Source organism: Drosophila willistoni (assembly GCF_018902025.1).
Source record: "Drosophila willistoni isolate 14030-0811.24 chromosome 2L unlocalized genomic scaffold, UCI_dwil_1.1 Seg196, whole genome shotgun sequence".
NCBI lineage: Eukaryota > Metazoa > Arthropoda > Insecta > Diptera > Drosophilidae > Drosophila > Drosophila willistoni.
Genome location: NW_025814048.1, coordinates 2,913,313 through 2,968,518, shown reverse-complemented (window position 1 = coordinate 2,968,518; position 55,206 = coordinate 2,913,313). Strand labels below are relative to the sequence as shown.

At 33.5% G+C, this 55,206-nt stretch overlaps 4 protein-coding genes and 1 long non-coding RNA gene across 5 annotated transcripts; 3 read left to right on the top strand and 2 right to left on the bottom strand.

Moving 5' to 3' along the window:
- The first annotated feature begins 23,446 nt into the window (after window positions 1-23,446).
- On the top strand, window positions 23,447-32,141 carry LOC6640295 (ficolin-1). The gene is made up of 4 exons (XM_002063597.2): window positions 23,447-24,060; window positions 24,124-24,185; window positions 25,088-25,211; window positions 32,072-32,141. Exons 1-4 carry the CDS (start codon window positions 23,447-23,449, stop codon window positions 32,139-32,141), a joined length of 870 nt encoding a protein of 289 aa, XP_002063633.2.
- Window positions 32,142-33,644: 1,503 nt separating this feature from the next.
- On the bottom strand, window positions 33,645-34,706 carry LOC124460012. The gene is made up of 2 exons (XR_006953967.1): window positions 34,650-34,706; window positions 33,645-33,740 (listed from the first exon to the last, which is right to left on the bottom strand). It is a non-coding gene; the product is annotated as an uncharacterized LOC124460012 (long non-coding RNA).
- Window positions 34,707-36,316: 1,610 nt separating this feature from the next.
- On the bottom strand, window positions 36,317-37,064 carry LOC111518361. The gene is made up of 3 exons (XM_023174833.2): window positions 36,965-37,064; window positions 36,780-36,894; window positions 36,317-36,717 (listed from the first exon to the last, which is right to left on the bottom strand). Exons 1-3 carry the CDS (start codon window positions 37,050-37,052, stop codon window positions 36,519-36,521), a joined length of 402 nt encoding a protein of 133 aa, XP_023030601.2. The 5' UTR covers window positions 37,053-37,064; the 3' UTR covers window positions 36,317-36,518.
- A 156-nt stretch (window positions 37,065-37,220) lies between these two features.
- Window positions 37,221-38,524, top strand: LOC26528983 (glycine, alanine and asparagine-rich protein). Its single transcript, XM_015178882.3, has 2 exons — window positions 37,221-37,408; window positions 37,465-38,524. Exons 1-2 carry the CDS (start codon window positions 37,325-37,327, stop codon window positions 38,374-38,376), a joined length of 996 nt encoding a protein of 331 aa, XP_015034368.1. The 5' UTR covers window positions 37,221-37,324; the 3' UTR covers window positions 38,377-38,524.
- A 1,117-nt stretch (window positions 38,525-39,641) lies between these two features.
- LOC6640296 lies at window positions 39,642-40,277 on the top strand. Its single transcript, XM_015178865.3, has 3 exons — window positions 39,642-39,752; window positions 39,805-39,919; window positions 39,979-40,277. Exons 1-3 carry the CDS (start codon window positions 39,653-39,655, stop codon window positions 40,202-40,204), a joined length of 441 nt encoding a protein of 146 aa, XP_015034351.2. The 5' UTR covers window positions 39,642-39,652; the 3' UTR covers window positions 40,205-40,277.
- Window positions 40,278-55,206: the final 14,929 nt, after the last annotated feature.

Sequence of the window (55,206 nt, the reverse complement as noted above, 5' to 3'; positions counted from 1 at the left end):
TATATTATAGCTATAAATTTGTTGACACTAAAACCAATTTTAACATTTATTTTTTAATGTTATTTCATTTTGCTTCATTTACAAATAACATTCACGAGTCATTTAAGCTGATACTTAAACAACAACAACAATTTAACAATTTGTTGTCTAATTAATTTATTAAAATTTATTTTATTTGCAAGGCTGAATATTACGTGTATTAAAACTAGTTTTAATAAAAACAATTAAACAGAATGAATTTAATTTATTATGACTTTTAAACACCTAAAATCTTAAAGCAAAAAATAATATGTATAAACTTGAAGTATTTATAGGTTTTAAGTCATTTCGATAAATGAATTGAAATGTCTTTCTTCCCCTTTCTGTCGCCTTTTCGTTTCAGTGAACCATTTTAAAGAAGTTTTCACATTAACAATACAAAAAAAACAAATAAATTTTAAAACAGTTCAAAAAAATCTACTTAATTTAGTCAGAAGGTTTTTGTTTTTGAACTTTTTTCAAAGTAACTGTAATCTTAACTACAAATATTCCTGTTTTAGTTCTACTTTTAATAACATAATCAACAATGTTTCTCAGTAATTAGCTTAAGTTAAACAACTAAATATCCTTTTCTTTGCCCATTCCAACTTGAGTTTGTTAATTATCACTTAATTATATTTAATAACTTTGACAAATAAATTAACGCGCTTTAAAAATAATAAAAAAAAAAAAACAATACAACAACATCATAAAAGGCCAAAAAGCAAACACAAACAGCAATCCAATTGGCATTTTATGGATTTTTTGTTTTGTTTTTTTTTTTGTTTTTTAGTCAAGTTTGTTGTCGTCAAGTTAACTTCAATTGAGTTGGCCAAGTTGACTGAGAGGCCAACTTCATTTTTGGCTTTTCATTTTGTTTGGTTTAGTTAGTTGGTTGGTTGCTTCGCTTGATGTTTTGTGGTGTTTTATTTGCTTTTTTGCCGCATTTGGGTCTAGGGTAGTTAAAGTTTATCTACACTCATTTAGCTCTGTTTGTGTTTTCCTACCCATAAACCTACTTTACTGCAGCAGGGCCAACACACCAGCAACAACAAAACCACAAAATAAAAATAAAATAAAAAACAAAAAATACTAAACATCAGCATTAATGAAAATACATGGATAAAATGTCTTCCTTGATTGTATTGATTTTCATTTCATTTTATTGTTTTCTAGGCAGTTGCTAAAAATTGTTCTTAATAGTTTCCACTCCAACACGAAAAGATATAAAACGCAAGAAATTAGTTGCAGGAAATCGGACTAAAAATTGAATGTGACATAGTCGTAATACTCTTATTAATTTAAGTCTCTTGACATTGATAAAGTGTCTTGAATAAGTTATTTAGATAGAAAACAGTTGGGCTAAGAAATTGATATGAAAAACATTGGAAAATACTAAGGAAAAAGGAGAGTTTTAAGATAATGTAAATGAATCCGAATATAATTAGAGATATGTATATCTCAATCAAATAAATTTAGCATAATAAGTTACGACATCAATCCAATTATATGTAGGATACATCCTAGAAACCTTTTTTTATAGATAGTTCATCTATTAAATTGTGATAGTCTTTACCAATTTCGTTCATGACTGTTTATATAAACTGATTCAATGAAATCTACTAGACTCATGTCTCTTCCTAATAGTCGTTTATGTTTTTAATAAAGAGGAGAAAACATCCACTTGGTATTATCAATGCTTTTCAAACCAATTTCTTAATAACTAATCTTTGCTTACTTAAGACTAAGACATTCAAAAGGCTTAGCCAAAATAGAATTAAAAGCTCTAAACATAATAGGCATACTCTTTAAGAAAGGGTATCCCAACTAGAAAAGTTTCAACATAGATTCCAATAATAAATGCGCCACAATTTTCACATAAATCAGCAGGCTGTTTTAATGACAAATTTTTTGGTCTCCTGGCGACAAAACTTTTCTCAAGGGGAAATGCAAACAACAGAAACAACAACACCAATAACAATAAAAAAATGAAAATGGAATGCGAAGGTTGGGGTGATAGAGAGAGAGAGAGAGACAGTGAGAGGGGGAACACAGTTTTTCAGTTTAGTTTTCAAGGTACACTGAACAAAAAAATAAACTAACGAAATGGAACAGAAATATGCTAACTAATTATGCTTCTCCATCATCTCAACAAGTCTCTCCACAAATAAAAACAATTTTTAAAAATAAGAGCAATATTCTTTTAGATATTTCAATTGAATCCAAAGTTAAGAAATTGTTTTTGAGTTTGACGCTCTTTTTGAATATTATAATTCTTCTTATATAGTTGGAAAATAAAAAGTATCATAAATTTAAACTGTTTCATTGACCTTTTTACCGAATCTCTACCAACTTATTATACAATCCCTAAGCCTTTCTGTTGTTTTTTTATGATTATTTAAAAAAAATCGAAATTAAAAAGAAATATTGAAATTTAATAACCAAAATTAGAGTCTTTCTTTTGTCTAGTTTTCTTTACTCTCCATTTTTCGCAAGCAAATCTGAAAAACTTCTTGAACTCTTTTTCGTCTCATGTCAGATCAATTTAGTTTTAATAGCATTTAATTGCAAATTCAATTAATTTATTTAAATTTATTTAAAAAATCCTTAAGCCCAAATAAATTTCTCTGAAGATGTTTAAAGATCTTTATAAAAGATTTATTGGTGGAAAATAAAAAGTTCAAATTTAAGTTCCCATTCACTTCAAATCGGCTTAATAAATCAAGGTTTAATGTTTAAATAAATTAAAATTTGTTTTATTTTAAGAGACATAAAAAAGGAAGAGATAATATTAAAAAAAAAATTACATAAATATTATTTAATAATTAGTCGGTTGTTTTAAAGAGTTTGCTTTGGTTTAATTTTTCCTTCTCCTTAACATAAATTTGATTGTTTTTCTACTTATTGATAATGAAAGTGTTTTAATTTCAGTTAACAAAATTAAAACCTATTCACCAAGTATTCCTTGTCTTTATTTCTGTTTGGTTTGCTTGCTCTTTACCCATGAGTTGGTCTATTTTAAAAAACGAAAAAGAACAAACAAATTATGAGAATGGAAACGGGCGACATAGCTAGCGTGGTAGATATATATACATAATATGGTCCTATCTATAGATTGCTTAAGTATTTTGTGATTTTTCTTAATCATCATAAATTTGAGTTAGTTTTAGTCGAAAGAACTTTTCTTCTTCGTTCGTGCCGCAGTCCTCCCCCCGTTTCGATCGACCACGAAAGACAACGACAACGACGGAAACATCAATAAATTAGAAATGTTTAACTCGACAATGAGGTGGATGTGGGTGATGGCGACGAGAAATATAGGGAGGCGGGGGAAGAGAGGATGGGAGGATGGGAGGGGGTGTATCGTAGCCTACCGATGTGTCAGTCAGAACTTATTGTCTGCGCGTTGCGCGCGGCGCAGCCAAAAGGAAGGAATTCTTTGGTCATAATTCTAGGCATTTAATGGCCGCCTCTTCGTTTTCTTTTCGTTCTTTTTTTTTTTGAAAGTGGATGAAAATGAGGATGGATGGATGGATGGATGGAGAGAGATGATGCTGATGATGATGCTATGGCCCCTGAATTATTGGGGGATGAACATCAATCGTTTTGAGGGTGTGACATGATGAGGGATGAAGATGCAGCAGCATCCCGTCAAGGTGGAGGATTTAACTGCTGCGCATGACAAAATTTGGCAAAAAATTTCTTGTCCTTACAATTCGCCATTTTTCTTTTTGTGGAATTTTGATTTTGTTTTTTTTTACCTTCTACCATTTTTGCGGTGTTTAAATTGTTTTTTTCGCTTAGTGACAAATGAGCAAACGTCATCACTTGGTCAAACGTGTGGGATATCCCTTCCCATTTTCACCCCCCTCTCTTGGGGTGCCGCAACACGCGGCCAATTAACGTAATTAAATGATGCGTAGGGGAGTCAACCCCGAGACCAAGTGACTATAACAGTTGAGTACTTCAGAATTATCCACACCCACGCCCCTCTAATCCTCCTCGCCTCCCCCTCTCATCATGATGATGATGATGATGTTGACGATAATGATAGTTGGGCCCAGCCTTATCCTTCTCTCTGCTTAATTAATTTGGGACATGGTATATCAAACTAACTATAACTCGGAGAACAGACATTTTTCTGTATCCTGCATTCATGTTTAATGTTTCAATTGGGAGTTGATGTTGATTCATGAACGTTGTCCCTGGCAACCTCAACAAAACAAAACCAAATAGTAGAGGAGAAGCCTTACAAGAAACCCCACACGAAACAAAATACAAAAAGCGAACCAGAAAAAAAAAACGGAAAAAAAGAAATTGTCATCAAAGCAAAAACCATAACTCTGTCATCGACTAAACAAAACGACTAACAAAAATGGCCATAATGATGAAAGTTGTTAATGGCTGGCAATGGCAACATCAACAGCAACGGTGGCGTATACGCAATGTCATGTCCTATCATCAACACTTTGCTAAATTTCCCCAAAGAATACCTCCTCACCAAAAACCTCAACCATCGTCATCGTCATCCTAGTCCCCTCTCATGACCTATGGCCATATAAATGGGGTCAAGTTTTAACAACAACAACAACAAACGGCAAAAATTATGCTAATCATGGCATTCGCAGTTAGATTCCAACTGCGGTCAACTTTTAATTACTGTTATTTGTTTAGCCGCTTCCTGTTTGCCAGTTGACCCCTTAAGTGCACATTGTGGCAAACATTCAGCCCACTACGCCAGGTCATATTCCTTATTCTTTATGTGCCACGCACTAATTTAACTAATTACAACAATTTGGCAGTCATCTAAGTAGGCACACACACAATACTAAACCCCATAGTTTAGTACACAGACTGAAACTACCTTTAATAGTCAAGGCTTATTGTGTTTACTCCCCACTCTAGATACAACAAAACAAAAGGATTCTCATAATCATTTTAGTGACCAGCAATTCACTTTGAATTAATTTGTTTGAGAGCTTTTAGATTATGCATTTTCTTCAACGATAAATTCAAATACTTTAATGTGAGCAAGTACTCTTAAAAATATTAAATAAATATTAAAACGTTCTATTTAGATTATCAAAATGTAGTAAGACCATTTTTGGACACAGTAAACGATTATGAGTTTTATTTACTTCAGTTAAACTGAAAAGTTAAAGTTAACCTGAAAAAAAAGATAGAATATTTCGAAAGATTAGCTAAAGTGGCATACTTCCTTATGAGATTTGAATATAATATAATGGTTTGTTATCGGTACTAAAATCGAGGGACTTTTCCTGAACTATTTTGCTAACTAGAAAGAAAAGAAAAGGATAAAACGATGATCACATGGATCAACATTCCATTAAAAATGGTTAAAGAGCATAATCGTGGTTAACATGTAATTTCTTCCACAAGATTAGTAAAGTGAGCACAAGTAATAAAGACTCTTAGAAGCTTCTAAGAAATTAAGCTAAGAAAATGGTCAACAAAAATGAGAAAAGTGAAGGAGTTCCTTATTTTCCAATGATTTTAAACATCGTGATCCACATAACAGATATTGACTCAAGTTTCCCAAGAATCAAAATGGTTTTCTAAATATAAAAACGTTCCATATTTATCATCTAGGTCACAGAATGAAAGTTCTTGCAAACTGTTCTACAATCTTAAAGTTGATTTGGCTAAGATAAGCCATCATATTCCAAACTGTTAATCTTGTAAAACATTGCCAACATTCAAAGGTGAAATAAAACCTTTCATTATTCAACGAAAGCGAGCATTAATTCAGTCAAATTAAGTCCAATAAGCATTATTAAAAACACACAAAAAATCATTGCCTACTTTCAGGCATACATAGCAAAATGCCGCAATGCCACACACAAACAGGGTCAATAACTCCATCAAGGCTAAGAGGGTTTTGTTTCTTTTGTTTTTTTGCGAAAACAAAAACGAAAACCAACAAAAATTTTATGTATTCATTTTGCTGTTTAAGAGCCTCGCAAAATATGCAAAATAAACGCGCGTCAAACGGAATAAATTCAAATGCGTTTGCTTCCTCCAGCTCCTTTCTTTGATATCGTTTTTACCTTATTCCTGTTTTGTTTCTCCTAGTTTTTGTTTTTTTTGTTGTTTTTTGGCAGGCTCGTAAATGTATGCCAACTAAAATTAATTACAGGCAATAACGTAATTCCTGCTTCAGTGGACTGTGCTTTTTGCACCCCAAAAGAAGAGACAGAGACACATTTATGGCGAACCAAAAAACAACTACACTACCAGTGGGATGGCGGAGACAGGGGAGAGGCTTATAGAAATAAATGCGACATACTTTTGGGCGCTGTGAGCAAAACAATTTGCGTGTATTTCAACGATTAACATGATATGCGGAAATTTTTTTTGCTCTATTGCAACAACACAGGCAAACAGCAAAGCAAACAAAATGCAAATCGAAAAAGAAGAAAATGAAACAATTTTCCCATGTACATACATTTGGCGCAGGCGCTTTTCCATCCATCCGCTTTTTCCATCCGAATATGTAAGTACATTTGTAGCATGTATCTAGGCGCTGTAAAAGGTTTTTCACATTTTCTTCATTTTGTTTTAGTTTTCTTCTTTTTTGCAAATAAAAATTATATTGCAAGCAAGGAAGTTTAGCTCAGTTGTTGTCGTGGCCTGGACATGTGGCGGGCATGTCATTCAGTTGCCGCAGCTCGCAGTGGTAAAAACTCTTTACACATTTTCCCAGTGGGTGTTGAGAAACCAAACCAAAAAAACAACTAGAATTATTAAAAAAGAAATAAAAAACCAACAAAAGAAAGCAAAATAAAACACGAACATCGTCAACTTGGCATACCAGCATATGTGAGAGTAATGAACAAAAGTGAACTTGAAAAAGTAAAATTTGTTCTTTGAAAATCAGAAGTTAATTGAGGCAGAAAATCCAACGTCAAGGAGAGTGTATGAAAGGATATTCGTCAAAAAGGTAAATCACATCACGAAATTCACTCTAAAACTTAATTGTTCTTGTTCAAAAATTTCCCAAATATAATATTACAAATTGAAATATAAAATCATCTTTTATCATGAAGGTTTAAAGAATTCTTGCCAGATAAATATAATCCGAATAAAATCAGGAGACAATCGATTTAGGAAACTTAAATTTGGGCCCTGAAATTTCTGTTCCTTTCCTTCTTAAAGTTTAAAGGCCCAAACTTTTCATATCATTTCCTTTTCTTTCATTTTTTCATTCATAATTCCTTTCTCATAATAGTTTTTTCATTCTTTTAATTCTTAGCAAATTTGTTTTGCACTTTTGAAATTAAAGAAAATCTCTAGAGTATCCAGCCTTGAGACTTAATCATAACAATCTCTCACATATGCAATTAAAATTCACCACATAATTCTGACAAAAGTGTTAAATTGGAATTAAAAAGTAGAAAAGAACAAAAAAAAAACGAAATTAAGCTACAAATATTTTTCACATTTTTATTTCCTTGGATTTTTCAACAAAATATTTGGACAAATTTTTCAGCAAATTGCTGCCTAATTATGTCACACAGCATTTCTCAAATATAAATATATATCTATAGATACGTTTATATTATGTGTATATGTATATTTCGACAAACAATCTACAATAGTTGAAAAATCCTCAACCAAAGCCGACTAAAGCCTGAAAGAAAACACAATAAAAGCAAAAAGAAAATAGAAATACTTTTGACAAATAAAAAAAAAACAAATGGAATAAAGCAATAGAAATATATTTATATTTATTTGTTGCTCAAGGCACACAACTCACACACACACACATACACACACGCAACAAAAGAGACAATAAGAACGAGACCAAGATGAAAACCTAATCTATGCTAATAAATATGTCTAACATACAAAGGGAACTTTGCTTTCAAATAAATACAGAAAATTTTTACAAAAAAAAAATTATACAAAGCGCAAAAAAAAAAAAAAATTATATAAAAAGAAATTAGTGCCTAAATTAAGACAATTAAGACTTGATGATACTCTTTAAAATCAAAATATTCTATAGCCAACATTAATTCTTTATAAATAAACATGAATTGTTTATTTACACAAAAGTTTTTATGTTTACTTAAAGATTTTAACAGATTCAGTTGAAATCAATTAAATAAAGACAAAAGCTAATGAAATTTTTAAAGTTTGCCCTCTAAAGTATGCAATAGGCAGTCCAAGAATTTGCTTGTAAATGTTTGTAAATGTCCTGTGCGTAAATTGTAATCCTCAAAGCAAACATTGTTTATTGAGAATATTTTTTGTTACATGGCATAAGAAAAGTTACAAATATATACATTTTCATCACATTGCATACTTTAGGGGGCACAGAGTCCACCTACGATCGAAATCCTACATCTAAATGTGTCTAGAGAAATACTATATGACTCTGACTGAAGAAAGATCCCATGAAATGTCAGCTTTAGCTCTCGTTAGATCAAGTCATCCAAAGAATAGATATATAGAAATATAAAATTGTTTGCAAAATGTCATTTCCTAGATATATATTTATCGGTTGACATAAGCCCTTTCACCTTGTGACTAACACAAAATGTTCTCTACATCAGATACATGTAAATATATATAAAGGAAAATCTTGCCACAGCTACAACAACATTAAAACAAGAACATTTTCCTGATGAAACTTTAGTTTTTAGTTTTAGTTTACTTGTGTTTTTATATCCACATACACATATATTTTTTGTTTTAATGCTTTTTGAGGTGAGTAAAGTTTATATAAATAAATTAAAAAGGCGACATTTTTCATGTTTGTTTGTGTGTGTGCGTGGGCGGCAAAGCATTTCGGTGTGTGATATTTATTTTTTTTTTTTTCTGTCTTCTATGTTTAAAAATTTATTATCAAGTCTATAAAGTTTTATGGCCGTCGACGCGGACGGACGGACGCTGCTGCTGGCGATTATTTTTAGCAAACAAAATATAAAAAAAAATATAAAAATCGTCAGCAATTAAAATACATAAAATGTATAAATAAATAACGGCAGCCACTAACTGTTTTGTGTGGTTTGAATTTAGAAAGGTGATGGCAAATTAAACCAATTTAATTGCTTCTTCTACTAGGCAACTCCATATATCCTTAGTGAATGATTAAATTAGTTGAGCAACATAATCTCATTAGTCGATATCATCTCTTTCGATCTAATCAAACTAACCGCCCCGCCCCCTTATCAATTCTATCCCTCGTTTTGCTTGCCGGTTTAGTTCCAGCTGTTATTTTTGTTGGTTTGATTTGATCTCCAACTAACCGGTTTAATAATTTTGTTGGTTGTGTTAAAAATGAAAAAAAAACCCCGACCCAAAGTCAGGTGTCTTTGAAAAGAATGTCGGAGAGTCGAGAGAAAAAAAAAGAGAGAGGGGTAACAAATATTTTTACATAAAAACCAAATCAAGAGTTAAAAAAAAAAAAAAAACAGATTTAGAAGAAAAAAATAACACTAATGTCAATAAATTAAGTCAACAGATGAAGAAAAAAAACCAACCAAAAGAATGAATCAAAATTTTATTCAACAAAGTTTTTAATACCCTAAAGTCATTTGAACTTTTTGAAGTTTTGAGATTTCCAAGAGACAAAATTAAGTTCTCTAACTATTAAGGCATAAATAAGTTTCTTCTAATTAAAGAAAAATTAGTATTTGAATCGATTTTTAAAGTAATTACAATCGATTGAGTGGAAAGCTATTAGCTAAGAAAGCAATTTATTTCATTCACATCAAAATATCTAAAAAAAAAGTCATATATTACTTACACTTTGGTATAACCATTTCATATAGAGAAACCATTATATTTCATACAAATCAGGAACAAGTCCTATGCCCAAATTTCATTATCTTCCTCCTAAAACTAACCAAGCTTTAGGCCTTTGGAACTGCACCCTTTTGTAGGGCATCAAACATTAACAAACACTAGAGTCGGCCCGCTATAAAAGACAACTATTAGAAGGCTGCTCTCCAAAATCAGAACGGGTTTCTTTTTTTTCGGTTTTTTGTTTTTGTCAGAGACAATGAAAATTAAACCTCAATTTGAATTCAACGGTTTGAATTCGATTTCAGCTTTGACCAATTTACATTTTGGTCTATGGCACCTTTTTTTTCATTGGTTTTTTGTTTGGTTTTTGCTCTCCGTTTTGATTTCACCTGTAGTAGTAACGAAATGATTTTTAATTTATTCTAATTACCTGAGCCAAACAGCTGCAGCAACTGACAAATTCAGGAGGGTGGAGGGGGGGAGGGTTCACCTTTCGAACAAATATGCCATTCTTGATTAAAGCTGCTGATTTGTTTAGATTTAAAATCAACTTTTTTCAGAGAGTGATTGAATCGAAGTCGTTGCATGTTCATTGATCAGTGATTAAATTGTTAGTCAATCTCTATGACTATTTTGCATTTGAAACTAGTTATTGATCTGATTTGATCTAATTTTATTATGGTATACAGTAGAAAGACCTCATGCTGATAATTATGCCATCATTCTAAAATTGGCAAGAACAATACGTGAGATAACCAAACTTAAAGTTTTGCCTCGAAAATGTTTGATTTATCCATAACAAGTTTTTTCTATGACTACTTTATGATATTATTAGATCAAACTAAAGCTAAGGATTCCATATTGCGTTATAGTTTTCCGATTCTAGTTACTACTATTCTACATTTTACCATGTTAAGTAGCGAGTTGTAAGCAAAAGTGTTTAGAAGTCGAGAAAGTCAGATTGAAAAGTATGAAACTGAAAGTCTAATTGTAAGTCTACTAGTTTACTTTGGTCTAAATATATCGCTGAATATATGACAAAATACTTTACAAAAAGTCATAAATTTTGAAATTTGTATGATATATAATTCTTTAATATAAAATCTCTCCATTTTGGTTTTGATATAAAGAATAAAGAAAAGAAATTTCACTTAACTTATGGAAATTGCTTTCAAATATAAAATAAATAATCACACTTAGATGAAATAGACAAAAGAATGGAGAAATGTCGAAATATTTATCTAAAGCACGAGAAAAAATTAAAAAATGTTTGACTAAATAGGAAATTTTAATAGATAAAATATTAATTATGAAGGGTAAAAAGAGAATAAAGTTTGACCAAATATTGTTTAGTCAAATTAGCTATACAAAATAACCAAAAGAATAGAAAATTGTTTAAATAAATATTGTCAAGTGGGAAAAACATTCATGAAAAGAACTTGGTGGGTTGTTTCAGATTAAATCTCTTTTAAAGAATTCGAAAGCAATTCACCAAAAATAATTTCCATTTAGAAATAATTATGGAAATTTTGTCACATTTCCTATACCAAACCAAAAATAATTTAAAATACATTTGTCATAATCTGATTCTTATCGGCACATGGAACTATTTCTAAACGAATATTTGATTTTACATTATTGGGTTATCTATTTCGAGGTATGCAAAGGTATGAGCAGTTTTTAATTGATGTTAAGTCAAATTTATGGGCATTTGAGTTACTCTTTTTTTTGTGGTTTTTTATGATGTTGGAACGTGAAACTGCGCAAAGGCAGGCAGCACGTGCTGAACACACAAAAAAAACCAAAAACGAAATATTTTTGTTAATTGCTATGACGAAAGGAGACTTAAGTCTCGGCCCCTCCCTACCCTCATATGGGGTATGGCAAATGTTTTGAGTAAATTATTATGACTTTCACGCCCCAAGCACAAGAAGGGGGCAAAAAGACACAACACACAACACAAACAACAACCGGCAAACATTTACAACGTCACACACAAACAGAGAGGGACAGAGAGAAATAATGATTAATAACTGGCAAGGCAATAATTCTTTTAACTATTATAACTATTAAATGTGACTAGACAACATATATGTATACACACATACATTTGTAGGTATGTATAAGTAGTAAAGCAAAGCAGAAGCCAATGAACCGCAACTTGTACTTACACATAACTGTCAATTGTTGCTCATAGATGTAGATACAAATGTATCTGTATCTGCCGCCAGCCGCATTGTGAAAGTGAAAACCTACAAGTGTGTGTCTCACATTTGGTTTGTTTGTAGTTTGTTTCTTAGCCCTCCATAATTGAGTTAGCCAAATTGTCACTTTTGGGAAAGTTAATATAGTTATTATTACTGTCTCTCAATTTTTTAATGGCCATGACAATCGGCCTAATCAATTTATAACAAACTTTCTTTCCAATCAATTTTTTTTGTTTGAGCGCAACAAATTTGATAATTTCTGTGAAAAATTCTAACGACCTAGCTAAATATTTGTCACGTTTCAATCTATGCACCGTTTTTTTTCCCCCAAAATCCAGATCCAATTTAATACAAAATAATTACAAGGGTTTAGCTGCAAGAGTTTTATATTTCTCTACCATTCTCCCTCCCTCTCTCTCATGGAATTGAATTTTAATTGTTCATTAAAAATATACACTTTGGACTAGGCCTAAACACACACACAAAGCCACTGAACAGATTCAGAGTCATTCAGTTTGAGTCTCGCGCCATAGAATTGATTACAAATTCAACTCATTTACCATAAATACTCGCACAATGCTTAAATAATCTGGTGGGAGAGGGGGCGGGTCGAAATGAAGGTGGGTTTGGGGTCTAGATGGCAGAGGGCTATGGCATCTCCAATCGCCGACGTTTTTCTTTATGTAAAACTCATAGATTTGTATTCACAAACTGACCAAGTAGGCCCTGCATACGCAATTTATAACAACGAGGTGAGGCGCATGGAAATTGAATTTGTCTCTCTGTATTGTCCGTCCATCTGTCCGTCCGACTGTCTTTCTGTCAGGCACTTTTCTATGGTTAGGGCATAAACGTTGCCAATGAAATAAAAGTTGTACGAGTTTTCAAAAACATAGGAAATCTTGGAGTAATATTAAATACTCTATAAACCAATATATCATCCACATATTTCTATAATTTAGACTGATTTCTCATATATCTTTATCTAAAATCAACAAATATTTGAAATCAAATCTGTCATTCAATTTGTTCAAAGATTTCAAAAAATTATTGAAATTTCGTCAAATGCTACTTAAGTCTTAAAATTTTGGATTATCCCTTAAGAAATTCTAAACAGCTTTTACGTAAGATTGTTTATTGTATTTCCTATGATTTTTGATTCTCTCTGACGTTCATACCGACTTCCATTATGGATGTATATAAGATTATTAAGGTGAGAATAATAATCGTGATTGTTTAGACATTGTGGAATAAAATCCTTAACTAAATATTCAACGTGATCTTTAAAAAAATCCTGTGTATATCCAATAAATCTGATTTATTAGCCTGACAAGAGTTTGAGTTCTATAATGCCGATAGTTTCGAATATATATATGTTTACTATATACATGAACTAGATTTGTATACCCTGTAGGAGCTGAATTCCCAATCTGATGTATAAATTGAAGAGATTATTTTTGACCTAAATCTAATAATCCCTTTTAATTTGTTAAAAGATATTTATCATCTTTACTTCATAAATATTTTAGGGTTTTCTGCAGAATTCCATCTAATTTTCATTGAACCAAAGGGAGCTTCTTTACCTACTACTAGATATTCTATAATTTCTGCAGATTTCCATCTCATTTTGACATTTCTTTACATGTCACATTTCTCCTGAAAAACGATATACCCTTCGTTTAGGCAAGTGTATACCCTTTTATGTATAACAACAGCAAATTCAGTATTCAGTTTCAAAATGAATTTTAAAATACTGGGCCGTGGCATACAACACACAAGCTTAAATAATTTATATGCCAATATACAGCAACAACAACAACAGCAGCAACAACATAGCAAAATCAGGGAAAGCAATGGGGAATTGGGAATTGGGAATGGGGAATGAAATAGTTCAACGAAATGTTAAATGATTTTGTTTAATGCATTAACAGACCACAAAAATAAAATGCTAAAAGAACCAAATTAAACTGAACTGAACCGTTCGTTGCATTTCATTAAAGAAACATAAAGTTTTAGTATGTGTGAGAGGAAAGTAAAATATAAATCCAAATCCAATAGAAAATGTTGCCCTTTTCTTTAAGTTTATTTCGAGAATTTGGCTGTGCATTTGCTATGCCAGCACCAACAAAGCAAAACGTAGACCGACCATAGAAGAAGCCAAAGTCGTTGAAAACGAGTCACATTTCAAAATTGACACTTCAAACGCAACGTTGCCAAGTTTTAGGGTCGAAAAAATGTTAGCTATGCCAACTGCATAGATATTTCAACGACTAAAACAGATACATATAATAAAAAAAGTGAACAAAATAAAGAAAACACACACACACACACAGAAGAAGAACCTAGAGAATTGAAAAAGACTGAAACAATTAACAGGCAGATAAGCACCCAGAGGGGCAGGAGAAAGAGAGTCATTCCCTACGAACTACTTAAATGAATTTTAACAAAATAGAAAAAAAAAAACTAAATCACAGCAAAAGTAAAAGATGAACAGAAGCGAAGAAGGGAGAAGGAGAACCTAGAGGGGACAGACAGACAAACAGATAGATAGTCAGTTCAATGACCAAAACTCTTGGCTTGCTTTTAGCTTTCATCAATGGTTGCGCTACATTGGCCACAAGGCGACGCTCTAATAGATACAGAGATACAAACAGAGATACATGTTCATCATCATCGTCAACATCATCAACATCATCGTCGTCATCAGCCTCAGTCTCTGTCTCAGCTGAGTTTTTCTATGGCTTGCCCACAAAACACACATAGAAAGACAAAAATGTCACACGCAGTCGCCGACGTCGCGACGCGTCGTTCAATTGCATTACAAAAGGCAGCCGCAGCCGCAGCAGCAGCAGCCCAAGATACAGATACAGATACAGATACATTTTTATTATAAGAGGAACCCACCAAACTAAACCAAATTGCTGATGTATCTCCACCTCCTTCTTCTCTTTTACTTCTCCTGTCAATTCGTTGACATTCTATTTGAAAACTATTTCGGAAATTGTAACATCGAAATGTATCTGCAAAATGTATCTGCTAGATAGACGCGTCATCATCATGCTCATACTCATTCTCATTGTGAAGGGGCAGCAAAAACAAAAAGGAAAGAAAATACCTTTCGTCTTGAGTCATTTAGTCTTTGTGACTTGTATCGCGCCTTGTCAATGCCTATTTAGAGACACTTTTTTTCTGTCCCGTCTACACTCATCTCCCATGTATCTATATCTATGCACATCTACATACATACATATGTATGAATGTATCTAGTCTGGGGCATTGATTTTCCTATTTCTTAACATGACACACACACACAACTTAGTACTGAGTCATGGGACACAAAGAACATGAAAATGGAAATAACTAAGTGCTTACTAGCCAACACCAATGAACAATGATATTGGAAAATATGTTGAGAAAACCATTTTCAATGTGCGCTAAACCCAAAAGCAATAAATCATTCAAAACAAATGACATGAAATTTTGATAATTCCAAAACCAATTTACCAAGAAAGTATTTACAATTAGGATTGAAAGACTTTATTCCTTGAAATTGGTCAAGTCAAAGTCTTCAATTACTCAAACTACTTTAAGCCTCTAACACTTAAAAGTGTCTTAAGCACTTATTATATACTTTTATTTAAAACATTACAACTGACAACTTCCTGATCATTTGGAACATAACCAAGTAATTTCCCAAAATATTCAACCAAAATCAGCTTTCCTTATTTGTTAGTTTATAAGTATTAAAACAACTTATAAAGCAGATTAAGAGGTTCTTTTAAGGATGCCTAAACATTCATATGGATTTTGAAACCTTTCAACACTTAAAAATACTTTCAAACTGCTTTTTAACATTTTTTAACCAGAAGTTTATAGTTTTTTGCAAACCCCAATTAGAATGTTCTCTAAAAGGAATGTCTAAACAGTTTTTGGATTTTCAATGTTCCAGTAAATCTTCTAAAATTGCTTTACAACATTAAATTTCAAGACTTTTCCCAAAATATGAGTTATTAGTTTCTCCTAGACTAAGTCGTATATAAGTAAGTTTATTGAGGCCTTGTTTTTACTTACTTAACAATCTAAAAATTGAGTTTAACTTTTCGATTTCGATTGCATTATTATTTGATTATATTTATATTTAAAATGTGAGCTCAATTCCTCAATATGTTAATTAAGAAATGGCCTCCTTGGGGTAATCATGCCCCCCTCCATATTCCCCCTCTTGGATCCGTTTGTCACTTTTTACAGTTTTGCTTGCTTGCAGTTTATTGACAGCATTTTCTGCTCCACTTACAAAAAACATAGGACCCCCCTCAATAAAAATGCGACCTTTTTGGCGACCTACGAAATGCAAAATAACACAAATACAAAACACAGCAAAACAAACATAAAAACAGTGGGAAAGAGTGGGAGGGAGGGGGAGAGGAAACGAAAAAAATGGGGGCCACGTCAAAGTGCCAAAGTAAAATGACGACGACGATGGCAAGCCCCAAAGACTGACTGAGGCAAAGAGACACAGAGAGAGAGACAGAGACAGCGAGAGACAGAGACACCAAGCCCAAGCCTATCAATAAATTCTTTGGCCACTTTTTTTTTTGCCTTGGGGCATATATATTTTACATATGCAACAACATTTCATTTGAATTTGTTGTTCTCTTTTCCATTTCTGTTGTTGTTGTTTTTATTGTTGTTGTTGTTGTTGTTGTCACTGCCGGAAGTCGGAGGCAAAAGTTCAGAGATAAAAAATGCATATGAGCAGATACAAACGCAAATTTGTGTGAGCAAAACCTTTTGACATTTGAGATCTTTAAGCGAAAAATTTAATGGCCAATACGCAAACTTGGCATGAATTGACAGAATCAGCTGTGAGGTAAACTCCGCCCCTCCCCCCCTTCCCCTACCCTCACCACATGTGTTTTGTGTCCAAGCCATCTTCCGGTTCTCTAGGCTAACACAGGCCAAACACCTGCACATTCTGGTCCGGTCAGGTTTGGTCTCAGTATATTAATTTCCACACACACACACACACACACACACACATGTGGAAAGGCATGTGTGTGCGAGTGTGTATTTGTGCAACAAGTTGTTGCAGTTGCAATTTTATTTTTATTTTTTTTTCGCCTTTTTTTTAATATGCAGATTGTGTCGCTGACTTTGCAACGTCGTCGATCATTTCGTAGCACAGAAAGAGAGAAAAGACAAAAAACAATTTACAAAAAGAAACGAAAAGAAACAAGCATGTCGTACAAGCGTTGTCGTCCGTCTTGTAAAACCGGCAATGGCAACACATGCAACATGCAACGTGCAACAGCAACATCAGCAGGCAGGCCTAGAGAGTCACGAGAGGAAGGGAAGTTGCCACGTTTGAGGTTGAGAGGAGAAGTTGCAAGAGGAGCAAAAAGTTGAGAAGCTGAAAAGAACATTGAAGCAGCGGTATTTCCTTCCAAAGACACACACAGACACACTCCGCACACTCTCACACACACATTCTCAGCGAAGCACGCACAAATTTCCTTGGCCACATTTTTAATTAAAATAAGAAAAAAACGAACTTTTATAAATGTTAGCCAAAGAAAACAAAAGTCGAAATACTCTTTTCTACATTTTACAATGAAGATTTATTAATAAACAAATATTAAAGGATTGGTTTTTGGTTAAATTAACACATATCCTAGCAGATATAACCCGCGATAGCGATGGATACTCATTAAAAACAACATTTTAATTGGTTAAGAGTAGTTAAGAATAGTTAATTACTGTTAAGCTTTGAATAAATAAGTTAAATATTTCATCACAGATATAAACAGATCCTAAACAGTCACCTAAGAGCAAATGAACCTCAACTTTATCAGTTCTTAGTAATTCACTAAAAGCTAAAGGTTATCTGGGAAATAATCCAAAATAAATATAGATAACTATAATAAATTACAAGACAAAAACGAAAATTTGATTTAAATTATGTTTATATTGAGAATTTCAGGAAAGTTTGATATAATTTTAGGAACTTTTTTCCTTCAATAAAAATATAATTTTCTTCCTAAATGAATTTTCCATATTTAAAGCCTTTTTTCATGCCCAAAGAGATACATTTTACTCCCAACAACTAGATCCGTTTAGTTCACTTAGTTTATTTTTTTGTTAGCTTTTAATGAATAAATGAAGAAACAATAAATGTTATTCTTTTATTATATAAAATCATAATAAACAGTGCCAAGGAAAAAACTTTTCATAGATATTTGTTTATACCCATAATTCTTAAAATTTTCCATATTAGTTATTGGCCAAGGATGAGCAAAGGGAATGCCCTCAAAACATTTGTATATAACAACCTAAACTAAACGTGTTTTAGAAAACAGACTGAAACATTTTAGAAGTGACACATTACACACAAAGTGTTGGAGAAAGAATCAAGTTTTTATTTTGGGATTTAAGCTTTATATGTGGAGAGAATAAATTGTATCCAGATTAATCCGAATTTTTACCCGACAAAACTTATACATTAACCAATATCCTTCTGCCCTCAAAGCCCTTTTAAAGACCTCTATCCTTTGGAGCTTTGCTACAAAAGTCTTCCACGCAATATTAAATCAAATTAAATCAAATCAAATGCATGATTTGGCCCAGACTAAAAATTATATTTATGCATCTAAAGCTAAAGTTACCTAGTAATTGGGAAAGGACATTATAACTCTAAAAATATTTTGAAACTTCTTTCTAGTTGGCAATGCATCATATTCCATGGCAATTGCCAAATACCCTGACACATAAGAATTCTAGCAAGCATTAAATAAATTGCACAAAATCAAAAATAAAACTATGTAATAAACTTAATGAAAGGCAACATAAAGAGGGTGAAAAGAGGGGAGAGGGGATTGGAGTGTATGTGTGTGTGTGTGTGGTGTGAAATAGATCACTATCAATCGATGGCAAGAATTGTGGTGGAGCCAAGAAGTTTAAAATAAATAATAATGATAATTAATTGCCAACTTGTTCTCATCTTCTCAACGCCAAAACGCGATTACAATCTCAGAGAAATTGTTTATGCGTTTTTGTCTTTTTTTTAATTAGAACTTGATTAGGCTATGATTAAGTAAGTCGATCGAACATGTGATAAAAGTATTTGATAAAACTATCGTTTCGTTGCCACCACTAAAATGAGGGGTGCCCCCTCTCTCTAGCAGCTTCCCGTTGGTTGGTTGGATGGTCGGTCGGTTGCTATCTGTGTCGAGTTTGAGTTACGCTTTACAGGATTTTACAGATTGCCAACATTAATTTTCTGACTGCCTGCCTGCCAGCCAGCCAGCCAGTGGAATTGCCCTGTGTTGGGGGTCTCTATCAAAGCTCAGCGCATGCGCATTCCCCCACCGAATAAATTTATACCCCTTCCTCATCTCATCTTCTACGATTTGCAGTTTTTCATCTGGCTATGGTATGCTGGAATTATGTTTGGGGCGTGGTTACACAAAAAGAAAAATAAAGGAAAATTTATACAATAATAAAGAAAACATAAACAAAAAGAGACACGCCATGTGCTAAGAACTTTTACCCTCAACCACCGCATTGTAATGTCGAAGAGAAACCAAATAAAATAATTGTTTCAAAATGCAAATGATATTCAAATGGAGGGAACGAAATGTTTATCATATTCCATTTCCATTCTGGTTGTCATTGGTTATACGAGTAGTTTCCTGGCGCTGCATTTGTTGTTTCCAAAGGAAATTAATGAACCGAAAACCATATTGAAAACGATTTGTATCTCATGGATACACACACAAACACAAACACAAACACAAACACACCAAAGTCATTTAGAGTGCGCGCGGCATGTGTGAAATATTTTCATATGTCACTTAATTTATTTGGTTACTCAGAAAATGGTGGTTGAGGTGGTTCCGTTTATTTCCCAGGTGAAGTCAAACGGGACACATAAATTTCGCATTTTGTGTAGTTGTAATGTTCGTTAGCTATTTGCCATTTGCCGTCAATTTGTTTGCCAATATTTGACAGGCAACGTCGCGTATCTAACATAATTTTACCAGTTTGGTGGTTGTCGGTGTGGAGAAGGTGGGCGGGAAGGCGGTTAAGGGCACCCAACAACACACAACACACACACACTCTTCGATTCATTTGGTTGTTTAGCGTGTAGGTATGTCAAGAATTTGTGCAATTTTCAAGCTTTAATTTAAAATTCTATGGATATAGGCACAAACAACACTATGAAAATGGGAGAGGTTTTTTTCGAGAAACGATTTGTGTGTCCCATATAACTTGATAAACACAAACGAAATTGAATTTATCTAGTCGTAAGAAAGAGAAATTATGAAATTCTCATTTGAAATTTACCAAACTTTTAAAGAGGTCAAGCTGAATGTGTAATTAATGTTCCATTCAATGTGAATTTAAAAGTACCTTCGATCAATTGACCAAAACTTTATTCTTTTGCTACAAAAACAACATGAAACCGACAAAATTTTGAATCTTTTTGAATACTTCTGTTTATTTTTAAACTCAGTTGCCAGTGACTATTAACTAGGAATATTTTTCAAATGTTGCTTACTCTAAGGCAACCTTCGTTTGGGATATCGTTTGGTTAGATCGGCGCTTAACACCTTAGTTACTACTTAGCTACATGTCGTAATTGGCACTTTCGTTTTGTTTCGAAATCTTTCCTTAATTAACAACAAGTTAAAGAACAATTATTTATTTATTTTCATTTAAAAAACATTTTCCAGCTTTTATTGAGAGATCTTATCAACTAAGAAGTTGATAGCTCACTTTTCTGCTCTTGGGAATGATCTTCTTGGGTCCATTATTCTGTTTTAGATCTAAACAAGCTTTAAAGGCAATTTTCACGTTTACTCTGACCGCTTGTTATAATACCTTGAGGTAGTTGTTTTAACTAATTCACATAATATGTGAATATAATAAGAAGATAAATATCGGATCGATTATAAAAATCTTTAAGAGCAGTTAAGCCATCTATCATCGATATCTTAAAAGTTCTTAATATCTAATCCTTACAGCATCTGATCCATAAAATAAGTAAATTTCATAAAAACAAGATATTGAGCTTAAAAAACAAGAAAATATAATATAGTAATAACTTTATAAACAGTTTTCTGATAGCAAAACTAGAAGAAGAAAGAAAGAAAAAAGAAGAAATCTTTTCCCAATCATAACAATGACTTTGTCGTTTGAATTGTTTGAAAACTTAATATAAATTTAAGACAGTTTTCCTAAAACGATTTCGATTCCCAATTTCACAAGCATATAAAATTGGAAGAATAAACCAACAAATTTAACTTCAGATACAGATAAACTTCAATTACAAAGCCTTAAAAGTACAGATTAAGGTTAACACAAAATAAACATGTTTTTAAAGTATTTAAATAGTTTTAAGATAACTTTGCCCACTTTCTTTTGAATCATATTGCGGATCTATTTACTATTTACTTTTAAAAACTTTATCAGAACCACGTTCATTTTATTTTTCATCTGAATAATGCAATAGCCATAAATGTTTCCGTGTATATGTGTGTGTGTGTGTGTGTGTGTGTGGGTGAGTGTAGTTATTACAACAAATATGGCAACTTGGGTGTTGAACCTCGATGTCGTTCTGTTGGTCGTTCTGTGTGCTCTTCACCACGTGTCGCCTGTCAATCATTTAGTAGTATCTGCTTGGCTATATTTCCATTCATCTATCTACATATCTCTCTACACATACATATACATACATGTATGTATGCATGTATTAGATAACCCCAAATGACTCCATCTCGTTTGGGGCTAAGCCATTTTTAAAGCCAAAACGAACAATTGTCATTGTAATCAATTTTGAAAAAAGAGCAGAAAGACAAAAAATAGAAATAGGGAAAACAAAAACAAGAAACTGTCACTTTGACACTTGAATTTGTGTGCTCTGTTCTACTTATTTTTCTATACATACTCGTAAACGTACATACATATATGTTTGTACATATATATACCGATATCTCTCATTCGCGCAGACAACACGTCTGTCTTTGTGTACTTCTAGCATTATGTATTTATCATAAATGCCATTTTATCGCCTCTCTTTCAGTTCCTACTGCTAGTATGTCAAATATTTGTTCATTTGTTTGTTGTTTGTTTGTTGCCTGTTTCTTTTTCTTCGTGAGTGAGTGGACTGAAGTGAAGTGCTCTGGTGTTATATGGGTGATGGGTGATAAGGTGAGGTGAGGCGAGGTGACGCGAGGTGCGGTAAGGTGGAGTGTCTCTTTATTTGTATACACTTTGTAGGTGGCTCTCATTTCTGCTGTCATCGTCATCATCGGCATAGAAAACACAGAGAAGGCAACTCTGGTAGCCGACAGCCCTGTCACATTATTCAAGTTGTCAAAAACCACAAGAAGCAAAAGCAAAAACAAAAGGAAACCTGCTCACATTAGTTTAAGTGAACGACTTTTCAATACCCCTTAATTTAGTCATGAAAGAAAATTTGATCAAAAAGATACATAGACAAATTATAAATAGTTTTGTCTATCTTTTAAAAACTTTTCAATATTTAAAAGAAATTTTTGCAGAACCAGAGGAAACCTTTTCAAAAAAATTGTTTATCGTCAACCCGTATTTTTCAGTTGTTTTTGTAATATATTTATTAAATTTCAAATCTTGCAAAAGTTAATGCAGAAATCTGCAAATTAATCAACTCTGAAATTCAAACGATAATTTTTGCGGATTAAAAATTATATCGATAACATATAAATGGTATCATCTCCAAACGATCTTCAGTTCGATTCGAAAGAGTCCGAAAATATGTTCAAAATAAGATTTATGACAACCTTTTATTTCTTGGGAACATTTTGATGAAGTAACTGACTTAATTCTCTATTTTAGTTGAATATCTTTAGGGGGACTATTTATTTAAAAAATTAAAATTTTTTTAGCCTATTTCATCCCTAGATTAACAGATTACAGTTAACAAAATAACAACCAACTTACGAATACCATTTTCTAGAAATTTTCCAATACTTACTTCCTGTTTTAAAGTTCTAAAGTTTCCAAATTACTCCACCATCACCTAAATTAAAGGGTATCACAAAGGAAATGAAAAGAAAACTATTATACCGACACCTTTTCTGACACCTTCCTAGACTTCCAGCTAAGCGATTACAGAAAAGTACATAGAAAAAGAAAATGCAATGGAAATGGCTTCTTTGGAAATCCATTAAGAAGAAAGTGATCTTCCGTACACTTTTTTTCTGCAGTGTACTCGAATAGGGTAAATTACCCAAAAATATTTTAAAATTGCTAATCATTTATTTTTAAGTATACAGTCATTTTATAAAGTATCTTAATTAATATTTTATCAATAGCGGTCTTTTTGTTTGGTCTTATTGGGTAAAATTTGGGTATAAATAGGCCAAAAACCTGCTAAATTATTGCATTTAATTATTGCAAAGTGTTCGAAAATGAAAGTATTTTACGTCGTTATCCTTTCGATTGCATGGCTTGCGGTTTTGTCCAATGCCAGTTTTATCAATCAAACAAATCATGCATTGAAGTCCATTGAGAAGTTTTACACATCCTGCAAAGCGGCCAATCCCAAGGAAAATGGCATCATTACAATCCAAGTGAATGACCTTTGGATGGAGGTCTATTGTGATGTCCAAGTGGCAGGAAACGGCTGGCTAGTAATCCAGAGGCGAGTGAATGCCAAAGAGAATTTCTTTCGCGATTGGTCCACATATCGTGAAGGCTTTGGCGATCTAGAAAGCAATTTTTTCATCGGTCTGGAGAAACTCCATCTCCTGACCGTGGTCGAACCACAGGAATTGTATGTCTATTTGGAAGACTTCGATGGCGAGTCACGTTATGCCAGATACGATAGATTTCTCGTTGGCAACGAAGACGATTTATTTGCCCTCACAATGTTAGGCTCTTACCAAGGCAATGCTGGCGATTCACTTCGCTTTCATGAAAATATGAAATTCAGCACTTACGATCGGGATAATGATCTAAATACAGGCATGAATTGTGCAGCCCATTTTTTAGGTGGATGGTGGTTCAATCACTGTCTCCTCAGGTGGGTTAAATCATGACCTATTAATCACCAGATTTGAATTTTACAGTCATTGCCTTTTTTTAGCAATCTAAATGGCGTCTATTTAAATGGCTCATATTCTGATGTTAAGGAACTGCATGCCAAAGGTATATCCTGGCATCATTGGCGTGGCTTGACCTATAGCTATAAAACTGTGCAACTTATGATTCAGCCAAAATAGTTGATCCACCTATTTTCCATAGTACCAAATTTTCTTAAATATGCTTCGTTGTATATAAATGTATATAAATTTTTGATACCACAAATAATCTGAATATTGTTGGATTTTTAGTATATTATAGAACAATTAAATATTTCTCATGTTTGTTACTAACCACAACTTAGCAATTGGGTCTATCGCTTCTTTGTTTTTTTCGTGGTGTTTGAGGTTTTTACATATCACCAAAGCACAATTCGGTCATGCCGAAACTCATATACCCTTTTATTAAAGAAAAATATCAAATATTTCATCGCTCCTTCATCAAAATTTTTCAATGATTTTCATCTTTCTCTCTGCCTTTTGTAACTCTTATTATACATAATATATTCTCTTCATAGTTCGGATCTGATATTACTGGGTTAAGGTATATCAGTCTAATTGTAAGATATATTAGTCCAATCAGAATGCTTTAAGCATTATGCTAATAAAAATAAAGCTGATTAACGAATTTAATTGAATAGTAATAGAGAATTTTCCTTTGTTATTTCCTTCCCTTTTCTTTTTTCGTATCTGAACAATGTTATAATACCTTCTTGAAGGGTATAAAAATTGCTGATAAGAACAATTTTGCAGTTGGTTTGCTGGCAAGTTGAAATTCTCATATCATATTGAGGGATTATGAGAAATATCGCACACTCTATACTCCACTTACTTCTCGGTGGCTCTCATTCCCAAGACCCAACTATTCGTCCCTCCACCCTGCACCCTGCCCCAACGTGGGCACATTGTATATTGTATATCCGCTTGAATATCCAATAACCGTGCCCCAAAAGCTTTTTATTATCGCAGGGACTGGTCAGGGTCTGGGCACTGGCTTTGACACTGTCCATGGTGTTGGATCTAGAACTGAGGAATCGGGGGCGATGACTCAATTGGCTTACAATGGACAGCTTTCAAGTGAAGGAAGCCAAAAGTATAAATATATACTCACATTTTTTGTGTGTGTTTGTGTGTGTGTATAATCATATCAAATTCACTCCCCATTCATTCACTAATTCCGATGGAATCAGCTGATTTCAGCAGTTTTTCTATACCCCCCCAAAAAAAAAAAAATAAAAGAGAACCACCAGAGGAACCTTTATTTGATTTCACGTTATTTGTCTGAGAATGTTTGTGGGAAAATTTTAATGTCTCTCTCAGTTGGCGTCAAGAATGTTTTCAAGTTTATTTAAAAAAACGCATTAAAACAAAAAAAAAAAGTTGGAAGTTTTGTCTCATTTTACTTTCGACTTTGTATTTAAATTGTAATTTACGTAAAAATTATATGGAAATGGCTTAACAAAATCCCCAAGAAACCAAAACGGGAAATGGCAAACTAATGCCTCCTCCTCCTCCTTCTCCGCCTGCTGGCCCTCCTCATCCTGTTATAGCCTGTCGTATTATTTTACATTATGTCTTTGACCTTAAGTTGAGGAATGTCTGTTCCATCAGATGACAGCTCGTTAGCTAAACAGAAAAATGTGAATTAACTAAAATTATGATAGATGGAATATAACAAATGCAAGATGCAATTATTGCATCTACTAAGTAACGCAGTAAACACACACACACACACATACACACACCAAACAAGTTGCGAGAAATATATATATCCATTTGACAAATTAAATTTGCATATTTGCAAATGTATTAAATGTATATAGAAATGTTTACTCATCAGGGTGAGTCACGTGACAAAGTTAGGAGTAGGAAACATTTTTCCAATAATTTACAGAAATTCAAGGTGAAAATGTAGAGAAAGTTAAGATATGAAATCATTTTACAATAAAAGTTGTCATTTAGGAATGAATTGATTGGAATCTAATTTTAAGTTTATACATGTGCAATTCTCCAGTGTTGAAAGTGACAATTAAATTTAAAAAAATCCTATTTAAAAATACCTTTTTTTTTTTGCAAAAGGACAAAACTTATACCTCTTGATTAGTTGTAAACTTGGTGCAAAATTTAAAATTTGGACACGTCTTCATTTTCTAGAGAATCAAAGGAAAAGCGAAGTATTTCAAAAAATTTAAAATTTGGACACGTCTTCATTTTCTAGAGAATCAAAGGAAAAGCGAAGTATTTCATACCATATTCTTTCACTTTCCTTTTCACATAAATAACTTTGCTATGTTAATATTAAATCATTATATAGGAAATATTTAAATTTAATTTTCTAATTTAAACGTTTTGAGAAATTAAACTTTTTGAAGTTTGAAAACTATTTAAAAACGAGATTCGATCTGATTCCCACTCAGGTTCAGTTTCCATTGAAACAATTCCTTTTTGTCGCTTTATTGTTATTGAGAAAAAGAAAAGCATTTCTAAACATTAACAAGAAATAAAAATTAAATATAAAACCTATGTATAATTTAGTTGAATTAATTCCTTCAAGAAACTTAAAGTTCTAAGTTCTTCTGGGTAAAAATTTGATTTTTCCGAAAATTCCCAATCGGAATTGCCTGGGAAAACTAAATTAGTTTAGACCAAAATTAAACGAGCTTCGATTTGGGTTTTTTTGGGAACACATTTAAACCAAATCCGCTTTGAGTTTTCCCCAACGTTTTCACTGCAGTTAAAGTTAAATAAGAGTTGAGTGTTAAGTGGTTTAAAAAATTGCTTGCTGAATCACCCTACTTTTATTTACTTTGCCCCGTGACATTATGAAATGCGTGTTTGGTTTGGTTGCAATTGAATTGCTGCCACTCAGAAGGAGAAAGAGAGATGGAGAGAGAAAGACTGAGAAGGAGAGGGAGAGAAACAGCAAAATCGAACTGCAACACACACGTCAAGTTATATAGAAAATGCTTTTATAATGAGTTAATAAGCGAGCACCTGTTGCCCGGTGCTGCAAATCTGCTAAGTAATTAAGAGATTTTGCTCGGCGAGTGAGTGAGTGCATCTGGGCCATAGTTTCTATATAGTATTGCCGGGAAACTGGCAACTGGCAAACTGCGAACACCGTCATTCGACTCGACATTTTGCTTTGTTGTTGTTTTGTGCAATTTTAATTGCTAATCAAAAGCGATTTGTAATTCTGCAACGGGCGGGGTAATTTATTAACCATTATATATTGTGCACACACATAAACTATATATATCTATACATACATATATATAGGGGAGATTAACTCCTTCTCTTCCTCTATGACTAGCTCTCTCACTATCTGTTCTGTTTCGTTCGTGTGGCGCCAAAACATTGCCAAAGCAACGTGGCAAAAAAAAAAAATTGTTCAAAACTAATTTCCGCCAAGTTGTCACGTCCAAAAGGCATCTTGTGCGAACGGGAGGGGCAGGTAGGGGAGAACGGAACATATGGGAAACTGCATGGGGCAAAGGGGCGTATGAATTATGCAGAATTTGTTATTCCATTTGGTATATTAATTGATTGATTGCATTAGGCAAGAAGATTTGCGTTTAGATGGGCAGCGCCAAAACGCTTTGATGACATTGATTAACTACTTAACGTAAACTACTTGGACTTTGTAGAGAACTAATTAATTAGTTTACAATCTTGATTCACTTTGTTTCAAAATAAATAAAGTTCACTCAATGTTATTGTTTGGAAAATGTTAAAAGATCTCAAGTGCTAATTGTAGAAACCAAACGTTAAGTCAGCCAATTATAACCTGGAAGGGCAGGTGAAAATACTTTAGTCTTTAGTGTCTTTAACCCGATCCAAACTCTTTCTTAACTTCCTTACATCATTTACTTTTCTTGGTTTTCTTCTTATAATACTAATTAAACTTTCAACTGGAGAAACTTAAAAGTTTATATAGTAAAGAAATTCTCGCATGCTTTTAAATGCGTAATTTAACTTGAACTTATTATTTAAACAATAAATCAATCATTTGTCAAGGAAGATATTCTACAATTAACTTGTAAAAATTCCTAGAAAATTTATTCATTTATCTAAGTTACTTTCAAGCGGAAAGCCCTGGCAAATCGTGATCTATCTATACCTTTTATTTTGGTAATCTTCTTTCAAATATTAAGTCATTTTTTTAACGTTTGCTTTGATTACAGTAAACAAATAGTTTTAATTTATGTAACCCAATTCTTAGTTTTTCTTTTTCTTTGAATAAAAAATTGTCACAATAATTAAAAATCTTTTAAAACTTTGGAAAAACGTTTCAAAATATGAACTAAGGCATTAAAAATCACTTGTTTTCAAATAGTTTGCCTTTTGGTTCTTAAAAGAAAGAACAAATTTATTCTATTGTTCTTAAATATTAAATTGAATATTAGGCACAAGTAAATAACATCAATTTGTTTATTATTTTAATACAATTATTCTTAGCAAGCATTCTCGATTCCGTTTAATCCTTTTTCAATCAAATTTGCGTAATTTAAAAAACATTTATTCGAGATTATGTTCATGTATTAGGACTAGATTCAAATTAGTTTACAAAACCGTTACAAACTAAATTTGTGTTATTTTAATTAGTATTTATATGGAAAAATAATTTAACTCTTTATGTTGATTAGCTTTGATTACGAAAAACGATTGATAGTTTACTTGGAATTAAGAACAATGAATCGAAACTGGCCTGAATAATAAATTTTCCTTTTGCCTGCCTTTGGTATATTAATAATGTTATAAACTGCATATATCATATTTTAAACCGGAATAATTTGGAAATGAAAGATGTGATGGTATATTAAAGTCTCCAAAATGTATGTAAAAGACTTGAGTTTATTCGTCTGTCCGTATGATCGATCAGATTCCGAATAAGTCAGATTTTCTCAGAGACTGGAATGTCTAAAAAATATATATTTTCGATTAGCATGTAATCAGACTAAGTTTGTTAAAAAAATTCACCATTTTAGGAAAGAAATAGCTAACGTTCTCTTTAACTTATTACCGACTTGAACATTTGTGTCGCGAAATTTTCATTATTATATTTTAAAAAATCGTTGAAAATAAACTCAAAGTTCTCTAAAGTCGAACAGTTTTCATTTGTGTAAGCCATGGATTCTTATTTTAAAAGTAATTCAGAGGTATTAACCCTTCATTTGTGTAAGCTTTTTCTTCTTTTTTTTTGTTAATTTTTTAACACTTGATGTAAGGCGGCAAGCGAATTCGAGTGCGAGTGTGGATAAAAAATGTTGCAACAAATGTATCACAGACAAGGCAAATTTGTTTGCTGTCGAAAATATTACAATTTTCATTTGTAAAACTTTTGCTGGCAAACGCACACACACACACAAACACACACAGAGCTAAAAGTTAAACTTATAAAAATGACAAAAATAAATTCAAAGATGCATATATACAAGTTGGCAAATACTTTTTAGGCACTTTTACTAAAAGAAACTAAAAGTGAAACTAACATAGCATAAGCGCCTGGCTGGCGCAGTTTTTTTTTTCTTCTTTTTTTTTTTGTTGTTGCCCAACTATTTTTAAACACTTGGAAAAAGAGCAAAATACATACAAAAACATTTATGTATCTTAAGTTATATAGATATGTGTATATATTTCTAAAAAACACACAGTGCAAAGCATAAAATTTTGAACTTGGCAAGAAATTAAAACGATTTTTATTTTTTATGTTAGAACTTGTCTAGAGGGGGGGATGGGTATGGGGATCTGGATGCGGATGGTTAGATGAATTGTATCTGCATTTTCTTCTCTTTTCTATATTATTATTTTTTTTTTTTTTGGTTACGGTACGGTCAATGCACAGACGGAGACGCCCAGACTACAATAAAACAACAACATTAACAATTTTTGTTTGCTTTTATTGGTTTAGAAGATGCATGAGAAGAAAGGAAGGGGGGTTAGACTAGCCGACGTTGGCGGGTAGAACAGAGGCTGACCAGAGCCACATCACCCCAACTCATCCCAAATGCATCCCACCAAACCAAACCAAACCATCTCCATTCTCATTCCCATTCCCATTCCCATATGGCAAAAACTATTTTTAAATATGTTTTAATTATTTGCTGCCATATTCCTTAAAGCGTTGTCATCGTTCCCATCTCCATCTCCGTCTCCGTCTGCTGCTCCACCTTCTCTCTTTGCCCCGCTGAACCTCCTCCTCCAACACCGCCGCCGCCTCCACCTTCTGGTGATGTTCGGTTCGGTTTTGGTGCCCAGTAATTTGGGACGCCTGGGGCCAACATGTGCAACTACTTTCGAGGTTTTCTTTTCGTTTTTCGCTTTTTTTTTTTTGTTCATTTTTGCAAAATACATTAAGTGTGAAGTTTTTCCTTTTTGCCTGTTTTTGTTTGTGTTCTGTTGTTGTTGTTGTTGTCTCCATTTTTTTTGTTTTTGCTCTATAGAAATATTATTGTCGCGTCGCGCATAATGTGTCGCAGCTTGCATGTAATTTTTGCATCTGACAGTCAGACAAATACAAAATACTCAAAAAAAAAAACAAAACAAAAAAAACATATACACCAACTAACAAATTTAAGGAGCAAAAATATCAAACAAGGACTTCAATTCGCATCTATAGGTAAATAGTTACTATACCTGCTAAATATAATTGAAACATGTTGGAAAACCTTTGTCGAAAAATAGCAAATTATTTATCAAGACATTGATTTTGGATTTCAATTTTACTCTTGGCTTGTAGAAATATTTCGAAAAAACTCAGAATAGATTTTGAAAGTGTTAAAATATAATGTAAATACATTTCCATTACATTACACTTATAACTTTATAAATTTAGCTATAAATAAATAAAGTGCATTAACGTGAATACTGCTTTTTAGACTGTCAAAAGATTTTCAAATTCACAAGAAAAATATAATAAAAATTCAATAAATATTCTCAAAGTTTGAAACAATTTAAGTTTAGTTTGAAAATATTAAAAAATAGCTTCTAGAACAATGTACAATCATGTTGAAAATAATAAGTACATAAGCAAGGCTTCCATTATTTTAAGTACACTAAACTACTGTACATTACTAAGGAGTTGAAAATAAATACATTTATTCAGACTTCTATGATATACTGATTAGTTTCAAAACAAAGAAATAGTAATAACAATTATCATTATTTTTCTATGAAAGTATCTTAAGTACATTTATACATAGTAGTAAAAAAAATGTTCAACAATTAACTATCCATAAAGTAAAAACAACAAAATTATTTTTCATTTTCATTAATTACTTAGAGTGGTAAATATTTAAGAATTTACATTAGCTTTCCAAATATTGGCTTTACATTTTTTTCAGCCTCAGAGTTAGTAAATGTCTAAAATAGTAGAGGAGAGTCTTCTCTTCATTTGAGTTGAAGAAAAGTTCTAAACATTATTTGGAAAAGGTACTTAACTACCTAACCTACTACTTAACTTACTTATTTTATTTAAACAGTTAGTTCATTTAATAAATTGCGATAAATTCATTTCTTATCGTTTTCGTTCCTTGTAGTTTAGTGTTTTGGACTAGTATTTGGATTTTTATTTTTGGGTGGCGCTGTCCAAAATGCATTTCATTTTATTTGATTAGATGCTTTCTTGTTATTTTGTTTGTCTTCTTGTGATCGTCATTAGAGAGCATGGAGACTGGAGGTTAAGCCCATCTCATTCCAAAGCCATTTCAAATCTCAATAGCTCAATAGAAGCAAGTCAGTCAGCAAATAGTAACCAGCAAGAGGAATGATGAGCAAGTAGCTTCCTATACATAGCCATAGAGCAATACTTTTGCCTCCACCTCCTACTCCGCCTCCTTCACTTGGAGTAGAATAAATTTTCTATTTACTTAACTGGCAAACGACTTGAGACTGAAAAGTCTGGAGGCCAACACAAACCGCATACATATATGAGTATGTATTCTCTTTTTACAGGCTTCTTACTGTCTCCGAGACAGAGGCCGAGACCGAGACTGAGACCCAGACGGATGGACGACGCCAATGAAGCGAGAAAAATTACTGTTTGTTGTAGATTTGTAAAGTGAGTTTGTCAACATGAGGCGTGCGCATCGCCGCATCGCACAGATACAAACAAGTATCATTAACGCAATGCCCCGAAACCGTTAGAGAAGAGCGGGAGAATCATCTGGCTTTACCTGGAAGCCGGCAGTGTCGACAACGTCGACAACGACGACTCCAAAAAGTCCAAAGACTTGCAAGTATTTTTTCTGCAGAAGTTTGGACTTGGCAAATGGTGGGGAGGGGGATAGTGGGATAGGGATGGATATTGGTGATGGGTCGGAGGGGCGGGGCAAGGTAGGGCAAAGTGAAACATTTTGGTTTGGGTAAGGGGATATGTATGTATATAGACATTGTAATTGAATACCTAGGAACCAAACAGTTTGTCTTCATTCTGTGATACCCTCTCATAAACCGAATGAGCCAAGGCGAGCCCCTCCCACTTGACATAAGAGGGGAACAAGGAAAAAAAATTCATAAAAATAATAATAATATATACAATCTATATAAATATAGAATTTCAATATTCATTTATTTTTTTCTTTCTGTCTTCTTTTCCAGGGTATTCTAAAGTGTTCCTGTCCTATTTTAAAGCGTTTACTTTTTGTTTTGGACTCTGGACATTTATGGGTTGTTGTCTTGGCTAAAAATGGTGGCCAAGGCTATTTGGGCTCTACTTGGACAAGAGCTGCTCGCCGCTGTAAATGTTGGCCAGCAATTACTCATTTATGGTTTGTCTTGTGCATTTTTCTTTCCTTACACATTTTCATTCCTTTTGGTGTTTTTCTTTTTGTTGCCTATTACTATTTGTGCTTCTGGTTTTTGCTTTTTGCCCCATTCTTTCATTCTGATTTATATGCATCATCCCAATCCTGTCCAGAGCATGTGTGTATATACATACATACATTGGCATTCGTTTCGCTTATATTTATAAAGATTATGTGTGCAATTAAAAAGAGTGTCCAAGAGATGGACAAGATTCGCAAACGAGTTGTGAATGTGTGGCATAGAAAAGGAACTTTATTAATTACCTAGGTTCAGATTAAATTACGATAAGATATGACACAAGTTTTTATTTGCAGTATCAGAATCAGATATATATACATATAGCCTTTAAATAGTAAGCAAATGTTAACTATAATTAATTAAGTAAAAGGAAGGTAGAAACTTCATCAAATGATGAGTTTAATCTTTGGCTGTTCTATAGCTATCCACAATTAAACAGTTAAATAACACCTATTTAAACTATGATCTAAAAGAAAAGATATAAAATAATACTTATTGAATACCCCGTTAAATGGGTTTTGTGTCTGTTTTTATCAACTACTTCAGGTAGGAACCAGTCTCAAACTGAAAGAAAAAACTCTAAAAAGCATTAAACTAATATATTTTCCAAAATTACAAAATATTCTTATGAGTCGAGACCCATGAGTTCAAAAGAGATTGACTTTTAATATAAATTTAAGAATAAAAGAATAGCAAAAAAATCGAGAGTTTATAGTATAATTTATTGTACAGGTTTACCATGTTCAGTCGGAAATAAGTTCTTTTCGTCTAAATATATTTGTATGTCAGGAAAACCGTCCTGGAAAGTAAGAAAAGTTAAAGGGGGAAAATAAGGTGTGAAGAATGGAGAAAACATAAGAAAGCACAAAAAGAAGGAGCTAAAAAATCTATTTAAATAAAAACATATCTGTTTTTAAAGTTTAACCAATATACACACGGTGAAAAAAACTATGGAAACAATACAAATTGTATCCCAATTAAAGTCCTTTGTGTTGAAACTTATTCTCCAAATGTTTTGAAAAGATTTGACCTAGTTTCTAACCATTAAAGGTATTTTAGGTAATCCAGCATTCTTAATCTTTTTATATTCTCTACTAGTTTTTTGTTTTTCCAATTGTAATAAATAATAAAAAACAGAATTTCCTTTTAAAAAATTTGATGAGTTATTTAATGTTGACAATTTATTTTCAATAGCCTTTCTTTCTTTAATTAAATTTTCGAAGTCAACTACAACATTTTGAACCCATTGACTTCTATATAGCTTAAGTTTACTCTAAACTTTTTATTTACTTCTTATCTACACAATAATGGGCCATTCAATTGTTAAACGCATTTAATATTAATTTCATATATATTGTTTAGTTCTTTTGGGCCATTTAATGGGTCCCCCAGAAATCGATACGATCCTGATAGAGTAACCCCAGAGTAACCCTAGACCTGTTTAGATCTTACAGTCAGTATATATTTTCCAAAGTGAAACACTAGATGAGTCTGTTTCCCTACATTTGTATGAAATCAATTCGTTTCACTAGATTCGACGACTTCAATCTAATCAATGTGTTTATATAATGGTCTCACTCATTATAATGGGGCCCCAGCCACAAACGTTCCACTTTAATGGACAATTTAGAACTGCTCGACGAAATGTGCTTATCAGTTTCATTTTTGACAGCTTCGAGGTTTTTTCTATTGCATGGAACATACATACACAGTCTTAACCTTTGACCGGAGCAGCTACGTAACAGTTTGTGTCTCCTCTTATCATCTGCGTTGGGCTTGGGCTAGGCTGAGAGGCGCGATAAGTAAATTGAATTTTCGTCGAAACAACCAATATAATATTTTTTAATAGGGGAACATTAAAAATAAATGTTTTATACATTTTTTTTTTTTTTTTTTTTGTTAATTTTTTAATAGGTTTATTTTTGTGTACACGAGAGAGGAAGAAGAAATTATCAGTAAAAACAAATGTTGCAGGGTTATCACGGGGTGTTTGTAGAAATTATTCAGATGTTCCATTTGACACACTTGAGCCATGCATTTAGTTTACTTATTTATGTAATTAACCACAGAGGGAAGGAGCGAAACTTATCAGCAACTGGAACGAACAGCAGTCCCGGTGGCTAGAGGTTTCCATTCCTAATCTCTAATAGACTTCATCGACAACGCGTCGTCCAAGTCGTAGTCGTCATGTACCCAGCACATGAAATTAAAATGAAATACATTCTTGAACTTTGTTGAACCTTTTTTTGAATGAAATTCAAACTCTTGGTGTATTAATTATTTCAACTTAGTTTCAACATAGATAGAGAAACTTATTTTCGATATTGCATGTTTTGTTTTTTATTGCCCTTTGCCTTTTTACGAGGGGAGAGGAAATCACTTTGACATTTAGTTCAAATAGAAATGGGCACCATTTTCACCATTATTTTCTTTTTTGGCGTCACGCGCTTAAATGGCGCTCCTAAAAACAAAAGAAAAACTATTTTTGGTGTTCTTCTTCCTTTTCTCTTCACCTCTCTTTGTCATAGTCTTCTTGGCACAGTGGCTCCTTAACTTTGTGATCCAAAATCTCTTACTAAACCAGAAATCCTTGGGAAATTTAAATTTGGTATTCACAATAATTTAACAATAATAAGTAAATACATAATTACAATTTTCAAAACTTTTCACAAATTTTTAGGAACTATTTCCCACTTTCAATTTAGGTATAAAATGTTTGGATTCTAACAATAAGCTAATATCTTCTGTCTCGTTCGTTTTGATATGTATTAGTCTGATTGTAATAAAATTAAACAAATTTGGAAATTTCGCTTGAAAGTTACTAGCTTTTTAGTCAATTTATAACCTGAAAAATATTGCAATTTTATTTTCTAATTGAAAAACGATTCGAAAATGATCCCAGATCTTTTTGTTTTGAAAAGTGGAATAAAAGGTTTTTTATTCTTGAAAATGTTCACTTATTTTTTCCAAAAATAAAACTTGAATAAATCTTAACAAAATTGATTTTATGCCGGGAAATGTTTTAGACTTGAACCACTGTGCATTGCCTTTGTCTAGCCATCAGCAGCAGAGATTGCTTTTAGTTTTAGTTTTTAGCATTTTAAGTTTTTACTTTTGTTTCTCTCTCAAACATAGCTAACATTTTTTATAGCAATTCATGTCTCTGTGGGACTTGACGACGACTCTTCCTTCTGTCTGTTTGGCTGTTCTATTCTCTAGCCACTGCCCCCTTTGCCTCCGTCTCTGCCCCCTTTTGGCTCCTCTTGGCGCTGTCTCAAAATTGCAACTAACTAAATGCCGCCACTGCATGCTCATCACTTGCAGACATTTTAGAATGTGAGGAGACAGCGGCCAGACAGACAAATGACCCGCAAATGGAATGTGGAGGTGTATATATTCTTATTCTATACGTATATATAATCCTTACAACAATAAAAAGTGCCGAGTTTTGGGTTAATCTCCAGCAGGAGATGGGAGAAACTTATTAAGATGATGTTTCTTCCGACGATGTTTCTTTTGAGGATGATACTTCTAAGGATGCTTCTTATGATTATTTTTCGTCTGAAGATCCTCCAGCTCAGGCTTCTTCTTTTTTCTCTTCATCTTTTTTCTCTTCAACTTTTTTCTCTTCATCTTTTTTCCCTTCATCCGATGGTGCCCCAGCTCCACAATCTTTGTATTCCACACAAATCCAACAACATTGCGGAAAGTCAATGACTGTCGAAACGCCAGTTTCTGTTTTTGGGCAATTTGCAAATGTTGCAGGTCTTTGGCAGCTACAAAGAAAAAACCATTACCCAACGATTCTAACTAGTTAGCTGTGTGTGTGTCCACTTACTAATGTATGAGAGCATCGCCCTCTTTATTTTGGCAGACATAAACACCGCAGACATTGGGATCTTTTAGAGTTTCACCCACTTTAATTTCACCTTCTTGGGCCACGCAACCATTGGCTATAAATTCGAGAGAGGGGAATGAATTTGAAAATGAGAGTTTTCCATTTGGAATATTTTTCTGGATTACCTCCTGGCTTTAATTTCACATAATGTACAAGTCCCATTACAGTTGATAGACCGAACAAAAAATTGCAAATTATTACTAGACACTTCATCTTTGTCGAGGGCAAATAACTTTAATTGCTTCGCCCTGACTTGGCATAGCTTTTATAGTCGCCTTAGGAGCCAATTGGCATTGCGAGTGTTTCAACACCTGAATTCAGGGTAAACCGAATGAAAGGTGATAGCCCAATTAGCATACCATTCAAACTTCACTCAAATAGCATTTTTGTAATTCAATCGCAGTAACTTTGAGCAATTTCTCAATATAAATATATATAGAATCCTGAGCGATGAGCAGAAGTGACCAAGTAAAACAACTTTCTCCATGCGCATACGAGGCAGCTCATATCTTTGGCTACTGCTTGTTTTAAATATCATGAATGCCACGAATGGCTATCGAATGGTGAAGGTAAGAGGTTCCTCTTGGTCCACCCACCAATTGCATATATATTCACCTGATCACAGAGACACTACCAAGGACAAGGTCCCGCAAATCTCTATGCCGACTTTGCGTCCATTAACACGGGTGCCGGAGGAGGAAGAGGAGTGGGAGCTTTCAAGCAAGAGGATTGTCATTTAATAAATGCAGGTGAAGCAGCGGGTGTAGGTGGAGGAGGTGTAGGAGGAGCTGCTGGATCCTCTGGAGCCGGCAGTGGCCAGCAACAATGTAGTCCTGGTCAAGAAGATCCCGGCCGCAAATGTGATGTAAAACAAATCTTTCAACCCGGCGACCCGAAACAAAAGTCCTCAAGCATTGCCATAAAGGCAGCCCAGGATGCCAGAGCCGCAAGTGAGGCTCAAGCAGCCGCTGGTCTAGCTGCTGCCCAGCACATCAAGCAGGAACTCGCCGAGAAGGCCTTCCAATCGGCCAAGGCAGCCGAAGCGGCACTCACAGGCAAGCAAATGGTTGTCGAGCAATTGGAGCAGGAAATGAACGAAGCCTCCGCCGTGGTCGAGGAGGAGTCCTCCTCTCTGCAGAACACAGAGATGAATATGAATGCCGCCGTGGATGCAGCACGTGCTGCTACCCAGCAATTTGAGGCCCTAACCGAGCTTCAAAAAACCGCCAAGGATAATCTGGCCAATATTCAAACCGTCGCAATGGGTTCACAGCAAGAAATGGCTTCGAAAACTCAATTACTCGAGGCAGCCAAAAACCGTGTAGGTTTGCTCCAAAAGCAATTGCAAAGTGCTCGCGAAGACTTTGAGAAGACGAAACAAGCCGCCTACAAAGCAGCTTGTGCTGCGGTTGAGGCCAAACAGAAGGCATCATCGAATGCGACCAATTTTAGGCTACGTCGACGAAGTCATCGTCGAGGTCGTAGACGAGAGGAGGTAACGGATGAGAGGCAAGGGGCAAATGCTGGCCAAACTTAAACAAATGTTTCTTTTTTCTCCACTTTTATGTATATATATTTTGTATATTATATATTTTCTTGTGTTTAGCTGACAAAGAGAGTTTAGAGAACGCAAAGTGAGCAGGTGCAATAGGAAATAGTTTCTTATTCAAGGACAATTTGTCTCCAAACTTACAATTTTAGATAGTAAACATAATTCATAATGAATAGATTGTATTAATTATAAATATTTACTGTTGAAAATGGAAGTAAACTTTAATTGAATGACATAAGTTACTGTATGTTTAGAGTACAGAATCTAGAAGTAAACATTATTCAAAGCCTTGAATTAAAGATGCCAACAATATTCATAAATATTTACAGTTAAAATAGAAAACCATGTCAAACTTAATACCCAGTGGGTCTTCAAAGGTTTCGTATAATTTCCGTAAATTCTCATAATGACAAAATGAGAAGAGCCAAAATTACTAACTAGCCGAAAAATCTTAATTTTTTGATCGAACCCTCCAAAAATATTTTCTAGAGCAAAAAAAACAAACATCTGGGCTTCAAATTGAAGTCTAATAACCTCGAAAATATATCTATAAATATAGATAAAAAGTCCTGAAAATTACAGATTTTCTGGATTGGGAATTTCTTCCCTAAGAGATAAGTTTGTTCTAAAATTCTTAAAAGTTCGCAATCCAAGACAAATTTTGAATGAACAATTAAACAAGAATGATGAAAATTTCCCACAGAAAAACCTATATATTACTTTTTAAGCTGCTGAAAAGAGTGATCTCTTGTTAACATGACATGTTCCCTAAAATTGCAGATATAATCCCTCAAAATCTATACCTAGATTCTTTAGCAAGTATTGATGCAGTAATCGAAAGTTGAATTGTTAAAAAAGCTTCGTAGAATTTCATAATGGGTTTAGGACGCCCACATCCACCTTAAGATAGGATTAGACCTGTCAAGCTTTTAAACACCAAATTCATACTAAAAGTTAGTCAATCTACGGACTAGTTTTCTTATCAATTCTCTTAGCTGAAGGCATGTGTAGCTATGGCTTTAAATATCGACTCAAGTTTTGTAAGTGAAAGTAAACCCTCAAAACAAATAAATAAATTCTTAAAAAACTTTAAACTACAGCTGTAAGCAATATTTTTAGAGCGTTTTGTTACAATTCTTGATGAAAAAGTTGTGTAAATCATAAATATTTACACTCGAAGTATGATCCCTGGCCATATCGAATAACAGATTGAGTTTTTTCTTACCTATATAAGGTAGTAAATCAACAAAACCATTCACTTATGAGAATGAAGTGCTTTTTAATAGTTACTTCCCTGTGGATTGTAACCATTAACGTTAACGTTAACGCCTTGGTTCACTATGAGAAACTCGAAGCAGGCAGTAAGTTTACACTCTCTGGATTATTTCTTCAATAATTTTATTTTCTTTATAGCAAATGGTTGCAAGGGAAAAAGCGGTGATATTGAAGTGGGCGGCACTCAAAAGGATCCCAATGTTTGCGGTGTTTATGTATGCCAAAACACAGAGGGTGATGCTTTGATCCACTAGTAAGTCGTAATATTCCCAGGACAGAGGGTTTTTAGTAATGTTCTTGTCACTTATGTAGTTGCCAGCAACCGGCGGCTTATCAAGATTGCGAGGAATCCGGAGTCTCCACCGTAATGGAGTTTCCCATGTGCTGTTGGCATTGCGTAACTTATGTTGACTGTAGGCGACGACGCCGTAAGAAACGTCAGGATCCTTTGAGTGAATCTAGCTACCTTCGAGATAGGATAGATCCTGATGAAGTTGCTCAATACAACGCCATGAAGGAAATGCTCTGTGAAAGGTGAAAGCAAAGAAAGATGTCTCTCTCTCTCTCTCTCTCTCTTTCGCTCTATGAACTCAATAACTTTTGAAATAAATTCATTTTGGGTATTATACACCTCATTTATTTTGTGGCAATACTCTGACCCAAATACACAGAGTACAAATTGAGTCAGAGCCCTTAAGGATCAGAAGTGATACATATATAATATAAGTACATATGTATGTATATGTATCTGTAGGTACATCCATATGCTTGTTGCATTTTTCTGGTTTTTTTTTTAATTAGCCGCCTCCGGGGCCCAGTTGAAGTTGAGTTTGGTTGCTTTTGGTTGTTGTGGTCCTTCAACCCGAAAATGAGAAATTAAAAAAATATAAAAAAACGAGGGAAAAGAGATATGCGTACATGCGTTATAAGAAGACAGAGAGGGCAAAAAAAAAAACAACATTGAGAACCGGACTTGACAAGCTACTACTAACCGCCCGGGTTGGCGGGGGGTGTGCGCTCATTTTTCGGGAATGGAATTGGGATTGAAATGGGATGGGATTGTGTTCGTTTTGGGCTTGAAACGGGAAAGACAAGTAAAGACGACGACGACGACGACAATGACGATGAAGAGGAAAAGGGGGAATTTAACGCAAAATCAGGAAAAATGAGGGTCCGTCTTCGTCTTTGCCTTCGTCCAGGCAATTTGTGAGTTGCGGCCGTGTTGATGACACTCTGTGAGAGCCTCTACCTCTCTAGACTCGCATCCTCGCAATCCTGATAATGATTTGCCATCATTTTAATGAACTGTGGAATAAGACGCAGGCTAAAGGCTAATGAGACAGACTCGAACTAGTTTTTTCACGTTTACCTTTTGTTGCCCAAGTGGCTCTAGAAATCAATGATACCCGCATTTCAATTACAAACTAATTGTAGAGTGCCCATGACCAGAACGAACGCTAAAAAAGTCCTCTTCTTCCTTCCACCTTCCACTCCTTTCTTATTAATTGAGTGAACATGTCCATTTTTGGACACATATCAAAGAAGAAGAGCGATGCAGACCCAAAGTGATCATAAAAAATGAAATCAAAGAAAAGTAAATCGAAAAGAAAAACATCAAAGAAGCCAGGCCGAAGTTTATATACACTTGCAGTCCTTGGCCATGATACTATTACCTGTTCTATGTAATTCATAAGCTTTAAACTCTCACTCTGTCTCTTTGTACATAGTATCGTGTCTAATCTTAATCTGGCTATAAATAAATTCATTCCAATAGCTTTCAAATTCAGCTTTCAGTTTCTCATTCTATTCAAGAGCATACATACATATAGAGAAGGTGCTTTCAAGTAATGGCTAAAAACTTATATACTTATTTTGAATTTTATGTTTTACGAAAAATTTCATTGAAAAATTTAAGCAGTGGCGGTTTCTGCACGAAGCGCCCTACCAACCTGCTGAAACTAGTAAGTTTCTATAGAAAAAATGCACCAAGTGGCAACTCTTGGATCGCCAAAAGAAGAAGCAGCATAAACAGCTGTAACTAGTAAAATTTTATGCCGCCCTTGGAAAAATTTGATTTTAATTGAAGTTTATGTGGACTTAAATAGTTTGAAATAAAAATTCAGTTAATTTGAATTATGGCAGAGAAAATGCAAAACTATAGATAAATGATCGAAGGATATTGTATCCAATAATTCGTGCTACTGCTCAATTCTTTTCATAGACCCTATAGAATAGCGTAAGAAGTTAGTTAGTAAGTTGGTTTTGCTCCAAAGTGTTTGTTCAATTTCAAATGTAAGTAATAGTGTTGCCAATTTAACGACTATATTACGCGGAATTGAAATCTTAAGTTTCTGATTTTGTAATTTGATATTATTGCATCTATCAATTACGGAAATTGTTTCTTGTGTTTTTTTTTTAATTATTTCGATTTGTTTAAGAGTATTAAATCCAAAAACATTTATTTATTTTTATTTTTATAATAGACGCTATCGGTAATCGTTTCCATATCAATGAGTACAAAAATATTTCATCATTTTATTTGTTAGATTTAAAAAACAAAATCTATAGCTATTTTATAATACTCTCTACAAGGGTAGGGTATAAAAAACAAAAACCATGCGGTCGAACGCGAGTGAGATGGCAGGCATAATGTGACACGATGAAAGCCAGCAGAGCAAGCAGGATGGTGCTAGTCAGAGGGGACGAACGAGCTAATGGAAATGCGGCGACGTTGGCTGCGCTGCTGCCGTTGCTTTTAACAGAGTCTGTTACGAGTCTGTTGTGTGTGTATGTGTGTTGTTGTTGCTGCACTTTAATTATACCCTTGCAAATAGGGTATATTAATTTTAGTCAGAAGTCTTGATCACCACGACGAGTCGGATTGCAGTTGTTCTATATCTCGGATTGGATCACTATATCAAATATTTCCCATACAAAAGGCAACAATTTCTCAATAACTTTGTTGTTCAACCGTTTTTCTACTTTTACGGAAGGAGTAACAAAATAAACTTGCAAGGGTATACAAACTTCGATGCGGCGCGGACGAAGTTAGCACCGGCCCTCTGGTTTCAACTTCAATTTTCCGTTACAGAGCTCCCCCAACCACCCAATTTTTCGGTTTTATGTGGGGGATGGGGGCCACGAGGCCTCGATTTAAGAGCGGAATACTCTTCGATATAGTCGATCGGTAGCCGCGCGTTCTGACGGATGTGTCCAACGGTTCTTTGCAAAACGGAAAAAACAAAAATTGTTTCTATCGGGCGACGGCATTTTCGGTTTGAGAACTTTTAAATTTCCATTAAAACTGTTTCAATCGCATTTCCTATAGAAAGTTGTCCAGAAAACTTTTTTAATTGATTCTAATTTCTAATCCTAACCGTGTATGTGTGACTCTTGTGTTGATCATGATGTGTGAGTGTGTTTGTGTGTTAAAGATGGCTAATTAACACCTTTAACTTTCGGTCAGTTTCTGCTTGGGATTAACACGCGTGCTTCACACATTTCCGTATTATTACCACCGAATCCGTAATGCCTCAGGGGTTATCCGCAAAATTGGCGCGTTTTACACGTGTTCGCCTTCTGGCTGGCTTCTCTTCATCATCCGTCCACCTTCTCCACAGTCATGACTCACAGATTCGAAACGTAAAGCAATTAAGCAAATTTATTAAATTCATTAACATAGAAATAAAATAAAACAAACCTTAAAAAAATATAAACGAAGAAAGAAAAAAGCAAAACCAAAAAAGAAAACAAGAATTGGTGTTAATGAAAGCTGCGACGGGGAAAATTTTTCAAACACCCCAAATAAAAAAAAAAGTACAAAAATATAAATGTCAGTGAGTTCTAAAAACGAATTGACATGGACGGAAATAAAACTTCATGTCATGGTTTTATAATGAATACGAAAAACTTCCAGCAACGACAATTTAATGCTATAATGAGGAATCAGATGAGTAAGCAATGGAGTGCAAAGGTAATCCATATGGGACACGGCAGGTATCAAATTAAATGACTTGGTCAAAAGAAAAAACCTTTAAATACACGAGGAATATCGAATCAAAAACGTATTAATTTAGTTTTCTAAACATTTATAACATTTTGTTATGGAAATTGTGCCAATTTTAGACAAGATTAATGCTTGTTTCCCCATATGTTTTCAAATCGCAAGACTTTTTAAATCTTTTGATTGTAGAATATGTTGTTGTTTTGGAAACGATGCAGAAACGGCGAAATATAAATAAGGAATATTTAATATGCGTTTTTTGATTCCCTAAAATAACTTTTAGTAAGGCTTAATTTTTGATTAATTTTTAATTTAAAAAGTTCAAAAAAGGTTTCTTTGTTCATGAATCATTTTACAATATTTCGAAAAAGATTGCATTGACGATAAATTTATCTTAAACTCTTTTTCGTGTCTAAATAATTTATAATGTCTAAATAAATTAAAGCAAAAAACTATTTTAAACATTTTTTTTGACTAAACAACGCCAGAGTTCCATCAATTTTTCTCAAAATTTTCTATAATTTGTATGCTCAATTTGCATTGGAAATAAAAATGTTTGATTGTATGAGTATGTAACGTATTTTCGGCACATGATTTCCAAAAAAAAAAAAATAAAACATGTGCTTCTTTCCCTTCTTTTTCGCCTATTTCCGTTTTTTTCACAAATTTCAATTTGATTAATCAATGAAACACAACATAAAAAAAAACCAGTGCGGGCGGTGCAAAAAGGGGGCGTGTGTGATGCTGCAGCTAATTTATACATATACAAGATAGTTGTTTGAAAGAGGGGGGCGAGGTAAGCCTCAAAGCGACCGTTACAAAAGCGCCAAAAAAATTGAGGAAAAAAAGCGACAAACGTGAGCGAACATGTTGCTTGGCGACGCGAGTTAACTTGTCGCAAAGGGGAAATCGAGCTGAATTCCGATTGGTCCGTTGTGAAGTGTTCGACTCTTTGTTCGATGTTGCATGTTCGACTCACGTGTTCGTGAATGTTCGATTCGTTTTTTTTCTCACTTCTTTTTTAACGGTCGATCGCGACGGGTGTGTGTTTCTCTCTCTCCGGCTACAAAAAATAAAAAAAAACCGGGCGTTTTTCGATGCATATTTCCGGTGATGAACAAAAAATAAAAAAACATAAAAAAAAAATCAAAAAAAAAGTTTAATAAATGTGTGCAAGTGTGTGTGCATGGAGTGCTTGTGTCTGTGTGTGTATGGCGCCACAATATACAAAAAAAAAAAATAAATAATTAATGTATAAACATCAATAGATATATTTTAGCAAGTATTTTTTTTGCTATATTATATATTTAACATGTTTGTTCACGAAGTAGGCGTTGCTTTTTTCACTCGATCTCCCTCTCTTTCTTTCAATCTTTCTCTTTTTCTCTGCGGTACAAAGTTAAACTTTTGCTGGATCCCAAGATTATAACAAAAAGAATACTAGAAAATGTTGAAATCCAAATCCAATAGAATCCGCCACACACGCACACAAAGACAACAAGTGACAAATAAAATCAAAAAGAAACTGTTAAAAATATTCATGAGTGCAAAAAAAAAATGAAGCAAATAAAAGCTTTTCCGCTTTAACATTGACGGAATGAAATTCTATATTAATCTATCCATTCCACTTTTAGTCAAAGATTAGTTTAATCGGAGTGCTTTGGTTTCAGTGCTTTAACCGTCCAACGATCGCTTAAGATAGTACCATTGAGGAGGAGGACTTTCAGTCCGTCGTTCGGTCGGAGTTTACGATTATTTTCAACATTCTTTCATTCACCCTCTTATCGTGTATCGTGGTCAATGTTCCAAGGTTTCTCTACTCTACTTTACCCCCCCGGTTGACGATGATAAAAAAAAAAGAAATACGAAAACAATTCAAATGAAATTCACTTAAAAGAAAAAAAAAGAACAAATTACTGTGTTGCCGCCGCTTGCAAAAAGATTCTTCTTGCAAGGACATCTGTTCACATCTTACCGGGCAGCATTAGATTTTGTACTATAGATATCTCTAATACTGTCAGGTAAAGATGTCGTCCGTGTCCTTATCCATCATAAATCATAAACGACGACGACAAAAAAAAAAAAAACAAGTTTTCTTCAATTTCAATTGTGCGTGTGTAGAGAGTTGGAAAAACAGATCACAAAAACGAGAACAAACCACCAGAAGCGGAAGGGAGGAAGGAAGGCCAAAAAAGGGTCAGCTGGGGCGGAGGGAGGGGTAAATACGGCGGACTTGAACTAAAACCATTTGTGGATGATGATGATGACGACGATGATGATGATGATCATGATGATGTGGACAAGCGGCAGAAAATTGGTCATAAATTCTTCTTTTTTTGCAGAATTTTTTTGGATGACATCAGTGAAAAGAAAGAAGAAAAAAAGAGATCGCTGCTGACGCCGCTCCCTCCATATACATATGCCCTCCCCTTCTTCCTACTTCCCTCCCTCTTCTACCGTTCACTCCTATGAATACTACATCTACATATAATGCGAGTGTGTGTGTGTGTGTGTGCAGGTAAACACATATTATAGAAAGACAACGCACAGAAGAGAAGAGTAGAACCTATAAAAAATATATTTTATGATTCCGCTTCTTATTATTTCTTTTTGTCGTCTGAGCATTTAGCGCGGAGGCTGCTAACTGCCGCCTGTCCCCCCGTCCCTCTCTCTCTCTCTCTCTTTTCCCTCACTTCATCATTTGCCCATTCATTTTGCTGGTTTTCTTAATTTCTTCTTTTTGCAGGCACCACACACACACACACGCGCATACACACACAACAACAATTTAGTGACAAAAATTCTCATTTTTATGATACTTATCCGAAATAAATTTACGACTTATAGTTAACTAGCCAAATGACTGGCAGGTTGGAGAGTTTCGTTTTTGAATACAATATGCATATAATGCAGGATTTGTGACTATAACAATAAATCTGACTAGGCATGGATTAACATAAAATCAAATGTGAAGACATTTCTAGTAGCTTAAATAAAACAGAATTTAAATGTTTTTATTCATAGGATCTCGACTTTAAGTAGGAAACTAGGTAAAGTCAAATATAATGCCATGAGATCGTAAATGTTAATATTCCATTCAAGAAAGGTTATAAAAAGACTTTCAAGTTCGTTTTTGTTAATATTTAGTTTGAGGATCTTGTGTTTTAGTAGGAAAAAACCAAATAAATCCCAAGATAAAGTCGTGAGATCATAAATGTTGATTTTCCATTCAAGAAAATATTGTAGAAAGTCATTTATGATGATTTTTTAATATTTTATCTAAATTCACCTTGAGGATTTTGTGTTTAAATAGGAAAAACTATGCATAGACAAAGTTAATGATATGAGATTAATTTTAGAAGTATACTTTTACGTCTTATAAAACTGTAATACTAGGAGAAATTAGCTAGAACAGTCATACATAGAGTTCACTGTAAAATGTATTGGAAGAAAGTTTGTTTCTGAAATTAAGGGATAAGAACTAGCAAAATCTCAAGTTAGAATCTGGAAAAAAGTCCAAAATGCGTGGGAAACGAATTTTTCATGCATTTCAATCCAAAGATTTTAGCCAAATCGAATTACATCACATTTTAAAAATGTGACAAATTTATAGGATTTAAATTAGAGTAAAGACCATTTGAAGTCAGTAAAAAGTCAAAAACTTTTAGGTAAATCATATTTTATTATTATGTTTTTGGGTTCTTAAATTATTGGTTATAAATTATAAGAATTAACAGCAGGCAAAACCATCAAAAAAACTCCACCAGCATATTATTTATTTTATGCGTCAAAAACCGAAAGTTCAGGAAAAATTACAAACAACCTTTGAAGTTCAATTATTAAGGAAAATATGGGGGATATAACAAAAGAAATTAAAAATCAAGTTGAAAGCGTTATGTAAAGTATTCTTGCCAAAATATTAGGTGATAACTTTAGGATTTGAAAAGTTTTGAGATTAGAAAACCGATTCTTAAAGATTCGTAATACTATAATTGAGAGAATGACTTCTCAGTTAAGTAGTCCAATAGTTTTGAGCTAAGATTCAAAACGGAGAGACTCAAAAAAATGCTTTAAAAATTTTACAGATTTTAAACTAAAGTAGTACAAAAATCTTTGGGTTTTTCAGTACGTATTTTAATCTGAAGCAAGATTACTCAATACTAAGCTTAGTAAAGCTAACTAATATAGCTATACGTATGTATATAGTGTGAAATTTGTTGAAAATATAGATTAGATAGATATAGTAGATAGTAGTGAATGAGTACGTTGAAAGAGCCATTATTAAAACGAGGGAAAAATATTAATAAATGGCAAAACCACTTAGACGTCTAGGCCGCCAATACATCTTGTAACCTCGATAATTTCCATCAAAATTCTTTCATTTGAATAGAGTAAAAAATGTATTTCAACATTTAGTGCACATATTGACAGCCGAGAGAGCAAACGACAGGAAAAGTGTATGAGATGAGGATGAGGAGGGGGGAAGTTGCCTCATCTCTCTCGAGATAACATTGTGGGTATTATACATTGAGGGCACTCATCAAACATTTCACACACAAAAATAAATATTAAACCTTGCTAGAGCGAGTGCCACTCAACAAATACAACTAAGGCAATTGTCAAGAACTGCCCAGAAGAAGAAGAAGAAGAGCACGAGGAGGAGGTGGTGGAGGAGCAGACAGAGGTGATGTGTGTGTACATATGTACTTGGAAGTCAACGTATACATATATAGAGGTCTCCAACCACAACGAAAGACGAAGAGATATATGGCACATGGTTCTATGGATCGTAAACGGTTTACAGTGCTTTTAAATTTTACAGTGGTACCCCCTATTATATTTTGGGGCGGGGTTGGTTGGGGGTTAATCTAATCAGGAAAAAAAAAATATAGACGAAAGTCTATATGGGGCATTGCAATGAATGTTAGTTGCGGTCAATTCACCACAAGGCGGAACGACTTCGACAAAACAAGAAAACGTAACCAGAACGAATATAAACACCTGTTAATGAACTTAGGAGCGTTTCTAATGAAATCTATTCCATCTCTTTCTTCGTCCCTCTCTCTCTCGCTCACAAGATCGGTTTTGAACTGTGTTGTTGGGTCGTAAATGGCGCCAGCATTTAAAAGGTTCTTACCATAATTAAATGTGGTTTAAATCAATTAAAATCCAATAGAAGTAATAGCAATACCTACAGTATATACTATATATATATGTACATAAGAATACATATCTCGCCACATACTAAATAATGCATATAATTTTCTATGGAATTGGTAATTAATTGTAAATGGCTCTTAAAATTAATTAGGTTTTTTTCATTGCCAAGTCTAAAGGAGGAATTAATTAACATTTGTTTGAATTTTGTCTTCTAAAACTTGACTTTTTGTTGAATTCTTTCATTAAGTTACGATTGTTTAACCTCCTCGGGATCAAGTTTACATGGGGTAACCAAAAAAATATTTAACTAATATGTAAAACGTGAATACCTATCTGCTATGGCCAACACTTGTCCTGAAACGGTTAAGAAGTGAATTTCGTAGTAAACTCTTTCATTTTTGTTCCAAAATGTAAATATAGTTCATTTTTTGTGTTTATATAAATTTATTGATTTCCTTAATAATAATAAAATTTTCAAATAATAAAAAAAAGAATAAAATGAAAAAAATTTTAATCAAATTTAATTTCTTATTTCTGAATTTATTATTTAAAATTTCAATACTAAAGTCAAAAAATTATAAAAGTAACAACAAAAATTAAAAAATCTTTTAAAATTAGAATTAGTATATAAAAATTTCAAAATAGTTATTTATAAATTTCTAGCGTAAGATTAATTAAATGGTTTATTAGATAGTTCTTAAAAAATATGAAACAAGCTTTTATTTTAGATGAATTTTTGTGAATAATTTAACTTTGATGATTATTACTTTTTTTAAATATTGTATAATTAATAAAAATGTTATGCCTAAAATTTCAATAAATTAACAAATTATAAAAAGACAAATAAAATATTGACTAAATTTTAGATGTGTCTATCCCACTATTAATTTCTGATCTATAGACAAATATTTGTTAAATTGCCTGAAGTGACTTTACTTTGGTTTACTTTGTACTTGTTGAATAAAATTGTTTGGGCCAAAAGAATTTCAAGAATGTAAATGTAACGACCTTGTTCAAGGTGACAACCAAACACACACACACACACATTATAAATGTACATACATATATCCAAAACTAGTTACCATAAATAACTGACCAGACCAAGCCCACAAAAATACAATTTGTTGTGTTGTGTTACGTATAGAGAATATTTATGATTTCATAATGCCTCTAAACGATTAGCAAAGTTAACTTTTGGACTAGTAAAAAGCAAAGTCACCATCAATTTCATGATTTTTGAGGGTAAAAACGAAGTGTAGAGTATGGGCCAGTAATAGTTTGTATAGGGCCACAGCCAATCTAGAGTTTAAATCGAGCAATAGACCGGACCGACACCCACTTCAAAACCACCAGCACCACTAGGCCAGCAGCAGCAAAATGAGAATGAGAATGATTGTATCGATTACGTGGTGTTAATAAAATGTGCTATGCCAGCGACCACAAACAGGCCCAAGATAATGCTGCTACCCACCGAACCCTAGCCAACAGCTCTTTGGATCTATCTATCATTAATTTCATTTCATTGCATATCTCCCACCCACACACACAGACACACACACACACACATGAAAAAGTTCACTTGAGGTTTAAAAATTTCAAACAATTTTCCATATGAGATTCTGAATATATTATTTTAAGTTTACCTCTGCTGATGATGATGATGATGGCCCATTTGACTTGTCTCTTTTGATTATCTATAGAGTAACCCAGTTTTGTATTCAACTAAAGTTTGATTTTGACGAAACCCATAATTGTGTATATATAAATATATATATATATTATCTCCACTTGAAACCCACATGGTCACATATCGGCGCCCTGGTTGAAGGCACTCGAAAAAAAGTAAAGTATCTAATCATAAAAACTCAATTCTAGAGTATCTAATCAAATTGAAAACCTCATAAGTGAAAGAATATCTAATCACGGAATAAAATTTAACTATATATAGTTAAGTCATACAGGGACGACGACATATGGTCAATGCTGATTAAAGATGAATAACTATTTCACCAAGAAGTTTAATTAAAGCCCAACCTGAAAGAGTCGTGATTCTGAAAGGTCATTAAATGGAAACTCAAAAGGGTCAGTTTGTTATTGAATAGACTCACAAGACAATTTGAAACTCTTAGAATTGATGGTTCTTCACTGAGTGGACTATTTTTTCTTTAGACTAAGATCTAGTTATTTGCTAAATGATGTTAGTTTGTCATCAACACACATAAGCAGAAGTTGAGGATTTTTCGTCTCTTAGTTTTGTCCTTTAGTTTAGAAAGTTAACATTTTCTTTATTACTTTTAGAATGGTTAGCAGCTATTCTGAGTCAAGAAAAGGCTAAAAGGAACTTACATTCAGAAGTTAACGATCCTAAATCGATTCATAGTTAAATTCTTCTCTCTTTATCATAACGTAAAAAAATCATAAGTTGGCGATACTCAGTAACTTCTGTTAACTTTCGTCCTTATGTTTAGAATGTTGGAACCTAAAAAGGTTTGCATATCTAACTGTCAGTTGAAGGCTTAGGGTATCCTTATCAGAGAAAGGAACATGGGCGATCCTAGGCTAGCTTGTGCGCCATTTAGCTGATTCTGTTCATTTTGAAACATAAGCCTAAATTTAATTTCTCTTTATGCAGTGCCCGGTAGATGATTTGTCAATTTGGCCTAGTCATTTAGGCATCTAAACAACGAGGATCCGGGTTCGAATCCCAGGCTAGTGTATGAATGTGGTTTTCGTCTAAGCCGAAGGCCTTAGTTTGTAAAATATAGTTAGGTTGATAGTAAACAACTATATCCTGAACTTATAATAATACTAATTTCTCTTTTTTCTGGTTTGTAACCCAATACTTATGTATATTAGTTCTATTATGTATAATAAATAATACATACTAAAATTAAAATTGGGATTCGTGTGCATTCAAACCATACCATGTAGCAACTTATTGACTTACATTCAAATTCATTCTATTCGTTTTTGTTTAGTTAGATAATTTTACTCACTCATTTACTCGAATTACTTTTAAAACTCATTAAATTCATTCATAGTTAACTTAAATTTACTCTTTCTTATATTCATGAAGCTCTCTAATATATATTACAACTTGAAAATTTTATAGTGGTCAACTCTTTAAATTGAACATAATATTTATAAAACTAAAAGCTTTGAATTTGTATAAAAATTAAATAAAAAATAAATCTGTATTCAAATATTCTACAATACTTTGTTTATTTCTGGTGATTAATTGGATTATTTATGATTACAAAGCTGCACCTAGATGATATATTTAACAATTCTCTATTTGTGTCAAAACTTTCATTACTTGACATTGGAACGCCTTCGTTTTTTCGGCGGCTCATAAATTTCAATTATGCTACAAAAAATTAAAGAGTAAAAATAAAAATTGAAATCAAAATATTGTACATACATCGTAAATAATGATAACAAAAGAAATGCTGGAAATGCTTAAGAATAAACGTGAACTTGCAGAGATTTTGAAAGAGTGAGTGAGTGAATGAATGAATGGGCGTAAATCAATTTCAAAGGCTACCAACAAAGTAATCAAGCCACATAGATTATTAATTGGAACGAAAACGTCCGCGGCGGGTTATGTCAAGTCATGTAGTTAAACCAGTCAACCAACCAGCCCAACCAAGGGAACAATTAAAAAGGGAAAACCTTTTTGGAATGATGCACACACACACACAATACACACACATACACGCCTTAAAAGCATTTGATAATTTCAATTAAAAATGCAATCCAATGAAAAACGAACAACAAAATTCAAAGTTGTCGCGTCTAATGAACTTGCCTTGTAAAAAAGTATCAATAAGATGAGATTGCCCTTAAAACTCTGAAACATTTCTTTTTTTGTTTTTTTGCTTCTTCTCTCTTGGTTTTTCTCTCTTTCACTCCTTTTTGTGCATAAATTAGTTAAACACTAATTTCCAATTCCGATTTCAGTCATGCAAATGTTAATTGACCACTTAAGTTAAAACTTCATAATGATCGTTAATAATACAGACCAGACCAAGCGGAGCGAGCCTCCTCCCTCTGCTGTTGCCGTTGTCCCCCTTTTTGGTTTGACTTGACAAAAACTGTAACCGGCCAAAAAGAACAGGTTGAAGCTTAACTAGCCTTAACTCTAGTCAAGTCCAGAAACTCGTAAAAGATATGCAACCCATACATGTTTAATATGTATGTATACATATATAGTTAGTTATTCAACCTATACTAAAAACTAAACATATCCACACAGAGTGTTTCTAGTAGTAGTTTTTTTACAGCTGCTGGTGATTCTAGTCCATGTGGCAATGGTTGTTGGGTCGTCGGTGGCGACTACGATCATGAAGATGATGATGATGATGGTGATGATGATGAGGCGACTAGCGATCAGCGAGCATGTGAAACCTGAGAGTGAGAAGGCCTTTTGCCTTTGAAGAGCCTCAGGCTCTTAACTGTGCATTAATGATCTTTTCTGCTAGCTCATTTATATAGTATATACATTTAGTCGTTTTTCTTAGTTTTTTTTTTTTTGTCGTTTTTCTCATCTCTCTTACTTTTAAAGTAGCGCAAAAATATTTCACAGGGCATATTCATTTCAAAGAGAGAATTGTTGGCGTCAAAAGAAAGTGTAACAAATGTATTCCATTTCATGATCAATGATTATAAATCATTTGAGTTTTAGTTCAGATTTCTTTCTTGTTAATCCGATAATTTGAAGTTAACATCTCCATCTTTTGCCAGTGCTTGTAAAATAATGTTAGGTTGATAGTTTACAACTATATCCTATACCTATAATAATAATTTCATCTTTTTCTATATTTTTCCATATTTAGCCCTATTTTAGAATCCTCGTTTTTATATTAACATATCCCAAAGCTTTCATTACTGTTCATGCCCATTTATCATCAATGATTATAATACAGATTCTTATACAAATATATATACATCAAGTTTTTTGTTGTAGAATCAGAATTTTTAGATCTATTCTAGATTATCATTATTTATTCTAAATTATTTCTTTCTTTTCAAGATTTAAAATTCAATGGTATGTGAATGATTACATTTAAGTCCCAGATCTAAATCCTTTCGAATTATATTCTATTATTTTCTATTCCACTACGAAACATACGTGTTTTCAATATTTTAACCTGTAAGAAGGCAATTGAAATCCATCGAAAAGGTTGCCAAAACATCTTTGAAATATAAGAACATATCATATCATCAAAATTTAATTTTCCATAAGATTTCAGCTTCCGAAAATAAAAATTTCTTTCTTTTTCCACAACTCTATTTACAACTTATATCGTTTAGACTTTTGGTTACAAAAAAAGAATCCAGAATAAAGATTTTGGATGACTTCAACTGTAGATAGAGCTGAACTCTGGAGTTAATGGGTAGCTTTGTTCTAAACAGTCCAAAGGTTTTCATAAGTAAGATAATCTTTTGAAAATAAGGTTTTCAATTATTTTCTCTAGAGTAAACATTAGAATTCACCCCACTAAATAACTGAAAGCAAGTAAACTATGTAGACAAAATTAAGTTTTTTTTATGAAAACCTAATTAGTTTTAGTCTTTAACCAAACACTAACTGACTAACAGTTTATCTTAATTGATCAAATCACACACACACACACACACACACACACACACACACACACACGAACACACGAACACACCTTTGAGGAAGAGGAGAAACTTAGTGGTAAGTCCCGACTCATGGTTCATAATCAAAGCCAATGAAGTTATTTCCTGGCAGAGCCAAAAAATGAAGGAAAACAATCCAAATATAAAGTACTTGGCTTGCCTATTAACGCCCATTTATCAACAAGGATAGAAGAGGAAGGCAACTAGTGGCGACTCGTGCCAAACCCCAGTAAAGGTGCTCCTACGCCCCCTGCCACATGGCCACATCCGTTCAATAACAATAGCAAAACTGCTGCGCCATGGTAGACAATTGGCCACCAAAAACCAACCAGTCAGCCAGCCAGCCAGCCAAGAGCTGGAGTCCCGGCTGGGTCTGCGGCTTTTACTCTGGCCTAGCGCAACTAACTTGCTTCACTTGGGCCACAGATAATTGAACCTGCAATTTCAAGGTTTACTTATCCCTCCTTCTATCTCCCCCTCATTCCATACTCAGCTACTGTGTGAGTGCGTGAAGTAAGTACACTTGGAGAAAACTTTATCAAACTTTCGATTCAAAAGGATTTTAACACGGATGAATAGTTTATCAAGTTCAATTAGTAAGAACATCAAATTGCTTCAAATTGTTTAAATGATTTTGATAATATTTTGGTCTAAGTTGCTTCTGATTTTTCACAGTGTATCAGTTGGACGCCAGGTCTTTAGCGACGGCATTTGGCATGCGCGGGAATTGC

Bases quoted from the DNA above. Each gene is read 5' to 3' on its own strand.
- LOC6640295 (XM_002063597.2), top strand. From the start codon at position 23,447: ATGAAAGTATTTTACGTCGTTATCCTTTCGATTGCATGGCTTGCGGTT. The intron at 24,061-24,123 runs GTGGGTTAAATC...GCCTTTTTTTAG, and splicing joins TTCAATCACTGTCTCCTCAG to CAATCTAAATGGCGTCTATT. The intron at 24,186-25,087 runs GTATATCCTGGC...TTATTATCGCAG, and splicing joins TAAGGAACTGCATGCCAAAG to GGACTGGTCAGGGTCTGGGC.
- LOC111518361 (XM_023174833.2), bottom strand. From the start codon at position 37,052: ATGAAGTGTCTAGTAATAATTTGCAATTTTTTGTTCGGTCTATCAACT. The intron at 36,895-36,964 runs GTAATCCAGAAA...TCGAATTTATAG, and splicing joins TGTGAAATTAAAGCCAGGAG to CCAATGGTTGCGTGGCCCAA. The intron at 36,718-36,779 runs GTAAGTGGACAC...TTTTCTTTGTAG, and splicing joins GGCGATGCTCTCATACATTA to CTGCCAAAGACCTGCAACAT.
- LOC26528983 (XM_015178882.3), top strand. From the start codon at position 37,325: ATGCGCATACGAGGCAGCTCATATCTTTGGCTACTGCTTGTTTTAAAT. The intron at 37,409-37,464 runs GTAAGAGGTTCC...ACCTGATCACAG, and splicing joins ATGGCTATCGAATGGTGAAG to AGACACTACCAAGGACAAGG.
- LOC6640296 (XM_015178865.3), top strand. From the start codon at position 39,653: ATGAGAATGAAGTGCTTTTTAATAGTTACTTCCCTGTGGATTGTAACC. The intron at 39,753-39,804 runs GTAAGTTTACAC...TTTTCTTTATAG, and splicing joins TGAGAAACTCGAAGCAGGCA to CAAATGGTTGCAAGGGAAAA. The intron at 39,920-39,978 runs GTAAGTCGTAAT...TCACTTATGTAG, and splicing joins GGTGATGCTTTGATCCACTA to TTGCCAGCAACCGGCGGCTT.